Here is a 72089-nt window from a genome sequence, read left to right as displayed (position 1 = left end):
AAATGGACATTTGGACTGCTTTGAGGCCTATGGTGTAAAAGGATATATCTTAGATAAAAACTACACAGAAGCATTCTGCAAAATTTCTTTGTGATGTGTGCGTTCATCTCACAGAGTTGAAGCTTTCTCTATGTTAAGCAGGTTTGAAAGAGTGTTTTTGTAGAATCTGAAAGTGGATATTTTAGATTATTTCGTCCAATGCGGGTTATGAAATATCTTCACATAAAAAGTAGACAGAAGCATTCTGAACAACTTCTTTCTGATCTCTGCATTCAACACACAGAGGTGAAATTTTGTTTTGGTTGAGCAGTTTTGAAACACTCTGTTTGAAGAATCTGCAAATGGACTTTTTGAGTGCTTTGAGGCCTATTGTGAAAAAGGATATATCTTCCATAAAAACTACACAGAAGCATTCTGCAAAATTTCTTTGGGATACGTGAGTTCATCTCACATAGTTGAAGCATTCTTTTGGTTGAGCAGGTTGGAAACAGTCCCTTTGTAGAATCTGAAAGTGGATATTTGAGATTATTTCATCCTATGCGGGTAATGTAATATCTTCACATAAAAACTAGACAGAAGCATTCTGAACAACTTCTCTCTGATCTGTGCATTCAACACGTGGAGTTGAACGTTTCTTTTGATTGAGCAGTTTTGAAACACTCTGTCTGAAGAATCTGCAAATGGACATTTGGGTGCTTTTTTTTTTATTATACTTTAGGGTTTTTGGGTACATGTGCACAATGTGCAGGTTTGTTACATATGTATCCATGTGCCATGTTGATTTCCTGCACCCATTAACTCGTCATTTAGCATTAGGTGTATCTCCTAATGCTGTCCCTCCCCCCTCCCCCCACCCCACAACAGTCCCCGGAGTGTGATGTTCCCCTTCCTGTGTCCATGAGTTCTCATTGTTCAATTCCCACCTATGAGAGAGAACATGCGGTGTTTGGTTTTTTGTCCTTGTGATAGTTTACTGAGGATGATGTTTTCCAGTTTCATCCATGTCCCTACAAAGGACACGAACTCATCATTTTTTATGGCTGCATAGTATTCCATGGTGTATATGTGCCACATTTTCTTAATCCAGTCTATCGTTGTTGGACATTTGGGTTGGTTCCAAGTCTTTGCTATTGTGAGTAGTGCCGCAATAAACATACGTGTGCATGTGTCTTTATAGCAGCATGATTTATAGTCCTTTGGGTATATACCCAGTAATGGGATGGCTGAGTCAAGTGGTATTTCTAGTTCTAGATCCCTGAGGAATCGCCACACTGACTTCCACAATGGTTGAACTAGTTTACAGTCCCACCAACAGTGTAAAAGTGTTCCTATTTCTCCACATCCTCTCCAGCACCTGTTGTTTCCTGATTTTTTAATGATGGCCATTCTAACTGGTGTGAGATGGTATCTCACTGTGGTTTCGATTTGCATTTCTCTGATGGCCAGTGATGATGAGCATTTCTTCATGTGTTTTCTGGCTGCATAAATGTCTTCTTTTGAGAAGTGTCTGTTCATGTCCTCTGCCCACTTTTTGATGGGGTTGTTTGTTTTTTTCTTGTAAATTTGTTTGAGTTCATTGTAGATTCTGGATATTAGCCCCCCTGAGCAGCCTAACTGGGAGGCACCCCCCCAGTAGGGACAGACTGACGCCTCATTCAATCCGGTACTTCTCTGAGACAAAACTTTCAGAGGAACTATCAGACAGCTGAATTTGTGGTCTCATGAATATCCGCTGTTCTGCAGCCACCGCTGCTGACACCCAGCCAAACAGGGTCTGGAGTGCACCTCTAGTAAACTCCAACAGACCTGCAGCTGAGGGTCCTGTCTGGTAGAAGGAAAACTAACAAACAGAAAGGACATCCACACCAAAACCCATCTGTACATCACCATCATCAAAGACAAAAAGTAGATAAAACCACAAAGATGGGGAAAAAACAGACCAAAAAAACTGGAAACTCTAAAAAACAGAGCACCTCTCCTCCTCCAAAGGAAGGCAGTTCCTCACCAGCAACGGAACAAAGCTGGATGGAGGATGACTTTGATGAGTTGAGAGAAGAAGGCTTCAGACGATCAATGGGTGCTTTGAATCCTATGGTGAAAAAGGAGATATCTTTCCATAAAAACTACACAGAAGGATTCCTTGAAAATTCTTTTTGATGTGTGCATTCATCTCACAGAGTTGAGGAATTCTTTTGGTTGAGCAGATTGGAAACAGTCTTTTTGTAGAATCTGCAAGTGGATATTTTAGATTATTTCGTTCAATGCAGGTAATGAAATATCTTCACATAAAAACTAGACAGAAGCACTCTGAACAACTTCTTTTTGATCCGTGCATTCAACACACAGAGTTGAACTTTTCTTTTGATTGAGCAGTTTTGAATCACTCTCTGTGAAGAATCTGCAAGTGGACATTTGGAGTGCTATGAGGCCTATGGTGCAAAAGGATATATCTTCCCATAAAAACTACACAGAAGCATTCTGCGAAATTTCTTTGTGATAAGTGCATTCATCTCACAGAGTTGAAGCTTCCTTTTGGTAGAACAGGTTTGAAACAATCTTTTTGTAGAAATTGCAAGTGCATATTTGAGTTTATCTCATACAATGTGGGAAAAGGAAATATCTTAACATAAAAACTAGGCAGAAGCATTCTGAACAACTTCTTTCTGATCCGAGCATTCAACACACAGAGTTGAAACTTTCTTTTGATTGAGCAGTTTTGAAACACTCTGTTTGAAGAATCTGCAAGTGGACATTTGGAATGCTTTGAGGCCTAAAGTGAAAAAGGAAATAACTTCCCATAAAAAACTACACAGAAGCATTCTGCGAAATTTCTTTGTGATGTGTGCATTCATTTCACAGAGGTGAAGCATTCTTTTGGTTGAACAGGTTTGAAACAGTCTTTTTGTAGAATCTGCAAGTGGATATTTGAGATTATTTCGTGCAATGCAGGAAAAAGAAATATCTTAACATAAAACTAGACAGAAGCATTCTGAAGAACTTCTTTCTGTTCTGTGCATTCAACACATGAAGCTGAAACTTTCTTTTGATTGAGCAGTTTTGAAACACTCCGTTTGAAGAATCTGCAAGTGGACATTTGGAGTGCTTTGAGGCCTATGTTGGAGAAGGAAAAATCTTCTCATCAAAACTACACAGAAGGATTCTGCAAAATTTCTTTGTGATGTGTGCATTTATCTCACAGAGTTGAATTTTCTTTTAGTTGAACAGGTTTGAAACAGTCTTTTTGTAGAATCTGCAAGTGGATATTTGAGATTATTTTGTCCAATGCGGGAAAAGGAAATATGTTCATATAAAAGCTTGACAGAAGCATTCTGAACAAGTTCTTTCTGATCCGTGCATTCAACACACAGAGTTGAAACTTTCTTTTGATTGAGCAGTTTTGAAACACTACGTTTGAGGAATCTGCAAGTGGAAATTTGGAGTGCTTTGAGGCCTATGGTGAAGAAGGCATTATCTTCCCATGAAAATTACACAGAAGCATTCTGCGAAATTTCTCTGTGATGTGTGGATTTTTCTCACCAAGTTGAATTTTTTTTTGGTTGAACAGGTTTGAAACCGTATTTTTGTAGAATCTGAAAGTGGATATTTGAGTTTATTTCATCCAATGCGGGAAAAGGAAATATCTTCACATATAAACCAGACAGAAGCCTTCTGAACAACTTCTTTCTGATCCGTGCATTCAACACAAAGGGTTGAAACTTTCTTTAGATTGAGCAGTTTTGTAATACTCTGTTTGAAGGATCTGCTAGTGGACACTTGGAGTGCATTGAGGCCTATGGTGAAAAAGGAAATATCTTCCCATAAAAACTACACAGAAACATTCTGTGAAATTTATTTTTGCTGTGTGCATTCATCTCACAGGGTTGAAGCTTTCTCTTGGTTGAACAGGTTTGAAAAAGTCTTTTTTTAGAATCTGCATTTGGATATTTGAGATTATTTCGTCCAACGCTGGAAAAGGAAATATCTTCACATAAAAAGTAGACAGAAGCATTCTGAACAACTTCTTTCTGATCTGTGCATTCAACACACAGAGTTGAACTTTCTTCTGATTGAGCTGTTTTTAAACACTCTGTATGAAGATTCTGCAAGTGGACATTTTGAGTGCTTTGAGGCCTATGGTGAAAAAGGAAATATCTTCCCATAAAAACTACACAGGAGCATTCTGTGAAATTTCTTTTTTATGTGTGCATTTGTCTCACAGAGTTGAAGCTTTCTTTTGGTTGAACAGGTTTGAAACACTCTTTTTGTAGGATCTGCAAGTGGATATTTGAGATTATTTCGTCCAATGGGGGAAAAGGAAATGTCTTCACATAAAAACTAGACAGAAGCATTCTGAACAACTTCGTTCTGATCCGTGCATTCAACACACAGATTTGAAACTTTCTTTTGGTTGAGCAGTTTTGAAACACTCTGTTTGAAGAATCTGCAAGTGGACATTTGAAGTGCTTTAAGGCCTATGGTGAAAAAGGAAGTATCTTCCCATAAAAACTACACAGAAGCATTCTGCGAAATTTCTTTGTGATGTGTTCATTCATCTCACAGAGTTGAAGCTTTCTTTTGGATGAACAGGTTTGAAACTGTCTTTTTGTAGAATCTGCAAGTGGATATTTGAGATTATTTCGTCAAATGCAGGAAAAGGACTTATCTTCACAGAAAACTAGACAGAAGCATTCTGAGCAACTACTTTCTGATCCATGCATTGAACACACAGAGTTGAACCTTTCTTTTGATTGAGCAGTTTTGAAACACTCTGTTTGAAAAATCTGGAAGTGGACGTTTGGAGTGCATTGAGGGCTACGGTGAAAAGGGGGATATCTACACATAAAAACTACACAGAAGCATTCTGTGAAATTTCTTTGTGATGTGTGCATTCATATCACAGAGTTGAACTTTATTCTGGTTCAACAGGAGTGAAACAGTCTTTTTGTAGAATCTGCAAGTGGATATTTGTGATTATTTCATCCAATGCAGGTAATGAAATACCTTCACATAAAAATTAGACAGAAGCATTCTCAACAACTACTTTCTGATTTGTGCATTCAACACACAGAGTTGAACCTTTCTTTTGATTGAGCAGTTTTGAAACACTCTCTTTGAAGAATCTGCAAATGGGAATTTGGGGTGCTTTGAGGCCTAAGGTGAAAAAGGATATATCTTCCCATAAAAGCTACACAGAAGCATTCTTCGAAAATTCTTTGTGATGTGTGCATTCATCTCACAGAGTTGAGGAATTCTTTTGGTTGAGCAGATTGGAAGCAGTCTTTTTGTAGAATCTGCAAGTGGATATTTTAGATTATTTCGTCCAATGTGGGTAATGAAATATCTTCACATAAAAACTAGACAGAAGCATTCTGAACAACTTCTTTCTGATCTGTGCATTCAACACACAGAGTTGAACCTTTCTTTTGATTGAGCAGTTATGAAACACTCTGTTGGATGAATCTGCCAATGGACCTTCAGACTGCTTTAAGGCCTATGGTAAAAAAGGATATATCTTCCCTTAAAAACTACACAGAAGCATTCTGCAAAATTTCTTTGTGATGTGTGCGTTCATCTCACAGAGTTTAAGCTTTCTCTAGGCTGAGCAGGTTTGAAAATGTCTTTTTGTACAATCTGCCAGTGGATAATTTACATTATTTCATCCAATGCGGGTAATGAAATATCTTCACATAAATACTAGACAGAAGCATTCTGAGCAAATCCTCTCTGATCTGTGCATTCAACACACAGAGTTGAACTTTTCTTTTTATTGAGCAGTTTTGAAACACTCCCTTTGAAGTGTCTGCAAATGGACATTTGGAGTGCTTTGAGTCCTATGGTGAAAAAGGAGACACCTTCTCAAAAAAACTACACAGAAGCATTCTTCTAAAATTATTTGTGATGTGTGCATTCATCTCACATATCTGAGGAATTCTTTTGTTTGAGCAGATTGGAAACAGCCTTTTTGTAGAATCTGTAAGTGTATTGTTGTGATTATTTCGTCCAATGCGGGTAATGAAATACCATCACATAAAAACTAGACAGAAGCATTCTGAACAACTCTTTCCTGATCTGTGAATTCAACACACAGAGTTGAACCTTTCTTTTTATTGAGCATTTTTGAAACACTCTGTTTGAAGAATCTGCAAATGGACATTTGGACTGCTTTGAGGCCTATGGTGTAAAAGGATATATCTTAGATAAAAACTACACAGAAGCATTCTGCAAAATTTCTTTGTGATGTGTGCGTTCATCTCACAGAGTTGAAGCTTTCTCTATGTTAAGCAGGTTTGAAAGAGTGTTTTTGTAGAATCTGAAAGTGGATATTTTAGATTATTTCGTCCAATGCGGGTTATGAAATATCTTCACATAAAAAGTAGACAGAAGCATTCTGAACAACTTCTTTCTGATCTCTGCATTCAACACACAGAGGTGAAATTTTGTTTTGGTTGAGCAGTTTTGAAACACTCTGTTTGAAGAATCTGCAAATGGACTTTTTGAGTGCTTTGAGGCCTATTGTGAAAAAGGATATATCTTCCATAAAAACTACACAGAAGCATTCTGCAAAATTTCTTTGGGATACGTGAGTTCATCTCACATAGTTGAAGCATTCTTTTGGTTGAGCAGGTTGGAAACAGTCCCTTTGTAGAATCTGAAAGTGGATATTTGAGATTATTTCATCCTATGCGGGTAATGTAATATCTTCACATAAAAACTAGACAGAAGCATTCTGAACAACTTCTCTCTGATCTGTGCATTCAACACGTGGAGTTGAACGTTTCTTTTGATTGAGCAGTTTTGAAACACTCTGTCTGAAGAATCTGCAAATGGACATTTGGGTGCTTTTTTTTTTATTATACTTTAGGGTTTTTGGGTACATGTGCACAATGTGCAGGTTTGTTACATATGTATCCATGTGCCATGTTGATTTCCTGCACCCATTAACTCGTCATTTAGCATTAGGTGTATCTCCTAATGCTGTCCCTCCCCCCTCCCCCCACCCCACAACAGTCCCCGGAGTGTGATGTTCCCCTTCCTGTGTCCATGAGTTCTCATTGTTCAATTCCCACCTATGAGAGAGAACATGCGGTGTTTGGTTTTTTGTCCTTGTGATAGTTTACTGAGGATGATGTTTTCCAGTTTCATCCATGTCCCTACAAAGGACACGAACTCATCATTTTTTATGGCTGCATAGTATTCCATGGTGTATATGTGCCACATTTTCTTAATCCAGTCTATCGTTGTTGGACATTTGGGTTGGTTCCAAGTCTTTGCTATTGTGAGTAGTGCCGCAATAAACATACGTGTGCATGTGTCTTTATAGCAGCATGATTTATAGTCCTTTGGGTATATACCCAGTAATGGGATGGCTGAGTCAAGTGGTATTTCTAGTTCTAGATCCCTGAGGAATCGCCACACTGACTTCCACAATGGTTGAACTAGTTTACAGTCCCACCAACAGTGTAAAAGTGTTCCTATTTCTCCACATCCTCTCCAGCACCTGTTGTTTCCTGATTTTTTAATGATGGCCATTCTAACTGGTGTGAGATGGTATCTCACTGTGGTTTTGATTTGCATTTCTCTGATGGCCAGTGATGATGAGCATTTCTTCATGTGTTTTCTGGCTGCATAAATGTCTTCTTTTGAGAAGTGTCTGTTCATGTCCTCTGCCCACTTTTTGATGGGGTTGTTTGTTTTTTTCTTGTAAATTTGTTTGAGTTCATTGTAGATTCTGGATATTAGCCCCCTGAGCAGCCTAACTGGGAGGCACCCCCCCAGTAGGGACAGACTGACGCCTCATTCAATCCGGTACTTCTCTGAGACAAAACTTTCAGAGGAACTATCAGACAGCTGAATTTGTGGTCTCATGAATATCCGCTGTTCTGCAGCCACCGCTGCTGACACCCAGCCAAACAGGGTCTGGAGTGCACCTCTAGTAAACTCCAACAGACCTGCAGCTGAGGGTCCTGTCTGGTAGAAGGAAAACTAACAAACAGAAAGGACATCCACACCAAAACCCATCTGTACATCACCATCATCAAAGACAAAAAGTAGATAAAACCACAAAGATGGGGAAAAAACAGACCAAAAAAACTGGAAACTCTAAAAAACAGAGCACCTCTCCTCCTCCAAAGGAAGGCAGTTCCTCACCAGCAACGGAACAAAGCTGGATGGAGGATGACTTTGATGAGTTGAGAGAAGAAGGCTTCAGACGATCAATGGGTGCTTTGAATCCTATGGTGAAAAAGGAGATATCTTTCCATAAAAACTACACAGAAGGATTCCTTGAAAATTCTTTTTGATGTGTGCATTCATCTCACAGAGTTGAGGAATTCTTTTGGTTGAGCAGATTGGAAACAGTCTTTTTGTAGAATCTGCAAGTGGATATTTTAGATTATTTCGTTCAATGCAGGTAATGAAATATCTTCACATAAAAACTAGACAGAAGCACTCTGAACAACTTCTTTTTGATCCGTGCATTCAACACACAGAGTTGAACTTTTCTTTTGATTGAGCAGTTTTGAATCACTCTCTGTGAAGAATCTGCAAGTGGACATTTGGAGTGCTATGAGGCCTATGGTGCAAAAGGATATATCTTCCCATAAAAACTACACAGAAGCATTCTGCGAAATTTCTTTGTGATAAGTGCATTCATCTCACAGAGTTGAAGCTTCCTTTTGGTAGAACAGGTTTGAAACAATCTTTTTGTAGAAATTGCAAGTGCATATTTGAGTTTATCTCATACAATGTGGGAAAAGGAAATATCTTAACATAAAAACTAGGCAGAAGCATTCTGAACAACTTCTTTCTGATCCGAGCATTCAACACACAGAGTTGAAACTTTCTTTTGATTGAGCAGTTTTGAAACACTCTGTTTGAAGAATCTGCAAGTGGACATTTGGAATGCTTTGAGGCCTAAAGTGAAAAAGGAAATAACTTCCCATAAAAAACTACACAGAAGCATTCTGCGAAATTTCTTTGTGATGTGTGCATTCATTTCACAGAGGTGAAGCATTCTTTTGGTTGAACAGGTTTGAAACAGTCTTTTTGTAGAATCTGCAAGTGGATATTTGAGATTATTTCGTGCAATGCAGGAAAAAGAAATATCTTAACATAAAACTAGACAGAAGCATTCTGAAGAACTTCTTTCTGTTCTGTGCATTCAACACATGAAGCTGAAACTTTCTTTTGATTGAGCAGTTTTGAAACACTCCGTTTGAAGAATCTGCAAGTGGACATTTGGAGTGCTTTGAGGCCTATGTTGGAGAAGGAAAAATCTTCTCATCAAAACTACACAGAAGGATTCTGCAAAATTTCTTTGTGATGTGTGCATTTATCTCACAGAGTTGAATTTTCTTTTAGTTGAACAGGTTTGAAACAGTCTTTTTGTAGAATCTGCAAGTGGATATTTGAGATTATTTTGTCCAATGCGGGAAAAGGAAATATGTTCATATAAAAGCTTGACAGAAGCATTCTGAACAAGTTCTTTCTGATCCGTGCATTCAACACACAGAGTTGAAACTTTCTTTTGATTGAGCAGTTTTGAAACACTACGTTTGAGGAATCTGCAAGTGGAAATTTGGAGTGCTTTGAGGCCTATGGTGAAGAAGGCATTATCTTCCCATGAAAATTACACAGAAGCATTCTGCGAAATTTCTCTGTGATGTGTGGATTTTTCTCACCAAGTTGAATTTTTTTTTGGTTGAACAGGTTTGAAACCGTATTTTTGTAGAATCTGAAAGTGGATATTTGAGTTTATTTCATCCAATGCGGGAAAAGGAAATATCTTCACATATAAACCAGACAGAAGCCTTCTGAACAACTTCTTTCTGATCCGTGCATTCAACACAAAGGGTTGAAACTTTCTTTAGATTGAGCAGTTTTGTAATACTCTGTTTGAAGGATCTGCTAGTGGACACTTGGAGTGCATTGAGGCCTATGGTGAAAAAGGAAATATCTTCCCATAAAAACTACACAGAAACATTCTGTGAAATTTATTTTTGCTGTGTGCATTCATCTCACAGGGTTGAAGCTTTCTCTTGGTTGAACAGGTTTGAAAAAGTCTTTTTTTAGAATCTGCATTTGGATATTTGAGATTATTTCGTCCAACGCTGGAAAAGGAAATATCTTCACATAAAAAGTAGACAGAAGCATTCTGAACAACTTCTTTCTGATCTGTGCATTCAACACACAGAGTTGAACTTTCTTCTGATTGAGCTGTTTTTAAACACTCTGTATGAAGATTCTGCAAGTGGACATTTTGAGTGCTTTGAGGCCTATGGTGAAAAAGGAAATATCTTCCCATAAAAACTACACAGGAGCATTCTGTGAAATTTCTTTTTTATGTGTGCATTTGTCTCACAGAGTTGAAGCTTTCTTTTGGTTGAACAGGTTTGAAACACTCTTTTTGTAGGATCTGCAAGTGGATATTTGAGATTATTTCGTCCAATGGGGGAAAAGGAAATGTCTTCACATAAAAACTAGACAGAAGCATTCTGAACAACTTCGTTCTGATCCGTGCATTCAACACACAGATTTGAAACTTTCTTTTGGTTGAGCAGTTTTGAAACACTCTGTTTGAAGAATCTGCAAGTGGACATTTGAAGTGCTTTAAGGCCTATGGTGAAAAAGGAAGTATCTTCCCATAAAAACTACACAGAAGCATTCTGCGAAATTTCTTTGTGATGTGTTCATTCATCTCACAGAGTTGAAGCTTTCTTTTGGATGAACAGGTTTGAAACAGTCTTTTTGTAGAATCTGCAAGTGGATATTTGAGATTATTTCGTCAAATGCAGGAAAAGGACTTATCTTCACAGAAAACTAGACAGAAGCATTCTGAGCAACTACTTTCTGATCCATGCATTGAACACACAGAGTTGAACCTTTCTTTTGATTGAGCAGTTTTGAAACACTCTGTTTGAAAAATCTGGAAGTGGACGTTTGGAGTGCATTGAGGGCTACGGTGAAAAGGGGGATATCTACACATAAAAACTACACAGAAGCATTCTGTGAAATTTCTTTGTGATGTGTGCATTCATATCACAGAGTTGAACTTTATTCTGGTTCAACAGGAGTGAAACAGTCTTTTTGTAGAATCTGCAAGTGGATATTTGTGATTATTTCATCCAATGCAGGTAATGAAATACCTTCACATAAAAATTAGACAGAAGCATTCTCAACAACTACTTTCTGATTTGTGCATTCAACACACAGAGTTGAACCTTTCTTTTGATTGAGCAGTTTTGAAACACTCTCTTTGAAGAATCTGCAAATGGGAATTTGGGGTGCTTTGAGGCCTAAGGTGAAAAAGGATATATCTTCCCATAAAGCCCACACAGAAGCATTCTGCGAAAATTCTTTGTGATGTGTTCATTCATCTCACAGAGTTGAAGAAATCTTTTGGTTGAGCAGATTTGAAACAGTATTTTTGTAGAATCTGCAATTGGATATTTTATATTATTTCATCTAATGGGGGTAAAGAAATGTCGTCACATAAAAACTAAACAGAAGCATTATGAAGAACTACTTTCTGATTTGTGCATTCAACACAGAGAGCTGAATCTTTCTTTTGATTGAGCAGTTTTGAAGCACTCTGTTTGTATAATCTGCAAGTGGACATTTGGAGTGCTTTGAGGCCCATGGTGAAATAGGAAATATCTTCCCATAAAAAGTACACAGAAGCATTCTGCAAAATTTTTTGTGATGTGTGCATTCATTTCATAGAGTTGAAGCTTTCTTTTGGGTGAACAGGTTTGAAACCGTCTTTTTGTAGAATCTGCAAGTGGATATTTGAGATTATTTCGTCCAATGCAGGAATAGGAAATATCTTCACATACAAACTAGGCAGAAGCATTCTGAAGAAATTGTTTCTGATCCGTGCATTCCACACACAGAGTTGAACTTTTCTTTTGATTGAGCAATTTTAAAACACTCGTTTGAAGAATCTGCAACTGGACATTTGGAGTGCTTTGAGGCCTATGGTGAAAAAGGAAATATCTTCCCATAAAACCTACACAGAAGCATTCTGTGAAATTTCTTTGTGATGTGTGCATTCATCTCAAAGAGTTGAAGCTTCCTTTTGGTTGAACAGGTTTGAAACCGTCTTTTTGTAGAATCTTCAAGTGGATATCTGAGATTATTTAGTCTAATGCAGGAAAAGGAAATATCTTCTCATAAAAACTAGACAGAAGCTTTCTGAACTATTTGTTTCTGATCTGTGCATTCAACACACAGAGTTGAACCTTTCTTTTGATTGAGTAGTTTTGAAACACTCTCTTAGAAGAATCTGGAAGTGGACATTTGGAGTGCTTTGAGGCTTACGGTGAAAAAGGAAATATCTTCCCATAAAAACAACACAGAAGTATTCTGCGAAATTTCTTTTTGATGTGTGTATTCATCTCACACTGTTGAAGCTTTGTTTTGGTTGAACAGGTGTGAAACAGTCTTTTTGTAGAATCTGCAAGTGGATATTTGAGATTATTTCACCCAATGCGGGAAAAGGAAATATCTTCACATTAAAACTAGATAGAAGCATTCTGAAAACTTCTTTCTGATCTGTGTATTCATCACACAGGGTTGAAACTTTTTTGATTGAGCAGTTTTGAAACACTCTGTTTGAAGAATCTGCAAGTGGCCATTTGGAGTGCTTTAAGGCCTATGGTGAAAAAGGAAGTATCTTCCCATAAAAACTACACAGAAGCATTCTGTGAAATTTATTAGTGGTGTGTGCTTTCATCTCACAGAGTTGAAGCATTCTTTTGTTTGAACAGGTTTGAAACAGTCTTTTTGAGGAATCTGCAAGTGGACATTTGAGATTATTAAGTCCATTGTGGGAAAAGGAAATATCCTCACATAAAAACTAGACAGAAGGATTGTGAACAACTTGTTTCTGATCCGTGTATTCAACACGCGGATTTGAACGTTTCTTTTGATTGAGCTGTTTTGAAACACTCTGCTTGAAGAATCTGCAAGTGAACATTTGGGGTGCTTTGAGGCCTATGGTGAAAAAGGAAATATTTTCCCATAAAAACTACACAGAAGCATTCTGCGAAATTTCTTTGTGATTTGTGCATTCATCTGAGAGAGTTGAAGTATTCTTTTGATTGAACAGGGTTGAAACAGCCTTTTTGTAGAATCTGAAATTGGATATTTGAGATTATTTCATCAAATTTGAGAAAAGGAAATATCTTCAGATAAAAAGTAAACCAAACCATTCTGAACAACTTCTTTCTGATCCGTGCATTCAACACACAGGGTTGAACCTTTCTTTTTATTGAGCAGTTTTGAAACTCTCTTTTTGGAGAATCTGCAAGTGGACATTTGGAGTGCTTTGAGGCCTATGGTGAAAAAGGAAATATCTTCCGAATAAAACTACACAGAAGCATTCTGCGAAATTTCTTTGTTATGGGTGCATTCATCTCACAGAGTTGAAGCTTTCTTTTGGTTGAACAGCTTTGAAACAATCTTTTTGTATAATCTGCAATTGGATATTTGAAGTTAATTCATCCAATGCAGGAAAAGGAAATATCTTCACATAAAACTAGACAGAAGCATTCTGAGCAACTCCTTTCTGATCCGGGCATTCAACACACAGAGTTGAACATTTCTTTTGATTGAGCAGTTGTGTAACATTCTTCTTGGAGAATCTGCAAGTGGACATTTGGAGTGCTTTGAGGCCTGTGTTGAAAAAGGCAATACCTTCACATAAAAACTACACAGACTCATTCTGAATAAATTCTTTGTGATGTGTGTATTCATCTCACAGAGCTGAAGCTTTCTTTTGGTTGAACAGGTTTGAAACAGTCTTTTTGTAGAACTGCAAGTGGATATTTGAGATTATTTCGTCCATTGCAGGAAAAGGAAATATCTTCACATAAAAACTTTAGAGAAGCCTTCTGAACAACTTCTTTCTTAGTTTTTAACTGCCGATATTACCTTTTTCACCATAGGCCTCAAAGCGATCCAAATGTCCACTTGCAGATTCTACAAAAAGAGTGTTTCAAAACTGCTGAATCAAAAGAAAGTTTCAACTCTGTGAGATGAACACTCAGATCTGAATGAATTTTCACAGAAAGCTTCTGGGTAGTATTTATGCGAAGATATTTCTTTTTCATCACAGTCCTCAAAGCATCCACATGTCCACTTGCAGATTCTGCAAAAAGAGAGTTACAGAACTGCTCAATCAAAAGAAAGGTTCAACTCTGTGAGATGAATGCACAGATCAGAAAGAAGTTTCGCAGAATGCTTCTGTGTAGTTTTTTTGTGAAGATATTTCCCTTTTCACCACAGGCCTCAAAGCAATCCAAATGTCCACTTGCAGATTCTACAAAAAGAGAGTTTCAGAACTCTTCAATCAAAACAAAGGTTCAACTCTGTGATATGAATGCACATTTCAGAAAGAAGTTTCGCAGAATACCTCTGTGTAGTTTTCAAGTACACATATTTCCTTTTTCACCATAGGCCTCAACGCACTCCATATGTCCACTTGCAGATTCTACAAAAAGAGTGTTTCAAAACTGTTCAAACAAAAGAATGTTTCTGCTGTGTGAGACGAATGCACATATCATGAAGAAGTTTCCCAGAATGCTTCTGTTTTGTTCTTATGTGCAGATATTTCTTTTTTTATCATAGACCACAAAGCGCTCCACATGTGCACTTGCAGATACTCCAAAAGGAGAGTTTCAAAACTGCTCAGTCAAAAGAAAGGTTCAACTCTGTGAGATGAATGCACAGATCAGAAAGAAGGTTCACAGAATGCTTCTGTGTAATTTTTGTGTGCAGATATTTCCTTTTTCACCACAGAACTCAATGCACTGCAAATGTCCAATTACTGATTCTACAAAAAGAGTGTTTCAAAACTGCTCAATCAAAAGAAAGGTTCAATCTGAGAGATGAATGCACAGATCAGAAACTAGTTTTGCAGAATGCTTCTGTGTAGTTTTTATGCGAAGATATTTCGTTTTTCACAATAGGCCGCAAAGCGCTCAAAATGTCCTCTTGCAGATTCTTCAAAAAGAGAGTTTCAGAGCTGCTGAAACAAAAGAAAGGTTCAACTCTGTGAGATGAATGTGCACATCACAAAGAAGTTTCAAAGAAAGCTTCCGTGTAGTTTTTATGTGCAGATATTTCCTTGTTCACCATAGGCCACAAAGCACTCCAAATGTCCACTTGGAGATACTAAAAAATGAATGTTTCAAAACTGCTCAATCAAAAGAAAGGTTAAACTCTGTGACATGAATGCACAGATCAGAAGGAAGTTTCGCATAACTCTTCTGAGTAGTTTTTATGTGAAGATATTTCCTTTTTCAACAAAGGCCTCTAAGCCCTCCATAAGTCCACTTGCAGATTCTACAAAAAAGGAATTTCAAAACTGCTCAATAAAAAGAAAATTTCATCTCTGTGACATAAATGCGGAGATCAGAAAGTAGTTTCATAGAATGCTTCCATGTAGTTTTTATGTACAGATATTTCCTTTTTCTCCATAGGCCTCCAAGCTCTCCAAATGTCCACTTGCAGATTCTATATAAGGAGTGTTTCAAAACTGCTCAATCAAAGAAATTTTCAACTCTGTGAGATGAATGCACAGATCAGAGAGAAGTTTCGAAGAATGCTTCTGCGTAGTTTTTTTGTGCAAATATTTCCTTTTTTCTTCACAGGCCTCAAAGTGCTCCAAATGTCCACTTGAAGATTGCACAAAAAGAGTGTTTCAAAGCTGCTCAATCAAAAGAAAGTTTCAACTCTGTGAGATGAATGCACAGATTACTAAGATGTTTCACAGAATGCTTCCGGGTAGTTTTTATGTGCAGATATTTCCTTTTCTCCATAGGACCCAAAGCGCCCAAAATGTCCACTTGCAGATTCTGAAAAAAGAGTGTTTCAATACTGCTCATTAAAAAGAAAGGTTCAACACTGTGAGATGAATGCACAGATAGGAAGGAGGTTTCACAGAATTCTTCTGTGTAGTTTTTAAGTGAAGATGTTCCCTTTTTCAACATAAGCCTCAAAGCGCTCCAAATGTCCACTTGCAGATTCTGCAAAAAGAGTGTTTCAAAACTGCTCAATCAAAAGAAAGGTTCAACACTGTAAGATGAATACGCAGATCAGAAAGAAGTTCCAAGGAATGCTTCTGTGTAGTTTTTTGTGCAGATATTTCCTTTTTCACCATAGGTCTCAAAGCTTTCCAAATGCCCACTTACATATTCAACAAAAACAGTGTTTGAAAACTGCTCAATCCAAAGAAAAGTTCAAGCCTGTGAGATGAATACACAGATCAGAAAGAAGGTTCAAAGAATGCTTCTGTATAGTTTTTAAGTGAAGATATTTCCTTTTTCACCACAGGTCTCAAAGCGCGCAAAATGTCCACTTGCAGATTCTATAAAAAGAGTGTTTCAGAAGTTCTCAATCAAAAGAATGGTTGAATTCTGTGAGATGAATGCACAGATCAGAAGGAAGTTTCACAGAATGCTTCTGTGTAATTTTTTTGTGCAGATATTTCCTTTTTCACCATAGGCCTCAATGTGCTCCAAATGTCCACTGGCAGATTCTACAAAAAGAGTGTTTCCAAAATGCTCAATCAAAAGAAAGGTTCAACTCTGTGAGGTGAATACACAGACGAGAAAGAAGTTTCACAGAATGCTTCTGTGTAGTTTTTATGTGAAAATGTTTCCTTTTTCACCATAGGTCTCAAAGCGCTACAAATGTCCACTTACTGATTCTACAAAAAGAGTGTTTCAACACTGCTCAATCAAAAGAAAGGTTCAATCTGAGAGATGAATGCACAGATCAGAAACTGTTTTTGCAGAATTCTTCTTTTTAGGTTTTATGCGAAGATATTTCCTTTTTCACCATAGGCCGCAAAGCGCTCAAAATGTCTTCTTGCATTTTCTACAAAAAGAGAGTTTCAGAGCTGCTCAATCAAAAGAAAGTTTCAATTCTCTGAGATGAATGCACAGATTAGAAAGAAGTTTCAAAGAAAGCTTCTGTGTAGTTTTTATGTGCAGATATTTCCCTTTTCACCATAGGCATCAAAGTGGTCCAAAAGTGCTCTTGCATATTCAATAAAAAGTGTTTCAAAACTACTGAATCAAAAGAGCGGTTCAACTCTGTGAGATGAATGCACAGATCAGGAAGAATTTTCGAAGAATGTCTCTGTATAGTTTTTATGACCAGATATTTCCTTTTTCAGCCCAGGACTCAAAGCTCTCCAAATTTCCACTTGCAGGTACCACAAAATACCGTTTCAAAACTGCTCAATCAAAAGAAAGTTTCAACTCTGTGAGATGAATGCTCAGATCAGAAAGAAATTTCACAGAATGCTTCTGTATAGTTTATATGTGGAGATATTTCTTTTTTTTACCATAGGCCTCAAAGCTCTTCAAATGTCCACTTGCAGATTCTACAAAAAAGAGTGTTTCAAAACTCCTCAGTCAAAGCAAAGTTTGAACTCTGTGAGATGAATGCACAAATCAGAAAGAAGTTTTCCAGAATGCTTCAGTGTAGTTTTTATGTGCAGATATTTCCTTTTTCACCATAGGCCTCAAAGGACTCCAAAAGTCCACTTGCAGACTCTACAAAAAGAGTGTTTCAAAACTGCTCAATCAAAAGAGTGGTTCAACTCTGTGAGATGAATACACAGACCAGAAAGAAGTTTCACAGAATGCTTCTGTGTAGTCTTTATGTGAAGACATTTCCTTTTACTCCATAGGCCTCTAAGCACTCCAAATGTCCACTGGCAGATTCCACAAAAAGAGTTTTTCAAAACTGCTAAATCAAAAGAGAGTTTCAACTCTGTGAGATGGTGCACAGATCAGAAAGTAGTTTTGCAGAATGCTTCTGTGTAGTTTCTATGTGCAGATAATTTCTCTTTCACCATAAGCCTCAAAGTGCTCTAAATGTCTAATTGCATATCCTACCAAAAGAGAGTTTCAGAACTGCTCAATCAAATGAAAGTTTCAACTCTGTGAGATGAATGCACAGATCAGAAAGAAGTTTCACAGAATGCTTCCTTGTAGTATTTATGTGCAGATATTTCCTTTTTCACTGTAGGCATCAAAGCGATCCAAATGTCCACTTGCAGATTCTATAAAAAGCGTGTTTCAAAACTGCTCAATCAAAAGAAAATTTCAAGTTTGTGACATGAATGTGGAGATCAGAAAGAAGTTTCACAGAATGCTTCCATGTAGTATTTATGTGCAGATATTTCCTTTTTCTCCATAGGACTCAAAGCACTCCAAATTACCACTTGCAGATTCTACAAAAAGAGTGTTTCAAAAGTGCTCAATCAACAGAAATTTTCAAATCTGTGAGATGAATTCTCAGATCAGAAAGAAGTTTCGAAGAATGATGCAGTGTATTTTTTTGTGCAGCTATTTCCTTTTTCATCACAGGCCTCAAATTGCTCCAAATGTCCACTTGCAGATTCTAAAAAAAGATTCTTTCAAAACTGCTCAATCAAAACAAAGGTTCAACAGTGTGAGATGAATGCGCAGATCAGAAAGAAGTTTCACAGAATGCTTCTGTGTAGTTTTTAAGTGAAGATATTTCCTTTTTCAACATAGGCCTCAAAACACTCCAAATTTCCTCTTGCAGATTCTACAAAAAGGGTGTTTCAAAACTACTCAATCAAAAGAAAGGTTCAACACTGTGAGATGAATACACAGATCAGAAAGAAGTTTCAAGGAATGTTTCTGTGTAGTTTTTTGTGAAGATATTTCCTTTTTCACCATAGGCCTCAATGTGCTCCAAATGTCCACTTGCAGATTCTACAAAAAGAGTGTTTCAAAACTGCTCAATCAAAAGAAAGTTTCAACTCTATGAGATGAATGCATAGATCAGAGAGGAGTTTCAAGGAATGCTTCTGTTTGGGTTTTTGTGAAGATATTTCCTTTTTCACCATAGGTCTCAAAGTGCTCAAAATGTCCACTTGCAGATTCTACAAAAAGAGTGTTTCCAACGTGCTCAATCAAAAGAATGTTTCAAGTCAGTGAGATGAATGCACAGATCAGAAAGAAGTTTTGCAGAATCTTTCTGCGTATTTTTTTTGTACAGATATTTCCTTTTACACCGTAGTCCTCAATGCACTCCAAATGTCCACTCACAGATTCTACAAAAAGAGTGTTTCCAAACTGCTCAATCAAAAGAAAGGTTCAAATCTGTGAGATGAATGCACAGACCACAAAGAAGTTTCGCAGAATGATTCTGTGTAGTTTTTAAGTGAAGATATTTCATGTTTCACCATAGGTCTCAAAGCATTCCAAATGTCCATTTGCAGATTTTATAAAAAGAGTATTTGAAAACTGCTCAATCAAAAGAAAGGTTCAACTCTCTGCAAGGAATGGCCAGATCAGAAACAAGTTTCACTGAATGCGTCCGTGTAGTGTTTATGTGCAGATATTTCATTTTACATCGTGCGCCTCAAAGCTCTCTAATTGTCCACTTGCAGATTCTACAAAAAGAGTGCTTCAAAATTGCTCAATCAAAAGAAAGGTTGAACTCTGTGAGATGAATGCACGGATCAGCAAGAAGTTTCACACAATGCTTCTGTGTAGTTTTTAAATGAAGGCATTTCATTTTTCACCATAGGTCTCAAAGCACTCCAAATGTCCACTCGCAGATTCTACAAAAAGAGAGTTTCAAAACTGCTCAATCAAAAGAAAGCTTCAACTCTGTGAGATGAATGCACAGATCATAAAGAAGTTTCACAGAATCTTTCTGTGTAATTTTGTACAGATATTTCCTTTTACACCGTAGGCCTCAATGCGCTCCAAATGTCCACTCGCAGATTGTACAAAAAGAGTGTTTCCAAACTTCTCAATCAAAAGAAAGGTTCAACTCTGTGAGATGAATGCACAGATCAGCAAGAAGTTTTGCAGAATGCTTCTGTGTAGTTTTCAAGTGAAGACATTTCATTTTTCACCATAGTTCTCAAAGTTCTCCAAATGTCCACTTACAGATTCTACAAAAAGAGTGTCTCAAAACTGCTCAATCAAAAGAAAGGTGCAACTCTGTGAGATGAATATACAGATCACAGAGAATTTTCACAGAATGCATCTGTGTAGTTTTTATGTGCACATGTTTCCTTTTTCACCATAGGCCAAAAAGCGCTCTGAATCTCCACTTGGAGATTTGACAAAAAGAGTGCTTTGAAGCTGATCAATCAAAATAAAGGTTAAACTCTGTGAGATGAATGCACAGATCTGAAAGAAGTTTCACAGAATGCTTCTGTCTAGTTTTTATTTCAAGATATTTTCTTTTCCACTATAGGCCCAATAGCTCTCCAAATATCCCATGGCATATTGTAGAAAAAGAGTGTTTCAAAATTGCTCAATCAAAAGAAAGGTACAACTCTCTGAGATGAATGCACAGATGAGAAAGTAGTTTCAAAGAATGCTTCTGTGTATTTTTTAACTGAAGATATTTCACTTTTCAACAAAGGTCTCAAAGGGCACTTAATGTCCAAGTGCAGATTCTACAAAAAGAGTGTTTGAAAACTGCTCAAACAAAAGAAAGTTTCAACTCTCTGAGATGAAAGCACATATCAGAAATAAGTTTTGCAGAATGCTTCAGGGTAGTTTTTATGTGCATATATTTCCTTTTTCACCATCGGCCTTAAAGCGCTCCAAATGCCCACTTTCAGATTCTACAAAAAGACTGTTTCAAAACTGCTCAATCAAAAGAAAAGTTCAACTCTGTGAGATGAATGCACAGGTCAGAAGGAAGTTTCACAGAACATTCCTGTGTAGATTTTATGAGAAGATATTGCTTTTACTAAAAGGTGCCTCAAAGCACCCCAAAAGCCCACTTGCACATTCTATAGAAAGAGTGTTTCAAAACTGCTCAAAAAAAAGAAAGTTTCAACTCTGTGAGACGAATGCACAAATCATAAAGAAGTTTCGCAGAATGCTTCTGTGTAGTTTTTATGTGGATATATTTCCTTTTACACAATAGGCCTCAAAGAGCTCCACATGTCCACTTCCAGATTCTACAAAAAGAGTGTTTCCAAACTGCTCAATCGAAAGAAATGTTCAACACTGTGAGATGAATGCACAGATCAGAGAGATGTTTACGAGAACACTGCTGTGTTGTTTTTATGTGAAGATATTACTTTTTTCAACATAGGCCTCAAAGAGCTCCAAATGTCCACTTGCAGATTCTACAAAAAGAGGGTTTCAAAACTGATCAATCAAAAGAAAGGTTCAACTCTGTGAGATGAATGCACAGATCAGAATGAAGTTTCTCAGAATGCTTCTGTGTAGTTTTTATGTGGAGATATTTCCTTTCTCAGCATAGGCCTCAAAGCGCTCCAAATGTCCACATGCAGATCCTTGAAAAAGAGTGTTTCAACACTGCTAAATGAAAAAAAGGGTTATACTCTGTGAGATAAATGTGCAGATTGGAGAGAAGTTTTGCAGAATGCTTCTGTGTAGTTTTTGTGTGAAGATATTTTCTTTTTCTCCATCGGCCTCAAATCACTCCAAATATCTACTTGCAGATTCTACAAAAAGAGTGTTTCAAAACTGCTCAATAAAAAGAAAGGTTCAGCTCTGTGAGATGAATGCACAGATGAGAAAAAGCTTCACAGGATGCTTCTGTATAGTATTTATTTGCTGATATTTCCTTTTTCACCATAGGCCTCAAAGCACTCAAAATATATACCTGCAGATTCTACAAAAAGAGAGTCTCCAAACTGCTCAATCTAAAGAAAGTTTAAACTCTGAGAGATGAATGCACAGATCAGAATGAAGTTTCAAAGAATGCTTCTGTGTAGTTTTTAAGTGAAGATATTTCATTTTTCACCAAAGGTCTCAAAGGACTCCAAATGTCCACGTGCAGATTCTACAAAAAGAGTGTTTGAAAACTGCTCAATCAAAAGAAAGTTTCACCTCTCTGAGATGAAAGCATATATCAGGAAGTAGTTCCACAGAATGCTTCAGGGTACTTTATCTGTGCGAATATTTCCTTTTTCACCCTAGGCCTCAAAGCTCTCCAAATGTCCACTTGCAGATTCTACAAAAAGAGTGTTTGAAAACTGCTCAATCAAAAGAAAGGTTCAACTCTGTGAAATGAATGCACAGATCTGAAAGTCGTTTCTCAGGATGCTCCTGGGTAATTTTTATGTGAAGATATTTCCTTTTTCACCATAGGCCTCAAATTGCTCCACATTTCCATTTGCAGATTCTACAAAAAGACTGTTTCAAAGCTGCACAGTCAAAAGAAACGTTCAACTCTGTGAGATGAATGCACAGATGAGAAAAAGCTTCACAGAATGCTTCTGTGAAGTTTTTATGTGCAGATATTTCGTTTTTCACCATAGGACTCAAAGCACTCAAAATATACACCTGCAGATTCTACAAAAAAGAGAGTCTCCAAACTGCTCAATCTAAAGAAAGTTTAAACTCTGAGAGATGAATGCACAGATCTGAAAGAAGTTTCAAAGAATGCTTCTGTGTAGTTTTTAAGTGAAGATATTTCATTTTTCACCTAAGGTCTCAAAGGGCTCCAAATGTCCATGTGCAGATTCTACAAAAAGAGTGTTTAAAACTGCTCAATCAAAAGAAAGTTTCACCTCTCTGAGATGAAAGCACATATCAGGAAGAAGTTTCACAGAATGCTTCATGGTAGTTTTTCTGTGAAGATAGTTCCTTTTTCACCATAGGCGTCAAAGCGCTCCAAATATCCACTTGCAGATTCTACAAAAAGAGTGTATCAAAACTGCTCAATCAAAAGAAAAGTACAACTCTGTGAGATAAATGCACAGATCAGAACGAAGTTTCACTGAACTTTTCTGCATGGATTTTATGTGAAGATATGGCTTTCATGAAAACAGGACTCAAAGCGCTCCAAATGTCCACTTGCACATTCTACAGAAAGAGTGTTTCAAAGCTGCTCTAACAAAAGAAAGGTTCAAATCTGTGAGATGAATGCACAGATAAGAAAGAGGTTTCACAGAATACTTCTGTAGTTTAATGTGGAGATATGTGCTTTTACACCATAGCCCTCAAAGAGCTCCACATGTCCACTTGCAGATCCTGCAAAAAGATGGTTTCAAGACTGCTCAATGAAAAGAAAGGTTCAACTCTGTGAGTTGAATGCACAGATCTGAAAGAAGTTTCACAAAATGATTCTGTGTAGTTTTTATGTGAAGATTTTTCCTTTTTCACCATAGGCCTCAAAGTGCTCCGAATGTCCACTTGCAGATTCTACAAACAGAGTGTTTCAAAACTGCTCAATAAAAATTAAGGTTCAATTCTGTGAGATGAATGCACAGATCAGAAAGAAGCATCCCTGTATACTTCTGTGTAGTTTTAAGTACAGATATTTTCTTTTTCTCCATTGGCCTCAAAGTGCTCCAAATGTCCATTTGTAGACTCTACAAAAAGAGTGTTTCAAAATTACTCAATGAAAAGAAAGGTTCAAATGTGTGAGATGAATGCACAGATTAGAAAGTTGTTTCACAGAAGGCTTCTCGGTAGATTTCATGTGCAGATATTTCCTTTTTCACCATAGGAATCAAAGCACTCCAAATATCCATCTTGCAGATTCTACAAAAAGAGTGTTTCATAACTGCTCAATGAAAAGAAAGGTTCAACTCTGTGAGAGGAATGTACAGATCAGAAAGAAGTTTCACAGAACTCTTCTATGTAGTTTTTGGTGAAGACATTTCATTTTTCACCATAGGTCTCAAAGCGCTCCAAATGTCCACTTGCAGATACTACAAAAAGAGTGTTTCAAAACTTCTCAATCAAAAGAAATGTTCAACTCTGTGAGATGAATGCAGAGATTGGAAGGCAGTTTCACAGAACCCTGCTGTGTTGTTTTTATGTGAAGATATTGCTTTTTTCAACATAGGCCTCAAAGCACTCCAAATGTCCACTTGTTGATTCTACAAAACGAGTGTTTCAAAACTGCTTAATCAAAAGAAAGGTTCAACTCTGTGAGATGAATGCACAGATCAGAAAGAAGTTTCACACAATGCTTCTGTGTAGTTTTTATGGGGAGATATTTCCTTTTTCAGCATAGGCCTCAAAGAGCTCAGAATGTCCACTTGCAGATCCTTGAAAAAGTTTTTCAACACTACTAAAAGAAAAGAAAAGTCAAACTCTGTGAGATGAATGCACAGATGGGAAAGAAGTTTCACAGAAAACTTCTGTGTAGTTTTTATGTGAAGATATTTCTTTTTTCACCAAATGTCTCAAAATGCTCCAAATGCCCACTTGGAGATTCTACAAAGAGTGTTTGAAAAATACTCAATCAAAAGAAAGGTTCAAATCTCTGAGATGAATCCACAGATCACAAAGAAGATACTCAGAATTCTTCTGTGTGGTTTTTATGTGAAGATATTTCCTTTGTCACCACAGGCCTGAAAACGCTCCAAATGTCCACTTGCAGATTCTACAAAAAGAGTGTTTGAAAATGCTCAATCAAGAGAAATGTTCAACTCTGTGAGATGAATGCGCAGATCAGAAAGCAGTTTCCCAGAATGCTTCGGTGTAGTTTTTATGTGCAGATATTTCCTTTTTCACCGTAGGCCTCAAAGCGCTCCAAATGTCCACTTGCACATTCTACTAAAAGAGTGTCTCAATACTGCTCAATCTGAAGAAAGGTTAAACCCTGTGAGATGAATGCAGAGATTGGAAAGAAGTTTCGCAGAATGCTTCTGTGTAGTTTTTATGTGCAGATATTTCCTTTTTACCATAGGCCTCAAAGCACTCCAATTGTCCACTTTCAGATTCTACAAAAAGAGGGTTTTAAAAATGCTTAATCAAAAGAAAAGTTCAAATCTCTGAGATGAATGCACAGATCAGAAAGCAGTTTCACAGAATGCTTCAGTGTAGTTTTTGTGTGAAGATATTTCCTTTTTCTCCATAGGCCTCAAAGCGCTCCAAATGTCCACTTGAAGATTCTACAAAAAGAATGTTTCAAAACTGCTCAATCAAAAGAATAGTTCAACTCTGTCAGATGACTGCACAGATGAGAAAGTGCTTTCCCAGAATGCTTCCGTGTAGTTTTTAATTGAAGATATTTCCTTTTTTACCATAAGTCTCAAATTGCTCCAATTATCCACTTGCAGATTCTATAAAATGTGTGTTTCAAAACTGCAGAATCAAATGAAATGTTCAACTCTGTGAGACGAATGTACAGAACAGAAGGAAGTTTCGTAGAATGCTTCTGTGTAGTTTTTATGTGCAGATATTTCCTTTTCAACCATAGGCCTAAAAGCACTCCAAAGGTCCACTTGGAGAATCAAGAAAAAAGAGTGCTTCAAAGTTGCTCAATGAAAAGAAAGGTTCAACTCAGTGAGATGAATGCCCAGATCATAAAGAAATTCCTCAGAATGCTTCTGTGTTGTTTTTAAGTGAAGATATTTCCATTTTCACCAAAGGTCTCAAAGCACTCCAAATTCATACTTGTAGATTCCACAAAAAGAGAGTTTGAAAACTGCTCAATCAGAAGAAATGTTCAAATCTCTAGGATGAATCCACAGATCATGAGGAAGTTTCGCAGAATGCTTCTGTGTAATTTTTATGTGAAGATATTTCCTTTGTCACTAGAGGCCTCAAAGCCCTCCAAATATGCACTTGCAGATTCTACAAAAAGAGTGTTTCAAAACTGCTCAATCAAAAGAAAGTTTCAACTCTGTGAGATCAATGCAGAGATCAAAAAGAAATTATGCAGACTCTTCTGTGTACTTTTTAAGTGAAAATACTGCTTTTTTCACCATAGGCCTCAAAGTGCACCAAATGTCCACTTGCAGATTCTACAAAAAGAGTGTTTGAGTAAGCTCAATCAAAAGAAACGTTCAAGTCTGTGAGATGAATGCGCAGATCAGAAAGAAGTTTCCCAGAATGCTTCTGTATAGTTTTTATGTGCCGATATTTCCTTTTTCACCATAGGCCTCAAAGCGCTCCAAATGTCCACTTGCACATTTTACTAAAAGTGTGTCTCAAAACAGCTCAATCTAAAGAAAGGTTAAACTCTGTGAGATGAATGCACAGATCAGAAAGAAGTTTCGCAGAATGCTTCTGCATAGTTTTTATGTGCAGATATTTCCTTTTAACCATAGGCCTCAAAGTGCTCCAAATGTCCACTTTCAGATTCTACAGAAAGAGTGTTTGAAAAATACTCAATCAAAAGAAAGGTTCAAATCTCTGAGATAAATGCACAGATCAGAAAGGAGTTTCGTAGAATGCTTCTGTGTAGTTTTTAAGTGAAGACATTTCATTTTTCACCATAGGTCTCAAAACACTCCAAGTGTCCACTTGCAGATCCTGCAAAAAGTGTGTTTCAAAACTTCTCAATGAAAAGAAATGTTCAACTCTGTGATTTGAATGCACAGAATGGAAAGAAGTTTCACAGAATGCTTCTAGGTAGTTTTTATGTGCAGATATTTTATTTTTTGTGATAGGCATCAAAGTGCTACAAAGGTCAGCATGCAGTTATACAAAAAGAGTGTTTCAAAACTGCTCAAATGAAAGAAAGTTTCAACTCTGTGAGATGAATGCACAGATCAGAAAGTAGTTTCGCAGAATGCTTCTGTGTAGGTTTTATGTGCAGATATTTCCTTTTTCACCATAGATCTCAAAGCCCTCCAAACGTCCATTTGCAGATTCTACAAAAAGAGGGTTTCAAAACTGCTCAATCAAAAAAAAGATTCATTTCTGTGAGAGGAATGCACAGATCAGGAAGAAGTTTCGCAGAATATTTCTGTGTAGTTTTTATGTGGAGATATTTATTTTTCTCCATATGCCTCAAAGAGCTCCAAATGTACACTTCCAGATCCTACAAAAAGAGGGTTTCAACACTGCTCAATGAAAAGAAAGGTTCACCTCTGTGAGATGAATGCACAGAAGAGAAAGAAGTTTCCCAGAAAGCTTTGTTGTAGTTTTTATGTGAAGATATTTCCCTTTTCTCCGGAGGCCTCAAAGTGCTCCAAATGTCCAATTGAAAATTCTACAAAAGGAGTGTTTCAAAAGTGCTCAATCAAAAGAAAGGTTCAAATCTGTGAGATGAATGCACAGATCAGAAAGAAGTTTTGCACAATGCTTCTGTGTAGTTTTTAAGTGAAGATATTTCTATTTTCACCAAAGGTCTGAAATCGCTCATAATGCCCACTTGCAGATTGTACAAAAAAAGGGTTTGAAAAATGCTCAATGAAAAGAAAGGTTCAAATCGCTGAGATGAATGCACACATCAAAAAGAAGTTTCGCAGAATGCTTCTGTGTAGTTTTTATGTGAAGATATTTAATTTTTCACACAGGCCTCCAAGCGCTCCAAATGACGACTTGCAGATTCTAAGAAAAGAGTGTTTCAAAACTGCTCAATCAAAAGAAAGGTTCAACTCTGTGAGATGAATGCACAGATCAGAAAGGAGTTTCGCAGAACTCTTCCGTGTAGTTTTTACGTGAAAAAAATTCTTTTCTCACCATAGGCCTCAAAGCGCGCCAAATGTCCACTTGCAGATTCTACAAAAAGAGTGTTTGAAAATGCTCAATCAAAAGAAATGTTCAACTCTGTGAGATCACTGCGCAGATCAGAAAGAGGTTTCCCAGAATGCTTCTGTGTAGTTTTCATGTGCCGATATTTCATTTTTCACCATAGGCCTCAAAGACCTCCAAATGTTCACTAGAATATTCTATTAAAAGAGTGTCTCAAAACTGCTCAATCTAAAGAAAGGTTAAATTCTGTGAGATGAATGCATAGATCAGAAAGAAGTTTCACAGAATGCTTCTGTGTAGTTTCTATGTGCTGATATTTCCTTTTTACCATAGGCCTCAAAGCGCTCCAAATGTCCACTTGCAGATTCTGCAAAAAGAGTGTTTGAAAAATGCTGAGTCAAAAGAAATGTTCAACTCTGTTAGATGAATGCACAGATCAGAAAGAAGTTTCACAGAATGCTTCTGGGTAGTTTTAAATTGAAAATATTTCCTTTCTCACCATAGGCCTCAAGCCCTCCAAATGTCCACTTGCAGATTCTACAACAAGAGTGTTTCAAAACTGCTCAATCAATAGAAAGGTTCTTCTCTGTGAGATGAATGCACAGAACAGAAAGAAGTTTAACAGAATGCTTCTGGGTAGTTTTTATGGGAAGCTACTTCATTTCTCACCATAGGACTCAATGTTCTCCAAATGTCTACTTGGAGATTCTAGAAAAAGAGTATTTCAAAACTGCTCAGTCAAAAGAAATGTTCAACTCTTTTGATGAATGCACAGATCAGAAAGAAGTTTCATTGAATGCTTCTTTGTAGTTTTTATTTGAAGATATATCTTTTTTCACCATAGGCCTCAAAGCGCTACAAATGTCCACTTCCAGATTCTACAAAAAGAGTGTTTCAAACTGCTCATTCAAAAGAAAAGTTCAACACTGTTAGATGAAGGCATCGATCAGAAAGTTCTTTAGCAGAATGCTTCTGTGTAGTTTTTATTTGAAGATATTTTCTTTTTCACCACAGGCCTCAAAGCGCTCCAAAGGTCCACTTTGAGGTTCTACAAAAAGAGGGTTCCCAAACTGCTCAATAAAAAAAAGGTTCTTCTCCGTGAGATTAAAGCACAGAACAGAAAGAAGTTTAACAGAATGCTTCTTAGTAGTTTTTATAGGAAGATATTTCGTTTTTCACCATAAGCCTCAATGCTCTCCAAATATTCACTTACAGATTCTTCAAAAAGAGTGTTTCAATACTGCTCAGTCAAAAGAAAGTTTCAACTCTGTTAGATGAGTGCACAGATCAGAAAGAAGTTTCACAGAATGCTTCTGTGTAGTTTTTGTTGGAAGATATTTCATTTCTCACCATAGGACTCAAAGCGCTCCAAATATCCACTTGCATATTCTTCAAAAAGAGTTTTTCAAAACTGCTCAATCAAAAGATAGGTTCATTTTTTTAAGATGAACACACAGAACAGAAAGAAGTTTCACAGAATCTTTCTCTGTAGTATTCACTGGAATATATTTTGTTTTTCACCACAGGCCTCAAAGCGCTCCAAGTGTCCACGTGCAGACTCTACAAAGAGAGTGTTTCCAAACTGTTCCATGAAAAGGTAGGTTCAAATCTGCAAGATGAATGCACAGAACAGAAAGAAGTTCCACACAATCCTTCTGTGTAGTTTTCATGGGAAGATATTTCATTTTTAAGATAGGCATCAAAGTTCTCCAAATGTCCGCTTGCAGAATCTACAAAAAGAGCTTTTAAAACTGCTCAATCAAAAGAAAGATTCCTCTCTGTGAGAAGAATGCACAGAACAGAGAGAAGATTAACAGAATTCTTCTGTGCAGTTTTTATGGGAAGGTATTTGGTTTTTCACCATAGGCCTCAATGCTCTCCAAACGTACCATCGGAGATTCTACAAAAGAGTGTTTCAAAACAGCTCAATCAAAAGAAAGTTTCATCTCTGTTAGATGAATGCACAGATCAGAAAATAGTTTCACAGAATGCATCTGTGTAGTCTTTATTTTAAGGTATTTCATCTCTCACAATAGCCCTCAAATCACACCAAATGTCCACTTGCAGATTCTACAAAAATAGTGTTTCCAAGCTGCTCAATCGAAAGATAGGTCCATCTCTGTAAGATGAATGCAAAGAAGAGAAAGGAATTTCACAGAATCCTTCTGTGTAGTTTTTATGGGAAGATATTTCGTTTTTCACCTTTGGCCTTAATACTCTCCAAATGTCCACTTCCAGATTCTACAACAAGTGTGTTTCAACACAACCCAATCAAAGAAAGGTTCTTCCCTTTGAGATGAACGCACAGAACAGAAAGAAGTTCAACAGAATGCGTCTGGGTAGTTTTTATGGGAAGATATTTCATTTCTCAACATAGACCTCAATGCTCTCAAAAAGTCTTCTTGCTGATTCTACAAAAAGAGTGTTTCAAAACTGCTCGGCCAAAAGAAAAGTTGAACTCTGTTAGATGAATGCACAGATCAGAAAGGTGTTTCACAGGATGCTTCTGTGTAGTTTTTCATGGAAGATATATCATTTCTCACCATACGCCTCAACGTGCTCCAAATGTCCTCTTGCAGATTCTACAAAAAGAGTGTTTCAAAACTGCTCAATCAAAAGATAGGCTCATCTCCGTAAGATGAATGCACAGAACAGAAAGAAGTTTCACATAATCCTTCTGTGTAGTTTTGATGGGAAGATATTTCGTTTTTCACCATAGGCTTCAATGCTCTTCACATTTCCACTTGCAGATTCTAAAAAAAGAGTGTTTCAAAACTGCTCAGTCAAAAGAAAAGTTCAACTCTGTTAGATGAATGCACAGATCAGAAAGAAGTTTCACAGAATGCTTCTGTGTAGTTTTTATTTGAAGTTAATTCCTTTTTTAACCATAGGCCTCAAAGGGCTCCCAATGTCCACTTGCAGATTCCACAAAAGAGTGTTTCAATTTTCTCCATCAAAAGAGAGGTTCTTCTCGGTGAGATGAACACACAAAACAGAAGGAAGTTTAACAGAATCCTTCTGGGTAGTTTATTTGGAAAATATTTCATTACTCACCACAGGCCTCAATGCTCTCCAAATGTCTAATTGAAGATTCTACAAAAAGAGTGTTTTAAAACTGCTCAGCCAAAAGAAAAGTTTATGTCTGTTAGATGAATGCACTGATCAGAAAGAAGTTTCACAGAATGCTTCTGTGTAGTTTTTATTTGAAGATATTTCCTTTATCACTATGAACCTCAAAGCTCTCCAAGTGTCCACTTGCAGATTCTACAAAAACAGTGTTTCAAAACTGCTCAGTCAAAAGAAAGGTTCAACTCTGTTAGGTGAATGCACAGATCAGAAAGAAGTTTCACAGAATGCTTCTGTGTAGTTTTTATTGGAAGATATTTCCTTTTTCACCATAGGCCTCAAAGCGCTCCAAATGTCAACTTCCAGATTCTAAAAAAGAGTGTTTCAAAGCTGCTGAATCAAAAGAAAGGTTCTTCTCTGTGAGATGAACACACAGAACAGAAAGAAGTTTCACAGAATGCTTCCGGGTAGTGTTTTATTTTTTTTTGAGACGGAGACTCGCTGTATCGCCCAGGCTGGAGTGCAGTGGTGCGATCTCGGCTCACTGCAAGCTCCGCCTCCTGGGTTCACGCCATTCTCCTGCCTCAGCCTCTCTGAGTAGCTGGGACTACAGGCACCCACCACCACGCCCAGCTAATTTTTTTGTATTTTTAGTAGAGATGGGGTTTCACTGTGGTCTCGATCTCCTGACCTCGTGATCCGCCCGCCTCGGCCTCCCAAAGTGCTGGGATTACAAGCGGGAGCCACCGGGCTCGGCCTCTTCTGGGTAGTTTTTATGAGAAGATATTCCATTTTTCACCATAGGCCTCAAAGCGCTCCAAATGTCCATTTGCAAATTCTACAAAAAGAGCGTTTCAAAACAGCTCCATGAAAAGAAAGGTTCTTCTCTAACAGATGAATGCACAAAACAAAAACAATTTTAACAATGCTTCTGGGTAGTTTTTATGCGAAGATATTTCGTTTTTCATCAGAGGCCTCAATGCTCTCCAAATGTCTACTTGCAGATTCTACAAATGAGGGTTTCAAAACTGCTCAGTCGAAAGAAGTTTCAACTCTGTTAGATGAATGCACAGATCAGAAAGAAGTTACACAGAATGCTTCTGCTTAGTTTTTATTTGAAGATATTTGCTTTTTCACTACTGGCCTCAAAGTGCTCCAAAAGTCCACTTGTAGATTCTACAAAAAGAGTGTTTCAAAACGGCTCAGTCAAAAGAAAGGTTAAACTCTGTAAGATGAATGCACAGAAAAGAAAAAAGTTTCACAGAGTGCTTCTGTGTAATTTTTGTTGGAATATATTTCGTTTCTCACCATGGACCTCAAAGCCCTCCAAATTTCCACTTGCAGATTGCACAAAAAGAGTGTTTCCAAACTGCCCAATCAAAAGATAGTTTCATCTCTGTAAGATGAATGCACAGAACAGAAAGAAGTTTCACATAACCCTTCTGTGTAGTTTTCATGGAAAGATATTTCGTTTTTCACCATAGGCTTCAATTCTCTTCAAATGTCCACTTGCAGATTCTACAAAAAGAGTGTTTCAAACTGCACAGTCAAAAGAGAGGTTCAACTCTGTTAGATGAATGCACAGATCAAGAAGAACTTTCACAGAATACTTTTGTGTAGTTTTTATTTGAAGATATTTCTTTCCTCACCATGGGCCTCAAAGCGCTCCAAATGTCCACTTGCACATTCTACAAAAAGAGAGTTTCAAAACTGCTCAGTCAAAAGAAAGGTTCTTCTCTGTGAGATGAATGCAGAGAACAGAAAAAGTTGTACGGAATATTTCTGTGTACTGTTTATGGGAAGATATTTCGTTTTCCACCCTTGGCCTCATTGCTCTCAAGATGTTCAGTTGCAGATTCTACAAAAAGAGTATTTTAAAACTGTTCAGTCAAAAGACAGTTTCAACTCTGTTAGATGAACGCACAGTTCAGGAAGAAGTTTCACAAAATGCTTCTGTGTAGTTTTTATTTAAAGATATTTCGTTTTTCACCACAGGCCTCAAAGTGCTCAAAATGTTCACTTGCAGATGCTACAAAGAGAGTGTTTCAAAACTGCTCAGTCAAAAGAAAGGTTCAACTCTGTTGAATGAATGCACAGAAAAGAAAGACGTTTCACAGAATGCTTCTGAGTAGTTTTTGTTGGATGATATTTTGTTTCTCACCATAGGCATCAAAGCACTCCAAATATCCACTTGCAGATTCTGCAAAAAGAGTGTTTCCAAACTGCTCAATCAAAAGATTGTTCATATCAATCAATCAAAACATATGTTCATTTCTGTATGATGAATGCACAGAACAGAAGGGAGTTTCAGAGCATCCTTCTGTGTAGTTATCATGGGAAGGTATTTCGCTTTTCAACATAGGCCTCAATGCTCTCCAAATGTCCACTTGCAGATACTACAAAATGAGTGTTTCAAAACTGCTCAGTCCAAAGAAAGGTTTAACCCTGTTAGACGAATGCACAGATCAGAAAGTAGTTTCACAGAATGCTTCTGTGTAGTTTTTATTTAAAGATATTTCCTTTTTCACCGTAGACCTCAAAGTGCTCCAATTGTCCACTTGCAGATTCTACGAAAACAGTGTTTCAAGACTGCTCAGTCAAAAGAAAGCCTAAATTCTGCTAGATGACTGCACAGAACAGAAAGAAGTTTCACCTAATGCTATTGTGTAGATTTGTTGGAATATACTTCGTTTCTCGCAATAGGCCTCCAAGCACTCCAAACGTCCACTTGCAGATTCCACAAAAAGTATGTTTCCAAACTGCTCTACCAAAATATAGGTACATCTCTGTAAGATGAATGCACAGAACAGAAAGAAGTTTCACAAAATCCTTCTGTGTAGTTTTCATGGGAAGATATTTGGTTTTTCACCATAGGCCTCAATGCTCTCCAAACGTCTACTTGCAGATTCTACAAAAAGAGTGTTTCTAAACTTCTCAATCAAAAGAAAGGTTCAACTCTGTTAGATGAATGCACAGATCAGAATGGAGTTTCACAGAATGCTTCTCTGTAGTTTTTATTTGAAGATATTTCCTTTCTCACCACAGGCCTCAAAGCATTCTAAATGTCCCATCCCATATTCTACAAAAAGATTGTTCAAAACTGCTCAATCAAAAAAAAGGTTCTTTTCTGTGAGATGAATGCACAGAATATAAAGAAGTTTAACAGAATGTTTCTGTGTAGTTTTTACTGGAAGATATTTCATTTATCCCCCTGGGCCTCAATGCTTTCCAAATGTCGAGTTGCAGATTCTACAAAAAGAGTTTTTTAACACTGCTCAGTCAAAAGAAACGTTCAACCCTGTTAGATGAATGCACAGAACAGAAAGTAGTTTCACAGAATGCTTCTGTGTAGATTTTATTGAAAATGTTTCCATTTTCACCATAGGCCTCAACGTACTTTAAATGCCCACTTGCAGATTCTACAAAAAGAGTGTTTCAAAACTGCTCAATCATAAGATAGGTTCATGTCTGTAAGATAAATGCACAGAACAAAAAGTAGTTTCACAGAATCCTTCTCTGTAATTTTCATGGGAAGATATTTCGTTTTTCACCATAGGCCTCAATGCTCTCCAAATGGCCACTTGCAGATTCTACAAAAAGACTGTTTCAAAACTGCTCAGAAAAAAGAAAGGTTCAACTCTGTTAGATGAATGCACAGATCAGAAAGAAGTTTCACAGAATGCTTCCGTGTAGTTTTTATTGAAAATGTTTCCATTTTCACCATAGGCCTCAACGCACTTTAAATGCCCACTTGCAGATTCTACAAAAAGAGTGTTTCAAAACTGCTCAATCAAAAGATAGGTTAATGTCCGTAAGATAAATGCACAGAACAAAAAGTAGTTTCACAGAATCCTTCTCTGTAATTTTCACGGGAAGATATTTCATTTTTCACCATAGGCCTCAATGCTCTCCAAATGGCCACTTGCAGATTCTACAAAAAGAGTGTTTCAAAACTGCTCAGACAAAAGAAAGTTTCAACTCTGTTAGATGAATGCACAGATCAGAAAGAAGTTTCACAGAATGCTTCTATGTAGTTCTTATTTGAAGATATTTCCTTTATCACCATAGGCCTCAAAGCGCTCCAAATGTCCACTTGCAGATTCTACAAAAAGAGTGTTCCAAACTGCTCAGTGAAAGGAAAGTTTCAACTCCGTTAGATGATTGCACAGATAAGAAAGACGTTTCACAGAATGCTTCTGTGTAGTTTTTTTTGTAAGATATTTCGTTTCTCATCATAGGCCTCAAAGGGCTCCAAACGTCCACTTGCAGACTCTACAAAAAGAGTGTTTCCAAACTGTTCAATCAAAAGTAGGTTCATCTCTGCAAGATGAATGCACAGAACAGAAGAAGTATCACAGAAACCTTCTGTGAAGTTTTCATGGGAAGATATTTCATTATTAACATAGGACTCAATGCTCTCCAAATGTCCACTTGCAGATTCTATAAAAAGTGTGTTTCAAAACTGCTCACTCAAAAGAAAGGTTCAAGTCTGTTAGATGTATGCACAGATCAGAAAGTAGTTTCAAAGAATATTTTTGTGTGTAGTTTTTATTTCAAGATATTTCCTTTTTCGCCATAGGCCTCAAAGCTCTCCAAATGTCCAATTCCAGATCCTACAAAAAGAGTGTTTCAAAAACTGCTCAGTCAAAGGAAAGGTTCTTCTCTGTGAGATGAATGCAGAGAACAGAAAGAAGTTTAACGCAATGTTTCTGTGTAGTGTTTATGGGAAGATATTTCATTTTCCAACCTAGCCCTCAATGCTCTCCAAATGTCCTCTTGCAGATTCTACAAAAAGAGTGTTTTAAAATTGCTCAGTCTAAAGAAAGTTTCAACTCGGTTAGATGAATGCACAGTTCAGAAAGATGTTTCACAAAATGCTTCTGTGTAGTTTTTATTTAAAGATATTTCCTTTTTCACCGTAGGCCTCAAATTGCTCAAAATGTCCACCTGCAGATTCTACAACAAGAGTGTTTCAAAACTGCTCAGTCAAAAGAAAGTATCAATTCTGTTAGATGAATGCACAGAAAAGAAAGAATTTTCACAGAATGCTTCTGAGTAGTTTTTGTTGGAAGATATTTCATTTCTCACCATAGGCATCAAAGCACTCCAAATGTCACCTTGCAGATTCTACAAAAAAAGTGTTTCCAAACTGCTCAATCAAAAGATAGGTTCATCTCTTTATGATGAATACACAGAACAGAAAGAAGTTTCAGAGCATCCTTCTGTGTAGTTCTCATGGGAAGATATATCGTTTTTCACCATAGGCCTCGAACTCTCCAAATGGCCACTTGCAGATTCTACAAAAAAAGTGGTTCAAAACTGCTCAGCCCAAGAGAATTTCAACTCTGTTAGATGAATGCACAGGTCAGAAAGAAGTTTCACAGAATGCTTCTGTGTAGTTTTTATTGAAAGATATTTCCTTTTTCACCATAGACCTAAAAGTGCTCCAATTGTCCACTTGCAGATTCTACAAAAAGTGTGTTTCAACACTGCTCAGTCAAAAGAAAGCCTAACTCTGTTAGATGAATGCACAGAACAGAAAGAAGTTTCACCTAATGCTTCTGTGTAGTTTTCCTTGGAAGATATTTAGTTTCTCACCATAAGTCTCCAAGCGCTCCAAACGTCCAATTGCAGATTCCACAAAAAGTGTGTTTCCAAACTGCTCCATCAAAATGTAGGTTCATCTCTGTAAGATGAATGCACAGAACAGAAAGAAGTTTCAGAGAATCATTCTGTGTAGTTTTCATGGGAATATAATTGGTTTTTCACCATAGGCCTCAATGCTCTCCAAACGTCCACTTGCAGATTCTACAAAAAGAGTGTTTCAAAACTTCTCAGTCAAAAGAAATGTTCAACTCTGTGAGATGAATGCACAGATCAAAATGGAGTTCCACAGAATGCTTCTCTGTACTTTTTATTTGAAGATATTTCCTTTTTCACCAGAGGCCTCAAAGCGTTCTAAATGTCCCCTTGCAGATTCTACAAAAAGTGTGTTTCAAAACTGTTTAATCAAAAGAAAGATTCTTTTCTGTGAGATGAATGCACAGAATAGAAAGAAGTTTAACAGAATGCTTCTGTGTAGTTTTTATTGGAAGATATTTCGTTTGTCACCCCAGGAGTCAATGCTCTCCAAATGTCCAGTTGCAGATTCTACAAAAAGAGCGTTTTAAAACTGCTCAGTAAAAGGAAAAGTTCAACTCTGTGAAATGAATGCACAGATCAGAAAGTAGTTTCACAGAATGCTTCTGTGTAATTTTTATTTAAAGATATTTCCTTTATCACCATAGGCCTCAAAGCGCTCCAAATGTTCACTTGCAGATTCAACCAAAAGAGTGTTTCAAAACTGCTCAGTCAAAAGAAGGTTCAACTCCATTAGATGAATTCACACATCAGAGAGAAGATTCACAGAATGCTTCTGTGTAGTTTTTATTTGAAGATATTTCATTTCTCACCATAGGCCTCAAAGCGCTCCAAATGTCCACTTGTAGATTCTACAAAAAGAGTGTTTCAAAACTGCTCAATCAAAAGAAAGGTTCTTCTCTGTGAGATGAACCCAGAGAAGAGAGAGAACTTTAACGGAATATTTCTGAGTGGTGTTTATGGGAAGATATTTCGTTTTCCACCCTTGGCCTCAATTCTCTCCAAATGTCCACTTGCAGATTCCACAAAAAGAGGGTTTCAAAACTGCTCAGTCAAAAGAAAGTTTCAACTCTGTTAGATGAATGCACAGTTCAGAAAAAAGTTTCACAAAATGCTTCTCTTAAGTTTTTATTTAAAGATATTTCCTTTTTCACCGTAGGCCTCAAAACACTCAAAATGTCCACTTGCAGATTCAACAAAAAGAGTGTTTCAAAACTGCTCAGTCAAAAGAAAGTTTCAACTCTGTTAGACGAATGCACAGAAAAGAAAGATGTTTCACAGAATGCTTCTGAGTAGTTTTTGTTGGAAGATATTTCGTTTCTCACCATAGGCATCAAAGCGCTCCAAATGTCCACCTGCGGATTCTACAAAAAGAGTGTTTCCAAACTGCTCAATCAAAAGATAGGCTCATCTCTGTATGATGAATGCACAGAACAGACGGAAGTTTCAGAGCATCCTTCTGTGTAGTTCTCATGGGAAGTTATTTCGTTTTTCACCATAGGCCTCAATGCTGTCCAAATGTCCACTTGCAGATTCTACAAAAAGAGTGCTTCAAAACTGCTCAGTCCAAAGAAAAGTTCAACTCTGTTAGATAAATGCACAGATCAGAAAGCAGATTCACAGTATGCTTCTGTATAGTTTTGATTAAAAGATATTTCCTTTTTCACCATACACCTCAAAGTGCTCCAATTGTCCACTTGCAGATTCTACAAAAAGAGTTTTTCAAAACTGCTCAGTCACAAGAAAGCCTAAGCCTGTTAGATGAATGAATAGAAAAGAAAGAAGTTTCACCTAACGCTTCTGTGTAGTTTTTGTTGGAAGATATTTTGTTTCTCACCATAAGCCTCCAAGCGTTCCAAATGTCCAATTGCAGATTCCACAAAAAGTGTGTTTCCAAACTGCTCTATCAAAATATAGGTTCATCTCTGTAAGATGAATGCACAGAACAGAAAGAATTTTCACAGAATCCTTCTGTGTAATTTTCATGGGAAGATATTTGGTTTTTCACCATAGTCCTCAATGCTCTCCAAACGTCCATTTGCAGATTCTACAAAAAGAGTTTTTCAAAACTTCTCAGTGTAAAGAAAGTTTCAATGCTGTTTGATGAATGCACAGATCAGAATGGAGTTTCACAGAATTCTTCTTTGTAGTTTTTATTTGAAGATATTTCCTTTACCACCACAAGCCTCAAAGTATTCCAAATGTCCCCTTGCATATTCTACAAAAAGAGTGTTTCAAAAAGGCTCATTCAAAAGGAAGGTTCTTTTCTGTGAGATGAACGCACAGAATAGAAAGATGTTTAACAGAATGCTTCTTTGTAGTTTTTATTGGAAGATATTTCGTTTGTCACCCTAGGCCTCAATGCTCTCAAAATGTCCAGTGGCAGATTCTACAAAAAGAGTGTTTAAAAACTGCTCAGTCAAAAGAAATGTTCAACGCTGTTAGATGAATCCACATATCAGAAAGTAGTTTCACAGAATGCTTCCGTGTAGTTTTTATTTGAAGATATTTCCTTTTTCACTAGATGCCTCAAAGCGCTCCAAATGTCCACTTGCAGATTGTACAAAAAGAGTGTTTCAAAATGGCTCAGTCAAAAGAAAATTTCAACTCCATTAGATGAATTCACAGATCAGAGAGAAGATTCACAGAATGCTTCTGTGTAGTTTTTATTTGAAGATATTTCGTTTCTCACCAAAGGCCTCAAAGGGCTCCAAATGCCAACTTGCAGATTCTACAAAAAGAGTGTTTCAAAACTGCTTAATCAAAAAATAGGTTGATGTCTGTAAGGTAAATGCACAGAAACAAAAGTAGTTTCACAGAATCCTTCTCTGTAGTTTTCACGGGAAGATATTTCATTTTTCACCATAGGCCTGAGTGCTCTCCAAATATCCACTTGCAGATTCTACAAAAAGAGTTTTTCAAAATTGTTCAGTCAAAAGAAAGGTTAAACTCTGTTAGATGAATGCACAGATCAGAAAGAAGTTTCACAGAATGCTTCTGTGTAGTTTTAATTTGAAGATACTTCCTTTTTCACCATAGGTCTCAAAGCGCTCCGAATGTCAACTTGCAGATTCTACAAACAGTGTTTCAAAACTGCTCAGTGAACAGAAAGGATCAAATCTTTTAGATGAATGCACAAATAAGAAAGTCTTTTCACAGAATGCTTCTGTGTAGTTTTTTTTGTAAGATATTTCGTTTCTTATGATAGGCCTCAAAGCGTTCCAAATGTCCACTTGCAGACTCTGCAAAAAGAGTGTTTCCAACCTTCTCAATCAAAAGGTAGGTTCATCTCTGCAAGATTAATGCACAGAACAGAAAGATGTTTCACAGAAACCTTTGTGTAGTTTCCATGGTAAGATATTTCCTTTTTAACCTAGTACACAATGCCCTCCAAATGTCCACTTCCAGATTCTACAGAAAGAGTGTTTCAAAGCTGCTCAATGAAAATAAAGGTTCTGCTCCATGAGATGAATGCATAGAACAGGAAGAAGCTTAACAGAATGATTCTGGGTGGTTTTTGGGGGAAGATACTTCATTTTTCACCATATGCCTCACTTCTCTCCCAATTTCCACTTGCAGATTCTCCAAAAAGAGTGTTTCAAAACTGCTCAGTGAAAAGAATGTTTCACCACAGTTAGATGAATGCACAGATAAGAAAGTAGTTTCACAGAATCCTTCTGTGTAGCTTTTATTTGAAGATGTTACCTTTTTCACCGCAGACCTCAATGCGCCCCATATGTCCACTTGCAGATTCTACAAAAAGAGTGATTCAAAACTGTTCAATCAAAATAAATGTTCTTCTCTGTGAGATAAATGCACAGAACAGAAAGAAGTTTAACAGAATGCTTCTGTGTAGTTTTTATTTGAAGATGTTTCCTTTTTCACCGTAGGCCTCAAGGCGCCCCAAATGTTCGCTTGTAGATTCTACAAAAAGAGTGTTTCAAAACTGCTCAATCAAAAGAAACGTTCTTCTCTGTGAGATGAATGCACAGAAAAGAAAGAAGTTTAACAGAATGCTTCTGGGTAGTTTTTATGGGAAGATATTTCGTTTTTCACCATAGGCCTCAATACTTTCCAAATGTCTACTTGTGGATCCTACAAAAAGAGTGTTTCAAAACCGCTCAATCAAAAGAAACGTTCTTCTCTGTGAGATGAATGCACAGAAAAGAAAGAAGTTTAACAGAATGCTTCTGGGTAGTTTTTATGGGAAGATATTTCGTTTTTCACCATAGGCCTCAATACTTTCCAAATGTCTACTTGTGGATCCTACAAAAAGAGTGTTTCAAAACTGCTCAATCGAAAGAAAAGTTCTTCTCTCTGAGATAACCACACAGAACATAAAGAAGTTCAACAGAATGCTTCTGTGTAGTTTTCATTGAAAGATATTTAGTTTTTCACACTAGGCCTCAATGCTCTCCAAACGTCCAATTGCAGATTCTATAAAAAGAGTGTTTCAACACTGTACAGTCAAAAAACATTTTCAACTCTGTTAGATGAATGCACAGATCAGAAAAAAAGTTTCACAGAATGCTTCTGTGTAGTTTTTATTTGAAGATATTTCCTTTTTCACCATAGGCCTCAAAGTGCTCCAAATGTCCACTTACAGATTCTACTAAAAGAGGGTTTCAAAACTGCTCAATCAAAACAAAGGTTCTTCCCTGTGAGATGAACGCATAGAAGAGTAAGAACTTTAAGAGAATGCTTCTGGGTAGTTTTTATGGGAAGATATTTCGTTTTTCACCATAGGACTCAATGCTCTACAAACGTCAAATTACAGATTTTACAAAAAGAGTGTTTCAACACTGCTCAGTGAAAAGTAAGGTTCAACTCTGTCAGATGAATGCACAGATCAGAAAGATGTTTCATTGAATGCTTCTGTGTAGTTTTTGTTGGAAGATATTTTGTTTCTCACCAAAAACTTCAAACCTCTCCAAATTTTCACATGCAGGTTCTACAAAAAGAGTGTTTCAAAACCGCTCAATCAAAAGATAGGTTCATCTCCGTAAAATGAATGCACAGAACAGAAAGAAGTTTCACAGAATCCTTCTGTGTAGTTTTCATGGGATGATATTTTGTTTTTCACCATAGGCCTCAATGCTCTTCAAACGTCCACATGCAAATTCTACAAAAGATTGTTTCAAAACGGCTCAATCAAAATAAAGTTTCAACTCTGTTAGATGAACGCATAGATCAGAAAGTAGTTTCTCAGAGTGCTTTTGTGTATTTTTTATTTGAAGATATTTCCTTTTTCACCATAGGCCTCAATGTACTCCAAATGTCCACTTGCAGATTCTACAAAAAGAGTTTTCAAAACAGCTCAGTCAAAGAAAGGTTCTTCTCTGTGAGATGAATGCACAGAAGAGAAAGAAGTTTAACAGAATGCTTCTGGGTAGTTTTTATGTGAAGATATTTTGTTTTTCACCATAGGCCTCAGTTCTCTACAAGTGTCCACTTACAGATTCTACCAAAAGAGTGTTTCAATAATGCTCAGTAAAAAGTAAGGTTCAACTCTGTTAGATGAATGCACAGATCACAAAGAGGTTTGATTGAATGCTTCTGTGTAGTCTTTGTGGGAAGATATTTGGTTTCTCACCATAGACCTCAATGCTCTCCAAATGTCCACTTGCAGATTCTACAAAAAGAGTGTTTCAAAACTGCTCAATCAAAAGATAAGTTCATCTCTGTAAAATCAATGCACAGAATAGAAAGAAGTTTTACAGAATCCTTCTATGTAGTTTTCATCAGAAGATACTCGTTTTTCACCATAGGCCTCAATGCTCTTCAAACGTGCACTTGCAGATTTTACAAAAAGAGTGTTACAAAACAGCTCAGTCAAAAGGAAGGTTCAACTCTGTTAGATAAATGCACAGATCAGAAAGACGTTTCACAGAATGTTTCTGTGTAGTTTTTATTTGAAGATATTTCCATTTTCGCCATAGGACTCAAAGCTTTCCAAATGTCCAGTTGCAGATTCTACAAAAAGAGTGTGTCAAAACTGCTCAATCAAAAGAAAGGTTCTTCTCTATGAGATGAACTCACAGAACAGAAAGAAGTTTAACAGAAGGCTTCTGGGTAGTTTTTATCGAAAGACAATTCGTTTCTCATCATAGGCCTTAATGCTCTCCAAATGTCCACTTGCAGATTCTACAGAAAGGAGTGTTTCAACATTGCTCCATCAAAAGAAAAGTTCACCTCTCTTAGATGAATGCAAAGATCAAAAAGATGTTTCATTCAATGCTTCTGTGTAGTTTTTGTTGGAAGATATTTCGTTTCTCACCATAGGCCTCAAAGCGCTCCAAATGTCCACTTGCAGATTCTTCAAAAAGAGTGTTTCAAACCTGCTCAGTTAAAACATAGGTTCAACTCTGTTAGATGAATGCACAGACCAGAAAGAAGTTTCACAGAGTGCTTCTGTGTAATTTTTATTCGAAGATATTTCCTTTTTCACCATAGGCCTCAAATTGATCCAAATGTCCACTTGCAGATTCTACAAAATGAGTGTTTCAAAACTGCTCAGTCAAAAGAAAGTTTCAGCTCTGTTAGATGAATGCACAGATCACAAAGAAGTTTCAGAGAATGCTTCTGGGTAGCATTTATGAAAAGATACTTCGTTTCTCACCATAGGCCTCAATGGTCTCCAAATGTCTACATGGAGATTCTAGAAAAAGATTGTTTCAAAACTGCTCAGTGAAAAGAAAGTTTCAACTCTGTTAGATGAATGCACAGATCAGAAAGCAGTTTCACAGAATGCTTCTATGTAGTTTTTATTTGAAGATATTTCCTTTTTCACCATGGGCCTCAAAGCACTCCTAATATCCAAAGGCAGATTCCACAAAAAGAGAATTTCCAAACTGCTCAATCAAGAGATACTTTCATCTCCATAAAATAAATGCACAGAACAGAAACAAGTTTCACAGAGTCCTTCTGTGTAGTTTTAATGGGAAGATATTTGATTTTTCACCATAGGCCTCAATGCTTTTCACATGTCCACTTGCAGATTCTACAAAAAGAGTGTTTCAAATCTGCTCAGTCAAAAGAAAGTTTCAATCCACTTTGACGAATGCACAGATGAGGAAGAATTTTCACAGAATGCTTCTGTGTAGTTTTTATTTGAAAATATTTCCTTTCTCTCTATAGGCCTCAAAGTGCTCCAAATGTCCACTTGCAGATTCTACTAAAAGAGTGTTTCAATACTGCTCAATCAGAAGAAAGTTTCTTCTCTGTGAGATGAACACACAGAACAGAGAGAAGTTTCACAGAATCCTTCTGTGTAGTTCTCATGGGAACATATTTCGTTTTTCACCATAGGCCTCTATGCTCTTCAAACGTCCACTTGCAGATTCTACAAAAAGTGTGTTTCAAAACTGCTCAGTCAAAAGAAAGGTTGAACTCTGCTAGATGAATGCACAGATCAGAATGTAGTTTCACAGAATACTTCCATGTATTTGAAAATATTTCCTTTTCCGCCATAGGCCTCAATGCACTCCAAATGTCCAATTCCAGATTCTACAAAAAGTGTTTCCAAAACTGCTCAATCAAACGAAAGGTTCTTCTCTGTGCGATGAATGCACAGAACAGAAATAAGTTTAACAGAGTGCTTCTGGATAGTTTTTATGGGAAGATATTTCGTTTCTCCCTGAAGGCCTCAATGCTCTCCAAATGTCTACTTACAGATTCTAGAAAAAGTGTGTTTCAAAACTGCTCAGTTATAAGAAAGGTTCAACTCTATTAGACGAATGCACAGATCAGAAAGAAGTTTCACAGAATGCTTCTGTGTAGTTTTTATTTGAAGATATTCCCTTTTTCTCCATAGGCCTCAAAGCACTCCAAATATCCACTTGCAGATTCTAGAAAAAGAGTGTTTCAGAACTGCTCAGTCAAAAGACAGGTTCATCTCTGTTAGATGAATGCACAGATCAGAAAGAAGTTTCACAGAATGCTTTTGTGTACTTTTTATTTGAAGATATTTCCTTTTTCTCCATAGGCCTCAAAGCGCTCCAAATATCCACTTGCAGCTTCTACAAAATGAGTGTTTCAAAACTGCTCAGTCAAAAGAAAAGTTCAACTCTGTTAGATGAAGGCACAGATCAGAAAGCAGTTTTTCAGAGTGCTTCTGTGTTGTTTTTATTTGAAGATATTTCCTTTTTCACCATAGGGTTCAAAGCACTCCCACTCTCCACTTCCAAATTTTATGAAAAGAGTTTTTCAAAACTGCTCAATCAAAAGAAAGGTTCTCCTTTGTTAGATGATCTCACAGAACAGAAAGAAGTTTAACAGAATGCTTTCAGGTAGTTTTTATGGGAAGATATTTTGTTTTTCACCATAGGCCTCAATGCTCTTCAAACGTCCACTTGCAGATTCTACAAAAAGAGTGTTTCAAAACTGTTCAATCAGAAGAAAGGTTCTTTTCTGTGAGATGAACGCACAAAAAAGGAAGAAGTTTAACAGAATACTTCTGGCTAGGCTTTATGGGAAGACACTTCGTTTCTGACCATAGGCCACAAAGCGCTCCAAATGCCCACTTGCAGATTCTACAAAAAAAGTGTTTGAAAACTGCTCAGTCAAAAGAAACATTCAACTCTGTTATATGAATGCACTGATTTGAAAGATGTTTCATTGAACGCTACTGTGTAGTTTTTGTTGGAAGATATTTTCTTTCTCACCATAGGCCCAAAGCGCTCAAAATGTCCACCTGTAGAGTCTACAAAAAGAGTGTTTCAAAACTGCTCAATCAAAAGATAGCTTTGTCACTGTAAAATGAATGCACAGAACAGAGAGAAGTTTCTCAGAATCCTTCTTTGAAGTTTTCATGGAAGATATTTCTTTTTTCACCATGGGCCTCAATGCCCTTCAAACGTCCTCTTGCAGATTCTTCAAAAAGAGTGTTTCAAAACTGCTCAGTCAAAAGAAAGGTTCAACTCTGTTAGCTGAATGTGCAGATTAGAAAGTTGTTTCACAGAATGCTTCTAAGTAGTTTTTATTTGAAGGTATTTCCTTTTTCACCATAGGCCTCAAATCGCTCCAAATATCCACTTACAGATTCTACAAAAAGTGTTTTTCAAAACTGCTCAGTCAAAAGAAAGGTTGAACTCTTTTGGATGAAGGCACAGATCAGAAAGAAGTTTCACAGAATGCTTCTGTGTAGTTTGTATTTGAAAATATTTCCCTTTTCACCGTAGGCCTCAAAGCACTCTGTATGTCCACTTCCAGATTCTACAAAATGAGTGTTTCAAAACTGCTCAATCAAAAGGAACGTTCTTCTCTGTGAGACAAACGCACAGAACAGAAATAAGTTTAACAGAATGCTTCCATGTAGTTTCTTTGGGAAGATGTTTCGTTTTTCACCATACGCCTCAATGCTCTCCAAATGTTCACATGTAGATTCTACAAAATAGTGTTTCAACACTGCTCAGGGAAAAGAAATGTTCAAGTCTGTTAGATGATTGCACAGATCAGAAAGATGTCTCATGGAATGCTACTGTGTAGTTTTTGTTGGAAGATATTTCGTATCTCAACATAGGCCTCAAAGCGCTTGAAATGTCCACTTGAAGATACTCCAAAGGAGTGTTTCATAATGGCTCCGCCAAAAGAAAAGTTGAACTCTATTAGATGAATGCACAGATCAGAAAGTAGTTTCACAGAATGCTTCCATGTTGTTGTTATTTGAAGATATTTCCTTTTTCACCATAGGCCACAATGCACTCCAAATGTCCAATTCCAGATTCTACAAAAAGAGTTTTCAAAACTGCTCAATCAAAAGAAAGGTTCTCCTCTGTGAGATGAACGCACAGAACAGAAAGAAGTTTAACAGAGTGCTTCAGGGTAGTTTTTATGGGAAGATATTTTTCACCATAGACCTCAAAGCTCTCCAAATGTCCAATTACAGATTCTACAAAAAGTATGTTTCAACACTGCTCAATCAAAAGAAAGATTCAACTCTGTTAGATGAATGCACAGATCCCAAAGATTTTTCATTGAATGCTTCCATGTAGTTTTTGTTGGAAGGTATTTCATTTCTCACCATAGGCCTCAAAGCGCTCCAAATGTCCACTTGCAGATTCCACAAAAAGAGTGTTTCCAAACTGCTCAATCAAAAGATAGATTCATCTCTGTAAGATGTATGCACAGAACAGAAAGAAGTTTCACAGAATCTTTCTGTGTAGTTTTCATAGGAAGATATTTCATTTTTTACCATAGACCTCAATGCTCTCCAAATGTCCATTTACAGATGCTACAAAAACAGTGCTTCAACACTGCTCAGTGAAAAGAAAGGTTCAGGCCTGTGAGATGAAGGCAGAGATCAGAAAGAAGTTTCACAGAATGCTTCTGAATAGTTTTTATTTGAAGATATTTCGTTTTTCACCATAGGCCTCAAAGCCCTCCAAATGTCCACTTCCAGATTCTACAAGGAGAGTGTTTCAAAACTGCTGAATCAAAAGAAAGGTTCTTCTCTGTGAGATGAACGTGCAGAACAGAAAGAAGTTTAACAGAATTCTTCTGGGTAGTTTTTACGGGAAGATATTTCATTTTTCACCATAGGCATCAATGCTCCCAAAATGTCCACTTACAGATTCTACAAAAAGAGTGTTTCAACACTGCTGAGTCAAAGGAATGGTTCAACTCTGTTAGATGAATGCACAGATCAGAAAGATGTTTCATTGAATGCTTCTGTGTAGTTTTTGTTGGAAGATATTTCGTTTATCACCGTAGGCCTCAAAGCTCTCAAAATGTCCCCTTGCACATTCCACAAAAGAGTGTTTCCAAACTGCTCAATCAAAAGATAGGTTCATCTCTGTAAGATGTATGCACAGAACTGAAAGAAGTTTCACAGAATCCTTCTGTGTAGTTTTCATGGGAAGATATTTCATTTTTCACCATAGTCCTGAATGCTCTTCAAACTTCCACTTTCAGATTCTACAACAGGAGTGTTTCAAAACTGCTCAGTCAAAAGAAAGTTTCAACTTTGTTAAATTAATGCACAGATCAAAAAAATGTTTCACAGAATGCTTCTGTGTAGTTTTCATTTGAAGATATTTCCTTTTTCACCATAGGCATCCATGCGCTTCAAATTTCCACTTCCAGATTCTACAAAAAGCGTTTTCAAAACTGCTCAACCAAAAGAAAAGTTCTTCTCTGTGAGATGAATGCACCAAAAAGAAAGAAGTTTAACAGAATGCTTCTGGATAGTTTTTATGGGAAGATACTTCATTTCTCACCGTAGGCCTCAATGCTCTGCAAATGTCTACTTGGAGATTATAGAAAAAGAGTGTTTCAAAACTGCTCAGTCAAAAGAAACGTTCAACTCTTTTAGATGAATACACAATTCAGAAAGAAGTTTCACAGAATGCTTCTGTGTAGTTTTTATTTTAAGATATTTCATTTTCCCCATAGGCCTCAAAGCACTTCAAATGTCCACTTGCAGATTCTACAAAAAGAATGTTTCAAAACTGCTCACTCAAATGAAAGTTACAACTCTTTTAGATGAATGCACAGATAAGAAAGAAGTTTCACAGAATGCTTCTGTGTGGTTTTTATTTGAAGATATTTCCTTTTTCTCCATAGGCCTCAAAGAGCTAAAAATGTCCAATTGCAGGTTCTACAAAAAGAGTGTTTCAAAACTGCTCAATGAAAAGAAAAGTTCTTCTCTGTGAGACAAACGCACAGAAAAGAAAGAAGTTCAACAGAATGTTTCTGTGTAGTTTGTATGGGAAGATATTTCGTTTTTCACGTTAAGCCTCAATGCTCTTCAAATGTCCACTTGCAGATTCTACAAAAAGAGTGTTTCAAAACTCCTCAGTCAAAAGAGAAGTTCAACTCTGTTAGATTAATGCACAGATTGGAAAGTAGTTTCCCAGAATTCTTCTATGTAGTTTTTATTTGAAGATATTTCCTTTTTAACCATAGGCCTAAAAGCACTCCAAATGTCCACTTGTAGACTCCACAAAAAGAGTGTTTCCAAACTACTCAATCAAAAGATAGGTTCATCTCTTTAAAATGAATTCACAGAACAGAAAGAAGATTGACAGAATCCATCTGTGTAGTTTTCATGGGAAGATATTTCGTTTTTCACCATAGGCCTCAAAGCTCTTCAAACGTCCACTTATAAATTCAACAAAAAGAGTGTTTCAAAACTATTCAGTCAAAAGAAATATTCAACTGTGTTAGATGAATGCACAGATCAGAAAGAAGTTTCACAGAGTGCTTCTGTGTAGTTTAACGGGAAGATATTTCATTTTCCACCATAGGCCTCAATGCTCTTCAAACATCCACTAGCAGGTTCTACAAAAAGAGTGTTTCAAAACTGCTCAGTCAAAAGAAATTTTCAAAACTGTTAGACGAATGCACAGATCAGAAAGAAGTTTCACAGAATGCTTCTATGTAGTTTTTATTTGAAGATATTTCCTTTTTCACCATAGGCCTCAAAGCGCTCCTAATGTCCACTTGCAGATTCTACAAAAAGTGTGTTTCAAAACTAATCAGTCAAAAGAAAGTTCCAACTTTGTTAGATGAAGGAACAGATCAGAAAGTAGTTTCACAGAATACTTCTGTGTAGTTTTTATTTGAAGATATTTCCTTTTTCACCTTAGGCCTCAATGCGCTCCAAATGTCCACATCCAGATTATGCAAAAAGAGTTTTCCAAACTGCTCAATCAAAAGAAAGTTTCTTCTCTGTGAGATGAATGCACTGAAGAGAAAGAAGATTAACAGAATGCTTCTGGGTAGCTTTTATGGGAAGATATATTGTTTCTTACAATAGGCCTCAATGCTCTCCAAATGTCCACTTGCAGATTCTACAAAAAGAGTGTTTCAAAACTGCTCAATCAAAAGAAAGTTTCAACTCTGTTAGATGAATGCACAGATCAGAAAGAAGTTTCACAGAATGCTTCTGTGTAGTTTTTATTTGAAGATATTACCTTTTTCTACATAGGCCTCAAAGAGCTCCAAATGTCCACTTGCAGATTCTACAAAAAGAGTGTTTCAAAACTGCCTAATCAAAAGGAAAGTTCTTCTCTGTGAGATAAACTAACAGAACAGAAAGAAGTTTAACAGAATGCTTTTGTGTAGTTTTTATGGGAGGATATTTCGTTTTTCACCCTAGGCCTCAATGCTTTCCAAATGTCCACTTGCAGATTCTATAAAAAGAGTGTTTCAAAACTGCTCAATCAAAAGAAAGGTTCTTCTCTGTGAGATGAATGCACGAAACAGAAAGAAGTTTAACAGAATACTTCTGGGTAGTTTTTACGGGAAGGTATTTCGTTTCTCACCATAAGCCCCAATGCTGTCAAATGTCTAATTGCAGATTCTACAAAAAGAGTGTTTCAAAACTGCTCAGTCAAGAGACATGTTCAACTCTGTTAGATGAAGGCACGGATCAGAAAGAAGTTTTGAAGAATGCTTCTGTGTAGTTTTTATTTGAAGATATTTCCTTTTTCACTGTAGGCCTCAAAGCACTCCAAATCTCCACTTCCAGATTCTAAAAAAAGAGGGTTTCAAAACTGCTCAATCAAAAGAAATATCTTCTCTGTGAGATAAACTAACACAACAGAAAGAAGTTTAGCAAAATTCTTCTGGGTAGTTTTTATGGTAAGATATTTCATTTTTCACCATAGGCCTCAATGCTCTCCAAATGTCAACTTGCAGATTCTACGAAAAGAGTCTTTCAACAATGCTCAGTCAAAAGAAATGTTCAACTCTGTTAGATGAATGACAGATCATAAAGATGTTTCATTGAATGCTTCTGTGTAATTTTTGATGTAATATGTTTCTTTTTTCACCATAGGCCTCAAAGCGCTCCAGTGGTCCATTGAAGATTATAAAAAAAGAGTGTTTCAAAACTGCTCAGTCAAAAGACACATTCAACTCTGTTAGATAAAGGCTCCAATCAGAAAGGAGTTTCACAGAATGCTTCTGTGTAGTTTTTATTTGAACATATTTCCTTTTTCACCATAAGCCCCAAAGCGCTACAAATGTCCGCATGCAGATCCTACAAAAAGAGTGTTTCAAAACTGCTCAATCAAAACAAAGGTTCTTCTCTGTGAGATGAATCCAGGCAACAGAAGAAGGTTAACAGATTGCTGCTGGGTAGTTTTTGTGGGAAGATACTTCCTTTCTCAACATAGACCTCGATGCTCCCAAATGTCTACTTGTAGATTCTACAAAAAGAGGTTTCAAAACTGCTCAATCAACAGAAAGATTCTTCTCTGTGAGATAAACGCACAGAACAGAAAGAAGTTTAACAGAATGCTTCTGGGTAGTTTTTATGGAAAGCTATTTCCTTTTTCACCATAGGCCTCAATGCTCCTCAAGCATCCACTTACAGATTCTACAAAAAGAGTGTTTCAAAACTGCTCAGTCAAAAGAAAGGTTCAACTCTGTTAGATGAATGCACAGATCAGAAAGAAGTTTCACAGAATGCTTCTATGTAGTTTTTATTTGAAGATATATCATTTTTCAATATAGGCCTCAAAGCACTCCAAATGTCCACTTCCAGATGCCACAAAATGTGTGTTTCAAAACTGCTCCATCATAAGAAAGGTTCTTCTCTGTGAAATGAATGGACAGATCAGAAAGAAGTTTAACACAATGCTTCTGGGTAGTTTTTATGGGAAGATATTTCATTTTTCACCATAGGCCCCAATGCTCTCCAAATGTCCACTTGCAGATTCTACAAAAGGAATGTTTCAAAACTGCTCAGTCAAAAGAAACGTTCAACTCTGTTAGATGAACGCACAGGTCAGAAAGAAGTTTCACAGAATGCTTCAGTGTAGTTTTTATTTGAAGACATTTCGTTTCTCACCATAGGCCACAAAGCGCTCCAAATGTCCACTTGCAGATTCCACAAAAAGAGTGTTTCCAAAATGCTCAATCAAAAGATAGGCTCATCTCTGTAAAATGAATGCACTGAACAGAAAGAAGTTTCACGGAATCCTTCTGTGTAGTTTTCATGGGAAGATATTTTGTTTTTCACCATAAGACTCAATGCTCTTCTAACGTCCACTAGCAGATTGTACCAAAAGAGTGTTCCAAAACTTCTCAGTCAAAAGAAATGTTCAACTCTGTTAGATGAATGCACAGAGAAGATAAAAGTTTCACAGAATGCTTCTATGTAGTTTTTATTTGAAGATATTTCCTTTTTCACAGTAGGCCACAATGCACTCCAAATATACACTTACAGAATCTACAAAAAGAGTTTTCAAAACTGTGAAATCAAAAGAAAGTTTCCTCTCTGTGGGATGAATGCACAGAACAGAAAGAAGTTAAACAGAATGCTTCTGGGTAGTTTTTATGGGAGGGTATTTCTTTTCTCACCAAAGGCCTCAATGCTCTCCAAATGTCTATTGCAGATTCTAGAAAAACAGTGTTTCAAAACTGCTCAGTAAATAGAAAGGTTCAACTCTGTTAGATGAATGTACCGATCAGAAAGGAGTTTCACAGAATGGTTCTGTGTAGTTTTTATTTGAAGATATTTCCTTTTTCACCATAGGCCTCAAAACACTCCAACTGTCCACTTGCAGATTCTACAAAAAGAGTGTTACAAAACTGCTCAGTCAAAAGAAAAGTTCAACTCTGTTAGATAAAGGCACAGATCAGAGAGAAGTTTTGCAGAATGATTCTGTGTAGTTTTTATTTGAAGATATTTCCTTTTTCACCATAGGCATCACAGGGTGCAAAATGTCCACTTGCAGAATCCACAAAAAGAGGTTTTCCAAATTGCTCAATCAAAATATAGGTACATCTCTGTAATATGAATGCACAGAACAGAAAGAAATTTCACAGAATCCTTCTGTGTTTCTTCTCATGGGAAGATATTTCGTTTCTCACCATAGGCCTCAATGCTCTACAAATGTCTACCTGCAGATTCTAGAAAAAGAGTGTTTCAAAACTGCTCAGTGAAAGGAAATTTTCAACTCTATTAGATAAATGCACAGATCAGAAGGAAGTTTCACAGAATGCTTCTGTGTAGTTTTTATTTGAAGATATTTCCTTTTTCATCATAGGCCTCAAAGTCCTCCAATGTCCGCTTCCAGATTCTACAAAAAGAGGGTTTCAAAACTGCTCAAGCAAAACAAAGGTTCTACTCTGTGAGATGAACCCACAGAACAGAAAGTCATTTAACAGAATGCTTCTGGGTGGTGTGTATGGGAAGATATTTCATTTCTCACCATAGGCCTCAATGCTCTCCAAATGTCCACTTACAGATTCTATAAAAAGAGTTTTTCAACACAGCTCAGTCTACAGTAAGATTCAACTCTTTGAGATGAATGCACAGAGCAGAAAGTGTTTCATTGACCGCTTCTCCACAGTTTTTTTTGGGAGATATTTCTTTTCTCACCATAGGCCTCAAAGCGCTCCATATGTCCACCTGCAGATTCTACAAAAGTGTGTTTCAAAACAGCTCAGTCAAAAGAAAGGTTCAACTCTATTAGATGAATCCACAGATCAGAAAGAAGTTTCATAAAATGCTTCTGTGTAGTTTTTATTTGAAGATATTTCCTTTTTCAGCATAGGCCTGAAAACGCTCCAAATATCCACTTAAAGATTCTACAAAAAGAGGGTTTCAAAACTGCTCAATCAAAGCAAAGATTCTTCTCTCTAAGATGAACCCACAGAACAGAAAGAAATGTAACAGAATGCTTCTGGGTAGTTTTTATGGGATGATATTTCGTTTTTCACAATAGGCCTCAATGCGCTCCAAATATCCACTTGCAGATTCTACAAAAAGAGTTTTCAAAACTGCTCAATGAAAAGAAACGTTCTTCTCTGTGAGATGAATGCACAGATGATAAAGAAGTTTAAAAGAAGGCTTCTGGGTAGTTTTTATTTGAAGGTATTTCATTTTTCAACCTAGGCCTCAATGCTCTCCATTCGTTCACATGCAGATTCCACAAAAAGAGTATTTCTACACTGTTCAGTCAAAAGAATGTTTCCACACTGTTAGATGAAAGCACAGATCAGAAAGATGTTTCATTGAATGCTTCTGTGTAGTTTTGGTTGGAAGATATTTCATTTCTCACCATAGTTCTCAAAGCGCTCCAAATGTCCACTTGCAGATTCTACAAAAATAGTGTTTCTAAACTGCTCAGTCAAAAGAAAGTTTCAACTGTGTTAGATGAATGCACAGAGCAGAACGATGTTTCATTGAATACTTCTGTGTAGTTTTTGTTGGAAGATATTTCGTTTCTCACCACACGTCGCAAGGCGCCACAAATCTCTACTAGCAGATTCTACAAAAAGAGTGTTTCAAAACTGCTCAATCAAAAGATAGGTTTCTGTGTAACAAATGCACAGAACAGAAGGAAGTTTCATAAAATACTTCTGTGTAGTTTTCATAGGATGATATTCGTTTTTTCACCGTAGGACTCAATGCTCTTCAAACGTGAACTTGCAGATTCTACAAAAACAGGGTGTCAAAACTGCTCAGTCAAAAGAAAGTTTCAACTCTGTTAAATGAATGCACAGATCACAAAGAAGTTTCGTAGAATCCTTCTGTGTAGTTTTCATTGGAAGATATTTCGTTTTTCACCATGGGCTTCAAAGTTCTCCAAATGTCTACTTGGAGATGCTAGAAAAAGAGTGTTTCAAAACTGCTCACTCAAAAGAAAGTTTCAACTCTGTTAGATGAAGGCACCGATCAGAAAGAAGTTTTGCAGATGCTTCTGTGTAGTTTTTATGTGAAGATATTTCCTTTTTCACAATAGGTGTCAAAGCGCTCCATATACCCACTTACAGATTCTACAAAAAGGGTTTCAAAACTGCTCAATCAAAACAAAGATTCTTCTCAGTGAGGTGAATGCACAGAACCGAAAGAAGTTTAACAGAATGTTTCTGGGTAGTTTTTATTGGAAGATATTTCGTTTTTCACCCTAGGCCTCAATGATCTCCAAATGTCCACTTATACATTCTACAAAAAGAGTGTTTCAAAACTGCTCAGTCAAAAGACAGCTTCAACTCTGTTAGATGAATGCACAGATTAGGAAGAAGTTTCACAGAATGCTTCTATGTAGTTTTTATTTGAAGATATTTCCTTTTTCACCATAGGCCATAAAGCGTTCCAATGTCCACTTGCAGATTCTACAAAGGAGTTTTCAAAACTGCTCAATGAAAAGAAAGGTTCTTCTCTGTGAGATGAATGCACAGAACAGAAAGAAGTTTAACAGAATGATTCTGGGTGGTTTTTATGGAAAGATATTTCTTTTCTCACCATAAGCCTCAATGCTCTCCAAATGTCTGTTTGTAGTTTCTAGAAAAAGAGGGTTTCCAAATTGCTGTGTCAAAAGAAACTCTCAAATCTGTTAGAAGAATGCACAGATCTGAAAGAAGTTTCACGCAATACTTTTGTGTAGTTTTCATGGGAAGATATTTCGTTTTTCAGCATATACCTCAATGCATTTCAGACGTCCACTTGCAGATTCTACAAAAGTGTGTTTCAAAACTGCTCAGCAAAAAGAAAGTTCAACTCTGTTAGATGAAGGCACCGATCAGAAAGAGGTTTCACAGAATGCTTCTGTGTAGTTTTTATTTGAAGGTATTTCCTTTTTCAACATAGGCCTCAAAGCATTACAAATGTCCACTTCCAGATTCTACAAAAAGAGGGTTTCAAAACTGCTCAATCAAAAGAAAGGTTCTTCTCTGTGAGATGAATGCACAGAACAGAAAGAAGTTTAACAGAATGCTTTTGTGTAGTTTTTATTTAAGATATTTCGCTTTTCAACATAGGCCTCAAAGCACTCCAAATATCCACTTACAGATTCTACAAAAAGACTGTTTCAACAATGCTCAGTCAAAAGAAAGATTCACCTCTGTTAGATGAAAGCACAGATCAGAAAGAAGTTTCACAGAATGCTTTCATGTAGTTTTTATTTGAGGATATTTCCTTTTTCAGCCTAGGCCTGAAAATGCTCCAATTGTCCACTTGAGATTCTACAAAAAGAGTTTTCAAAAGTGATCCATCAAGAGAAAGGTTCTTCACTGTGAGACGAACACACAGTACAGAAAGAAGCTTAAGAGAATGCTTCTGGGTAGTTTTTATGGGAAGATATTTCGTTTCTCACCATAGGCCTCAATGCTCTCCAAATGTCCACTTGCAGATTCTCCAAAATAGTGTTTCAAAACTGCTCAGTAAAAAGAAAGATTCTACTCTGTTAGATGAATGCACAGATCAGAAAGATGTTTCATTGAATGCTTCTGTATAGTTTTTGTTGGATGATATTGCATTTCTCACCGTAGGCCACAATGCGCTCTAAATGTCCACTTGCAGATACTACAAAAAGAGTGTTTAAAAACTGCTCAGTCAAAAGAAAGTTTCTTCTCTGTGAGATGAATGCACAGAACAGAAAGAAATTTAGCAGAATGTTTCTGGGTAGTTTTTATGGGAAGATATTTCTTTTTTCACAATAGGCATCGAAGCTCTCCAAATGTCCACTTGCAGATTCTACAAAAAGATTGTTTCAAAACTACTCCATCAAAAGAAAGTTTCAACTGTGTTACATGAATGCAGAGATCAGAAAGAAGTTTCTCAGAATCCTTCTTTGTAGTTTTCATGGGAAAATATTTCGTTTTTCCCCTTCAGCCTCCATGTTCTTCAAACTTCCACTTGCAGATTCTACAAAAATAGTGTTTCAAAACTGCTCAGTCAAAAAAAGTTTCAACTTTGTTAGATGAACTCACAGATCAGAGAGATGTGTCACAGAATACTTTTGTATAGTTTTTATTTGGAGACATTTCCTTTTATACCACAGGCATAAAAGCACTCCAAATGTCCACTTCCAGATTTTCAAAAAGAAGGGTTCAAAACTGCTCAGTCAAAAGTTAGGTTCTTCTCTGTGAGATGGATGCACAGAACAGAAAGTACTTTAACAGAATGCTTCTGGGTAGTGTTTATGGGAAGATATTTCTTTTTTCACAATAGGCCTCAAAGCTCTGCAAATGTCCACTTGCAGATTCTACAAAAAGTGTGTTTCAAAACTGCTCAGTCAAAAGAAAGTTTCAACTCTGTTAGATGAATGCACAGATGAGAAAGAAGTTTCACAGAATGATTCTGTGTAGATTATTTGAAGATATTTCCTTTTTCAACGTAGCCCTCATAGAGCTCCAAGTGTCCACCTGCAGATTCTACAAAAAGAGTGTTTCAAAACTGCTCAATCAAAAGAAAAGTTTTTCTCTGTGAGATAAATGCACAAAACAGAAAGAAGTTTAACAGAATGGTTCTGCGTAGTTTTTATTGGAAGATATCCCGTTTTTCACCCTAGGCTTCAATGCTCTCAAAATGTCCACTTACAAATTTTACAAAAGGAATATTTCAACACTGCTCATTGAAAAGAAAGTTTCCACTCTGTTAGCTGAAAGCACAGATCAGAAAGATGTTTCATTGAATGCTTCTGTGTAGTGTTTGTTGGAAGGAATTTCATTTCTCACCATAGGTCTCAAAGCGCTCCAAATATCCAGGTGCAGATTCTACAAAAGGAGTTTCAAAACTGCTCAATCAAAAGAAAGGTTCAACTCTGTTAGATTAATTCACAAATCAGAAAGGAGTTTCACAGAATGCTTCTGTGTAGTTTTTATTTGAAAATATTTCCTTTTTCAAAATTGGCCTGAATCCGCTCAAATTGTCCAACGGCAGATTCTACAAAAAGAGTGTTTCAAAACTGCTCAGTCAAAGAAAAGTTCTCCTCAGTGGGATAAATGCAAAGAACAGAAAGAAGTTCAACAGAATGCTTCTGAGTAGTTTTTACGGGAAGATATTTTGTTTTTCAACTTAGGCCTCAATGCTCTCCAAATGTCTACCTGCAGATTCTAGAAAAAGAGTGTTTCAAAACCGCTCACTCAAAAGAAAGGTTCAACCCTGTTAGATGAATGCGCAGATCAGAACGAAGTTTCACAGAATGCTTCTGTGTAGTTTCTATTTGAAGATATTTCCTTTTTCACAGTAGGCCTCAAAGAGCTCCAAATGTCGAATTGCAGATTCTGCAAAAAGAGTGTTTCAAAACTGCTGAATCAAAATAAAAGTTCTTCTCTGTGTGATTAATGCACAGAATAGAAAGAAGTTTAATGGAATGCTTCTGTGTAGTTTTTATTGGAAGATATTTCGTTTTTCACCCAAGGCCACAATGCTCTCCAAATGTCCACTTGCTGATTCTACAAAAAGAGTATTTCAACACTGCTCAGTCAAAGGAAATTCCCACTCTGTTGATGAAAGCACAGATCCTAAAGATGTTTCATTGAATGCTTCTGTGTAGTTTTTGTTGGAAGATATTTAGTTTCTCACCATAGATCTCAAAGCATTCCAAATGGTCACTTATAGATTCTACAAAAAGAGTGTTTTAAAACTACTCAATCAAAAGATAGGTTCGTCTCTGTAAAATGAATGCATGGAACAGAAAGAAGTTTCATAGAATCCTTCTGTGTACTTTTCGTGGAAAGATATTTTGTTTTTCACCATAGGCCTCAATGCTCTTCAAACGTCCTCTTGCAGATTCTACAAAAAGTGTGTTTCAAAATGCTCCATCAAAATGAAGGTTCAACTCTGTTAGATGAATGCACAGATCAGAAAGAAGTTTCACAGAATGCTTCTATGTAGTTTTTATTTGAAGATATTTCCTTTTTCACCATAGGCCTCAATGCACTCAACTGTCCCCTTGCAGATTCTACAAAAAGTGTTTTCAAAAGTGAACAATCAAAAGAAATGTTCTTCTCAGTGAGATGAACGCACAGAAGGAAAGAAGCTTAACTGAATGCTTCTGGGTAGCTTTTATGGGAAGATATTTTGTTTCTCACCATATGCCTCAATGCTCTACAAATGTATACTTGCGGATTCTAGAAAAAGAGTGTTTCAAAGCTGCTCAGTCAAAAGAAATGTTCAGCTCTATTAGATGAATGCACAAATCAGACAGAAGTTTCACAGAATGCTTCTGTATAGTTTTTATTTGAAAATATTTCCTTTTTCACCATAGGACTCAAAGTGCTCCAAATGTCCACTTGCAGATTCTACAAAAAGAGTGTTTCAAAACTGCTCAGTCAAAAGAAAGATTCAACTCTGTTAGGTGAATGCACAGATCAGAAAGAAGTTTCACATAATGCTTCAGTTTAGTTTTTATTTGAAGATATTTCCTTTTTCACCATAGGCCCAACAGTGCTCCAACTGTCCAGTTGCAGATTCTGCAAAAAGAGTGTTTCAAAACTGCTCAATCAAAAGAAAAGTTCTTCTCTGTAAGATGAATGCACAGAACCGAAAGAAGTTTCACAGAATCCTTCTCTCTAGTTTTCACGGGAAGAAATTTGGTTTTTCAGCGTAGGCCTCAGTGCCCTCCAAATGTCCACCGGCAGATTGTACAAAAAGTGTGTTTTAAAACTGCTCAGTTAAAAGAAAAGTTCAACTCTGTTAGATGAATGCAGAGATCAGTAAGAAGTTTCACAGAATGCCTCTGTGCAGTTTATATGGGAGGATATTTTGTTTCTCAGCGGAGTCATCAAAGCGTTCCAAATGTCCACTGGCAGATCCTACAAAAAGAGTGTTTCAAAGCTGCTCAACCAGAAAAAAGGTTCTTCTCCATGAGATTAATGCACAGAACAGAAAGGAGTTTTACAGAATGCTTCTGTGTAGTTTTTATGGGAAGATATTTCGTTTTTCACCCTAGCCCTCAATGATCTCAAAATATCCCCTTGCACATTCTTCAAAAAGAGTGTTTCATATCTCCTCAGTCAAAAAAAAGTTTCAACACTGTTAGATGAATGTAGAGACCAGAAAGAAGTTTCACAGAAGGATTCTGAGTAGTTTTTATTTGAAGATAATTCGTTTCTCACCATAGGCCTCAAAGAGCTCCAAATGTCCACTTGCAGATTCTACAAAAAGAGTGTTTCAAAACTGCTCAATCAAAAGATACATTCATTTGTGTAAGATGAATGCACAGAACAGAAAGTAGTTTCACAGAATGCTTCTGTGTAGTTTTTAATAGAAGATATTTCCTTTTTCACCATAGGCATCAAAGCGCTTCACTTGTCCACTTGCAGTTTCCACAAAAAGAGTGTATCAAAACTGCTCAGTCAAAAGAAAGTTTTAACTCTGTTAGATTAATTAAAAGATGAGAAAGGCTTTTGAAATGTCATCTTTTAGATTCTACCAAAAGAGGGTTTCAAACCTCTCAGTCAAAAGAAAGTTTCACATCTGTTAGATGAATGAACAGATCAGGAAGAAGTTTCACAGAATGCATCTGTGTAGTTTTTATTTGAAGATATTTCGTTTCTCACCATAGGCCTCAAAGCACTAAAAAGTCTACTTTCAGATTTTACAAAAAGAGTGTTTCAAAACTGCTCAATCAAAAGATACGTTTGTCTCTGTAAGGTGAATGCACATAACAGAAAGAACTTTCATAGAATCCTCTGTGCAGTTTTTATGGCAAGATATTTCGTTTCTCACCATAGGACTCAATGCTCGCCAAATGTCCACTTACAGAATCTACATAAAGAGTTTTTAAAATGTGCTCAATCAAAAGATATGTTCATCTCTGTAAGATGAATGCACAGAACAGAAAGAAGTTTCACAGAATCCTTCTGTGTAGTTTTAATGGGAACATATTTCGGTTTTCACCATAGGCCTCAAAGCTCACCAAATGTGCACTTGTGGATTCTACAAAAAGTGTGTTTCAAAACTTCTCACTCAAAACAAAGGTTCAACTTTGTTAGATGAATGCTCAGATCAGAAAGAAGTTTCACAGAATGCTTCTGTGTAGTTTTTATTTGAAGATATTTCCTTTTTCACCATAGGTCTCAAAGCGCTCCAAATGTCCACTTGAAGATTCTACAAAAAGGGAGTTTCAAAATTGCTCAGTGAAAACAAAGGTTCAACCCTGTGAGATGCATGCACAGAGCAGAAAGATGTTTCACAGAATGCATCAGTGCAGGTTTTATTTGAAGATATATCGTTTCTCACCATTGCCCTGAAAGCACACAAAATGTCCACTTGCAGATTCTACAAATGGAGTGTTTCCAAACTGCTCAATCAAAAGGTAGGTTCATATCTGTAAGATGAATGCACAGAACAGAAAGAAGTTTCACAGAATCCTTCTCTGTAATTTTCATCAGAAGATATTTCGTTTTTCACCATAGGCCTCAATGCTCTGCAAATGTCCACTTGCAGATTGTACAAAAAGAGTGTTTCAAAACTGCTCAGTCAACAGAAAGGTTCAACTCTGTTAGATGAATGCACAGATCAGAAAGACGTTTCACAGAATGCTTCTGTGTAGTTTTTATTTGAAGATATTACCTTTCTCACCATAGGCCTCAAAGCGCTCCAAAAGTCCACTTGCAGATTCTACAAAAAGAGTGTTTCAAAACTGCTCAATAAAAAGATACGTTCATCTCTGTACAGTGAATGCACAGAATAGAAAGAACTTCCATAGAATCCTTCTTTGCAGTTTTTATGGGAAGATATTTCCTTTCTCACCATAGGCCTCAATGCTCTCCAAATGTCCACCTGCAGATTCTACAAAAAGAGTTTTTCAAAAGTGCTCAATCAAAAGATAGGTTCATCTCTGTAAGTTGAATGCACAGAACAGAAAGCAATTTCACAGAATCCTTTTGTGTAGTTTTCATTGAACATATTTCGTTTTTCACCATAGGCCTCAATGCTCACCAAATTTGCACTTGCAGATTCTACAAGAAGTGTGTTACAAAACTGCTCGATCCAGAGAAATGCTAAATGAAGTAATAGTTTTCTTTGTAAGATGAATGCACAGAACAGAAAGAAGTTTCACAGAATCTTTCTGTGTAGTTTTCAGTGGAAGATATTTTGCTTTTCAGCGTTGGCCTCAAAGCTCTCTAAATGTTCACTAGCAGATTTTACAAAAAGAGTGTTTTAAAACTTCTCCATCAAAAGAAATATTCAAATCAGTCAGATGAATGCAAAGAACAGAAAGAAGTTTTACAGAATGCTTCTGTGTAGTTTTTATTTGTAGATATTTCGTTTCTCACCATAGTCCTCAAAGCACTCAAAATGTCCACTTGCAGATTCTTGAAAATGAGTGTTTCAAAACTGCTCAAACAAAAGAAATTTCTTCTTTGTGAGATGAATGCAAAAAATGGAAAGAAGATTAACGGAATGCTTCCGTGTAGTTTTTATGGGAAGATATTTCGTTTTTCACCATAAGTCTCAATGCTCTCAAAATATCCACTTGCAGATTCTACAAAAAGAATGTTTCAAAACTGCTCAGTCAAAAGAAGGGTTCAACTCTGTTAGATGAATGCACAGATCAGAAAGAAGTTTCACAGAATGATTCTGTGTAGTTTTTATTTGAAGATATTTCCTTTTTCACCATGGGCCTCAATGCGATCCAAATGTCCACTTGCAGATTTTAAATAAGGGTGTCTCAAAACTGCTCAATCAAAAGAAAGGTTCTTCTCTGTGTGATAAATGTGCAGAACAGAAAGAAGTTTAACAGAATGCTTCTGTGTAATTTTCTTTGGAAGATATTTCATTTATCACCCTTGGCCTCAATGCTCTCCAAATGTCCAGTAGCAGATTCTACAAAAAGAGTGTTTCAACACTGCCCAGTCCAAAAAAATGTTCAGCACTGTTAGATGAATGCACAGATCAGAAAGGAGTTTCACAGAATGCTTCTGTGTAGTTTTTATTTGAAGATATTTCATTTTCACCACAGGCCTCATAGCGCTCCAAATTTTCCCTTGCAGATTCTACAAAAAGAGTGTTTCAAAACTGCTCAATTGAAAGAAAGGTTCTTCTCTGTGAGATGAATGCACAGAACAGAAAAAGTTTAACAGAATGCTTCTGAGTAGTTTTTTTGGGAAGATATTTCTTTTTTTAACACAGGCTTCAATGCTCACCAAATGTCCACTTGCAGATCCTAAAAAAATTGTGCTTCCAAACTGCTCAGTCAAAAGCAATTATCAACTCTGTTAGATGAATGCACAGATTTGAAACAAGTTTCACAGAATGCCTCTGTGTAGTTTTTATTTGAAGATAGTTCCTTTTTCAACATAGGCCACAAAGAACTACAAATGTCCACTTGCGGATTCTACAAAAAGAGTGTTTCAAAACTGCTTAGTCAACAGAAAGATTCAAGTCTGTTAGTTGAATGCACAGATAAGAAAGATGTTTCACAGAATACTTCTGTGTAATTTTTGTTGGAAGGTATTTCCTTTCTCGCCATAGGCTTCAAATCGCACCAAATATCCACTTGCGGATTCTACAAAAAGAATTTTTCAAAACTGCTCAGTCAAAAGAAAGGTTCAAGTCTGTTAGTTGAATGCATAGATAAGAAACATGTTTCACATAATGCTTCTGTGTAATTTTTGTTGGAAGGTATTTCTTTTCTCACAATAGGCCTTAAACCACTCCAAATTTCCACTTGTAGATTCTACAAAAAGAGTGTTTCCAAACTCCTCAGTCAAAAGATTGGTTCATCTCTCTAAGATGGATGCACAGAACAGAAAGAAGTGTTACAGAACACTTCTGTGTAGTTTTCATGGGAAGATATTCCGTTTTTCACCATAGGCCTCAATGCTATCCAAATGTCCACTTGCAGATTCTACATAAATACTGTTTCAAAACTCCAGTTAAGAGAAAGTTTCAACTCTGTTACATGAATTCATAGATCAGAAAGATGTTTCAAGGAATGCTTCTGTGTAGTTTTTATTTGAAGATATTTCCATTTTCACCAGAGTCCCGAAAACACTGGAAATGTCCACTTGCAGATTGTACAAAAAGACTGTATCAAAACTGCTCAATCAAAACAAATGTTCTTCTATGAGCGATGAATGCACAGAACAGAAAGAAGTTTAACAGAGTGCTTCTCTGTAGTTTTGATGGGAAGATATTTCGTTTCACTCCCTAGGCCTCAAAGCTCCCTTACTGTCCACTTGCAGATTCTACAAAAAGAATGTTTCAAAATTGCTCAGTCAAAAGAAAGGTTCAAATCCGTTAGATGAATGCACAGATCAGAAAGAAGTTTCACAGAATGTTTCTGTGTAGTTTTTATTTGAAGATAATTCCTTTTTCACCATAGATGTCAAAGAGCTGAAATGTCCACTAGCAGATTGTACAAAAACAGGGTTTCCAAACTGCCCAGTCCAAAGAAAGGTTCAACTCTGTTATATAAATGCACAGATCAGAAAGCGCTTTCACAGAATGCTTCTCTGTAGTTTTTACTTGAAGATCTTTCATTTTTCACCAAGGACCTCAAAACGCTCCAAATGTCTACTTGAAGATTCTACAAAAAGAGTGTTTCAAAACTGCTCAGTGCAAAGAAAGGTTCAACACTGTTAGATGAATGCACAGATCAGAAAGAAGTTTCACAGAATGCTTCTGTGTAGTTTTTATTTGAAGATATTTCCTTTTTCACCATAGGTCTCCAAGTGCTCCAAATGTCCACTTGCAGATTCCACAAAAAGAGTGTTTCCAAACTGCTCATTCAAAAGAGAGGTTCATCTCTGTATGATGAATTCACAGAACAGAAAGAAGACTCACTGAATCCTTCTGTATAGTTTTCGTGGGAAGATATTTTCTTTTTCACCGTAGGCCTTAATGCTCTTCAAACATCCACATGCAGATTCTACAAAAAGCGTGTTTCAAAACTGCTCAGTCAAAAAAACTTTCTTCTCTGTGAGGTGAATGCACAGAAGAGAAAGAAGTTTAACAGAATGCTTCTGGGTAGTTTTTTTGGAAGATATTTCGTTTCTCACCACAGGCCTCAATGTTCTCAAAATGTCTACTTGCAGATTCTACAAAAAGCATGTTTCAAAACTGCTAGGTCAAAAGAAAATTCAACTGTTAGATGAAGGCACAGATCTGAAAGAAGTTTCGCAGAATGCTTCTCTGTAGATTTTACTTGAAGATATTCCGTTTTTCACCATAGGCCTCAAAGCACTCCAAATGTCCACTTCCAGATTCTACAAAAAGAGGGTTTCAAAACTGCTCAATCAAAAGAAAGGTTCTACTTTGTGAGATGAATGCACAGAACAGAAAGTAGTTTAACAGAATGCTTCTGGGTAGTTTTTATGGGAAGATATTTCGTTTCTCACCATAGGCCTCAATGCTCTCCAAATGTCCACTTTCAGATTCTAGAAAAAGAGTGTTTCAAAACTGCTCAGTCAAAAGAAAGTTTCAACTCTATTAGATGAAGGCACCGACCAGAAAGATGTTTCATAGAATGCTTCTGTGTAGTTTTTCTTTGAAGATATTTCCTTTTTCACAATAGGCCTCAAAGAGCTCCAAATGTCCACTTGCAGATTATACAAAATCAGTGTTTCAAAACTGCTAAATAAAAAGGAAAGTTCTTCTCTGTGAGATAAATACACAGAACAGAAAGAAGTTTAACAGAATGCTTCTATGTAGTTTTTATGGGAAGATACTTCGTTTTTCACCATAAGCATCATTGCTCTCCAAATGTCAGATTGCATATTTTACAAAAAGAGTGTTTCAACACTGCTCAGTCAAAAGAAAGTTTCAATTCTGTTTGATGAATGCACAGATCAGAAAGATGTTTAATTGAATGCTTCTGTGTAGTTTTTATTGGAAGATATTTCGTTTCTCACCATAGGCCTCAAGCGGTCACAATGTCTACCTGCAGATAACACAAAAACAGTGTTTTCAAACTGCTCTATTAAAGGATAGTTTCAACTCTATTAGATGAATGCATAGATCAGAAAGAAGTTTCACAGAATGCTTCAGTGTAGTTTTTATTTGAAGATATTTCCTTTTTAACCATAGGCCTCAAAGAGCTCCAAATGCCCACTTGCTGATTCTACAAAAAGTGTGTTTCAAAGATGCTCAATCAAAGGAAAGTTTCTTCTCTGTGAGATGAACGCACAGAACAGAAATAAGTTTAACAGAATGCTTCCAGGTAGTTTTTAGGTGAAGATATTTCCTTTTTCACCCTAGGCCTCAATGCTCTCCAAATGTCCACTTACAGATTCCACAAAAAGTGTATTTCAACACTGCTCAGTTAAAAGAAAGGTTCAACTCTGTTAGATGAATGTACAGATCAGAAAGATGTTTCATTGAATGCTTCTGTGTAGTTTTTGTTGGAAGATGTTTGGTTTCTCAGCATAGGCCTCAGAGCGCTCCAAATGTCCACTTGCATATTCTACAAAAAGAGTGTTTCAAAACTGCTCAATCAAAAGATAGGTTTATCTCTGTAACATGATGCACAGAACAGAAAGAATTTTCACAGAATCCTTCTATGTTGATTTCATGGGAAAATATTTCATTTTTCACCATAGATCTCAAGGCTCTTAAAACACCCACTGAAGATTCTACAAAAAGAGTCTTTCAAAACCGCTCAGTCAAAAGAAAGGTTCAACTCTTTTACATGAATGTACAGATCAGAAAGATGTTTCACAGGATGCTTCTATGTATTTTTTATTGGAAGATATTTCTTTTTTCACCCTAGGCCTCAAAGCGCTCCAAATGTCCACTTGCAGATTCTACAAAAATAGTTTTCAAAACTACCCAATCAAAAGAAAGGTTCTTCTCTGTGAGATAAATGCACAGAACAGAAAGAAGTTTAACAGAATGCTTCTGGGTAATTTTTATGGGAAGATAATTCATTTCTCACCATAGGCCTCAAAGCGCTCCAAATGTCCACCTGCAGATTCTACAAAAAGAGTGTTTCAAAACTGGTCAGTCAAAAGAAAGGTTCAACTCTGTTAGATTAATGCACAGATCAGAAAGAAGTTACACAGAATGGTTCTATGTGGTTTTCATTTGAGGATATTTCCTTTTTCACCATAGGCCTCAAAGAGCTCCAAATGTCCACTTGCATATTCCGCGAAAAGAATGTTTCCAAACTGCTCAATCAAAAGATAGGTTCGTCTCTGAAAAATGAACGCACAGAACAGAAAGAAGTTTCACAGAATCCTTCTGTGTATTTTTCTAGGGAAGATATTTTGTTTTTCCCCATAGGTCACCATGCTCTTCAAACGTCCTCATGCAGAGACAACAAAAAGAGTGTTTCAAAACTGCTCAGTCAAAAGAAAGGTTTAAATCTGTTAGATGAATGCACAGATCAGAAAGAAGTTTTACAGAATGCTTCTATGTAGATTTTATTTGAAGATATTTCCTTTTTCACCATAGGCCTCAATGAGCTACAAATATCCACTTGCAGATTCTACAGAAAGAGTGTTTCAAAACTGCTCAATCAAAAGAAAAGGTCTTCTCTCTGAGATAACCGCACAGAATATAAAGAAGTTTAACAGAATGCTTCTTTGTAGTTTTTATGGGAAGACATTTTGTTTCTCACCATAGGCCTCAAAGCTCTCCAAATGTCTACTTGGAGATGCTAGAAAAAGAGTGTTTCAAAACTGCTCACTCAAAAGAAAGGTTCAACTCTGTTAGATGAATGCACAGATCAGAAAGAAGTTTCACAGAATGCTTTTGTGTAGTTTTTCTTTGAAGATATTTCCTTTTTCACCATAGGCCACAAAGCATTCCGAATGTCCACTTGCAGATTCTACAAAAAGAGTGTTTCAGAACTGCTCAATCAAAAGAAAAGTTCTTCTCTCTGAGATGAATGCACGGAACAGAAAGGAGTTTAACACAGTGCTTCTGTGTAGTTTTTATCAGAAGATACTTCATTTCTCACTGTAGGCCTCAACGCTATCCAAATGTTTACTTGGAGATTCTAGAAAAAGAGTGTTTCAAAACTGCTTAGTGGAAAGAAATTTTCAACTCAGTTAGATTAATTCACAGATAAGAATGATGTTTCATTGAATGCTTCTGTGTAGTTTTTGTTGGAAGATATTTCATTTCTCACCATAGGCCTCAATGCGCTCCAAATGTCCATTTGCAGATTCCACAAAAAGAGTGTTACAACACTGTTCAGTGAAAAGAAAATTTCAACTCTGTTAGATAAATGCACAGATCAGAAAGTTGTTGCATTGAATGCTTCTGTGTAGTTTTTGTTGGAAGTTTTTTCGTTTCTCACCACAGGTCTCAAAACACTCCAAGTGTCCATTTGCAGATTCTACAAAAAGAGTATTTCAAAACTGCTCAGTCAAAAGAAAGTTTGAACTCTGTTAGATGAAGGCACTGATCAGAAAGGAGTTTCGCAAAATGCTTCTGTGTAGTTTTTCTTTGAAGTTATTTCCTTTTTCAACATTGGTCTCAAAGCGTTCAAATATCCACTTCCAGATTCTACAAAAAGAGGGTTTCAAAACTGCTCAGTCAAAAGAAAGTTTCTTCTCTGTCAGATGAACACACAGAATAGAAAGAAGTTTAACAGAATGCTTCTGGGTTGTTTACGTGGGAAGATATTTCGTATTTCACCATAGGCCTCAATGCTCTCCAAGTATCCACATACTGATTCTACAAAAAGAGTATTTCAACACTGCTCAAAGAAATGTTGAAATCTGATAGATGAATGCACAGATCAGAAAGATGTTTCATTGAATGCTTCTGTGTAGATTTTGTTGGAAGGTATTTCTTTTTTCACCATAGGCCTCAAAGTGCTCCAAATTTCCACTTGCAGATTCCACAAAAACGGTATTTCCAAATGCTCAGTCAAAAGAAAAGTTCAACTCTGTTAGATGAAGGCAAAGATCAGAAAGAAGTTTCACAGAATGCTTCTCTGTAGTTTTTATTTCATGATATTTCCTTTTTCACCATGGGTCTCAAAGCATTCAAATGTCCACTTCCAGATTCTACACAAAGAGAGTTTCAAACATGCTCAATCAAAAGAAAGTTTCTTCTCTGTGAGACGAACAAACCGAACAGGAAGCAGTTTAACAGAATGCTTCTGGGCAGTTTTCATGGGAAGATATTTCGTTTTTCACCATAGGCCTCAATGCTCTCCAAATTTCCAATTACAGATTCTACAAAAAGAGTGTTTCAAAACTGTTCAGTCAAAAGAAGTGTTCAACACTGTTAGATGAATGCAGCAATTGGAAAGTTTTACAGAATGCTTCTGTGTAGCTTTTATTGAAGATATCACCTTTTCACTGTAGGCCTCAAAGAGCTCAAAATTTTTCTTTGCATATTCTACAAAAGAAGTGTTTCAAAACTGCTCAATCAATAGAAAAGTTCTTCTCTGTGAGATAAACGCAAAAAATAGACAGAAGTTTAACAAAATGCTTCTGTGTAGTTTTTATGGGAAGACATTTCCTTTTCCACCCTAGGCCTCAATGCTCTCCAAATGTCCACTTGCAGATTCTGCAAAAAGAGTGTTTTAACACTGCTCAGACAAAAGAAAAGTTCACCTCTGTTAGATGAATGCACAGATCAGAAAGATGGTTCATTGAATTCTTCTGTGTAGCTTTTGTTGGAACGTATTTCATTTCTCACCATAGGCCTCAAAGCGTTCCAAATGTCCACTTGCAGATACCACAAAAAGAGTGTTTCAAAACTGCTCAGTCAACAGAAAGGTTCAACTATGTTAGATGAATGCACAGATCAGAAACAAGTTACACAGAATGGTTCTATGTAGTTTTTATTAGAAGATATTTACTTTTTCACCATAGGCCTCAAAGCGCTCCAAATGTGCACTTGCAGATTCTACAAAAAGAGTTTTCGAAACTGCTCAATCGAAGAAAGGTTCTTCTCTGTGAGATAAACGCACAGAACAGAAAGAAGTTTAACAGAATGCTTCTGGCTAGTTTTTATGGGAAGATATTTCATTTCTCACCATAGGCCTCAAAGCTCTCCAAATGTCTTCTTGCAGATCCTAGAAAAAGAGTGTTTCAAAACTGCTCAGTCAAAAGAATGGTTCAACTCTCTTAGATAAATGCACAGATCAGAAAGAAGTTACACAGAATGTTTCTGTGTAGTTTTTATTTAAAGATATTTCCTTTTTCACCATAGGCATCAAAGTGCTCCAAATGTCCACTTGTAGATTCTACAAAAAGGCTGTTTCAAAACTCCTCAATCAAAAGGAAGTTTCTTTTCTGTGAGGTGAATGCACAGAAAAAAAAGAAGTTTAACACAATGCTTCTGGCCAGTTTTTATGGGAAGACACTTCGTTTCTGACCATAGGCCTCAATGTTCTCCAAGTGTCTTCTTGGAGATTACAGAAAAAGAGTGTTTCAAAACTGATCACTCAAAAGAAAAGTTCTACTCTGTGAGAGGAATGCACAGATTAGAAAGAATTTTCACAGAATGGTTCCATGTAGTTTTTATTTGAAGATATTTCTTTTTTAACCATAGGCCTCAAAGCGCTGCAAATGTCCACTTGCAGATTCTACAAAAAGAGTGTTTCAGAACTGCTGAACCAAAAGAAAGGTTGTTCTCTGTGAGATGAATGCACAGAACAGAAAGAAGTTTAACACAATGCTTCATTGTAGTTTTTATCGGAAGATGCTTCGTATCTCACCATAGGCCTCGGTGCTCTCCAAATGTTTACTTGGAGATTCTAGAAAAAGAGTGTTTCAAAACTCCTCAGTCAAAAGAAAGTTTCTACTCTGTTAGATTAAATCACAGATCAGAAAGAAGTTTCACGGTATGCTTCTGTGTAGTTTTTATTTGAAGATATTTCCTTTTTTACCATAGGCCTCAAAGCTCTCCAATGTCCTCTTGCAGATTCTACAAAAGGAGTGTTTCAAAAGTGCTCAGTCAAAATAAAGTTTCAACTGTGTTAGATGAAGGCATGGATCAAAAAGAAGTTTCACAGAATGCTTCTGTGTAGTTTTTATTTGAAGATATTTCCTTTTTCACCATAGGCCACAAAGTGCTCCAAATGTTCACATCCAGATTCTACAAAAAGAGGGTTTCAAACTGCTCAATCAAAACAAATGTCCTTCTTAGTGGGATGAACTCACAGAACAGAGAGAAGTTTCACAGAATGCTTCTGGGTAATTTTTATGGGAAGATATTTTGTTTTCACCCTACTCCTCAATTCTCTCCAAATGTCCACTTGCAGATTCTACAAAAAGAGTGTTTCAACACTGCTCTGTCAATAGAAAGGTTCATCTCAGTTAGATGAATGCACAGATCAGAAAAGAGTTTCACTGAATGCTTCTGTGTAGTTTTTGTTATAAGATATTTCATTTTTCACCTTAGGCCTTGAATCGCTCCAAATGTCCAATTGCAGATTCCACAAAAAGAGTGTTTCCAAACTGCTCAATCAAAAGATAGGTTCATCTCTGTAAGATGAATCCACAGAACAGAAAGAAGTTTCACAGAATCCTTCTGTGTGGTATGCATGGGAAGATATTTCGTTTTTCACCACAGGCCTCAATGCACTTCAAACGTCAACTTGGAGATTCTACAAAAAGAGTGTTTCAAAAATGCTGAATCAAAAGAAAGTTTCTTCTCTATGAGATGAACCCACAGAAGACAAAGAAGGTTAACAGAATGCTTTGGGTAGTTTTTGTGGGAAGATATTTCGTTTCTCACCGTAGGCCTCAATGCTCTCCTAATGTCTACTTGCAGATTCTAGAAAAAGAGTGCTTCAAAACTGTCAGTCAAAAGAAAGGTTCAACTCTGTTAGATGAATGCACAGACAAGAAAGAAGTTTCACAGAATGCTTCTGTGTAGTTTTTATTTGAAGATATGTCCTTTTTCACCATAGGCCACAAATTGCGCCAAATGTCCACTTGCAGATTCTACAAAAAGCATGTTTCAAAACTGCTCTGGGGAGGGGGGAGGGACAGCATTAGGAGATATACCTAATGCTAAATGACAAGTTAATGGGTGCAAGAAATCAACATGGCACATGGATACATATGTGACAAACCTGCACATTGTGCACATGTACCCTAAAACCTAAATTATAATTAAAAAAAAAAACAACAAAACTGCTCTGTCAAAAGAAAGGTTCAACTCTGTTAGATGAAGGCACAGATCAGAAAGAAGTTTCACAGAATGCTTCTGTGTAGTTTTTATTTGAAGATATTTCCTTTTTCACCATAGGCCACAAAGCACTCCAAATGTCCACTTCCAGATTCTACAAAAAGATTGTTTCGAAACAGCACAATCAAAAAAAATGGTTCTTCTCTGTGAGATGAATGCTCGCAACAGAAAGAAGTTTAACAGAATGCTTCTGGGTAGTTTTTATGGGAAGATATTTCCTTTTTCACTCTAGGCCTCAATGCTCTCCAAATGTCTACTTGCAGATTCTACAAAAAGTGTGTTTCAACACTGCTCAGTCTAAAGAAAGTTTCAACTCTGTTAGAAGAATGCACAGATCAGAGAGATGTTTCATTGAATGCTTCTATATAATTTCTGTTGGAAGATATTTCGTTTCCCACCATAGGCCTCAAACGCTCAAAATTTCCACGTTCAGATTCCACAAAAAGAGTTTCTCCAAATGGCTCAATCAAAAGATAGGATCATCTCTGTTAGTTGAATGCACAGAATAGAAAGAAGTTTCACAGAATCCTTCTGTGTAGTTTTCATGGGAAGGTATTTCGTTTTCCACCGTAGTCCTCAATGCTCTTCAAACGTCCAATTGCAGATTCCACAAAAAGAGTGTTTCAAAACTCCTCAGTCAAAAGAAAGTTTCAACTCTGTTAGATGAATGCACAGATCAGAAAGCCGTTTCACTGAATGCTTCTATGTACTTTTTATTAGAAGATATTTCCTTTTTCACCATAGGCCTCAAAGCGGTCCAAATGTCCAACTGCAGATTCTACAAAAAGAATTTTCAAAACTGCTCAATCAAATGAAAGGTTCTCCTCTGTGAGACGAATGCAGAGAACAGAAGTAAATTTAACAGAATGCTTCTGGGTAGTTTTTATGGGAAGATATTTCGTTTCTCACCGTATGCCTCAGTGCCTTCCAAATGTCTACTGGCAGATTTTAGAAAAAGAGTGCTTCAACACTGCTCAGTCAAAAGAAAGGTATAACTCTGTTAGATGAATGCACAGATCAGAAAGAGGTTTCATTGAGTGCAATTGTGTAGTTTTTGTTGTAAAATATTTCCTTTTTCACCATAGGCCTCAAAGCACTCCAAATTTCCAATTGTAGATTGCAGAAAAAGAGGATTTCAAAACTGCCCAATGAAAACAAAG

This window comes from Nomascus leucogenys, chromosome 16 (assembly GCF_006542625.1).
Source record: "Nomascus leucogenys isolate Asia chromosome 16, Asia_NLE_v1, whole genome shotgun sequence".
In the NCBI taxonomy this organism is placed as follows: Eukaryota; Metazoa; Chordata; class Mammalia; order Primates; family Hylobatidae; genus Nomascus; species Nomascus leucogenys.
Note: the sequence above shows the minus strand (reverse complement) of the source record.